At 45.9% G+C, this 71,058-nt stretch overlaps 5 protein-coding genes across 5 annotated transcripts; 1 reads left to right on the top strand and 4 right to left on the bottom strand.

Moving 5' to 3' along the window:
• Positions 1 to 16,634: 16,634 nt before the first annotated feature.
• nsdhl (NAD(P) dependent 3-beta-hydroxysteroid dehydrogenase NSDHL) lies at positions 16,635 to 24,705 on the bottom strand. Its single transcript, XM_080525675.1, has 8 exons — positions 24,663 to 24,705; positions 24,414 to 24,478; positions 23,908 to 24,069; positions 22,891 to 23,037; positions 22,086 to 22,214; positions 19,989 to 20,131; positions 18,193 to 18,295; positions 16,635 to 17,805 (listed from the first exon to the last, which is right to left on the bottom strand). The coding sequence occupies exons 2-8, from the start codon at positions 24,432 to 24,434 to the stop codon at positions 17,473 to 17,475; spliced, it is 1,038 nt and encodes a 345-aa protein (XP_080381801.1). The 5' UTR covers positions 24,435 to 24,478; positions 24,663 to 24,705; the 3' UTR covers positions 16,635 to 17,472.
• Positions 24,706 to 25,368: 663 nt separating this feature from the next.
• Positions 25,369 to 28,289, top strand: cetn2 (centrin, EF-hand protein, 2). The gene is made up of 5 exons (XM_080525278.1): positions 25,369 to 25,570; positions 26,251 to 26,412; positions 26,941 to 27,069; positions 27,180 to 27,317; positions 27,594 to 28,289. The coding sequence occupies exons 1-5, from the start codon at positions 25,568 to 25,570 to the stop codon at positions 27,681 to 27,683; spliced, it is 522 nt and encodes a 173-aa protein (XP_080381404.1). The 5' UTR covers positions 25,369 to 25,567; the 3' UTR covers positions 27,684 to 28,289.
• Positions 28,290 to 30,941: 2,652 nt separating this feature from the next.
• Positions 30,942 to 32,634, bottom strand: LOC308153871 (uncharacterized protein; the record flags this gene model as incomplete). Its single annotated transcript, XM_080527055.1, has 3 exons — positions 30,942 to 31,538; positions 32,029 to 32,085; positions 32,395 to 32,634. The coding sequence occupies 3 exons, from the start codon at positions 32,632 to 32,634 to the stop codon at positions 30,942 to 30,944; spliced, it is 894 nt and encodes a 297-aa protein (XP_080383181.1).
• A 1,241-nt stretch (positions 32,635 to 33,875) lies between these two features.
• gcna (germ cell nuclear acidic peptidase) lies at positions 33,876 to 40,044 on the bottom strand (the record flags this gene model as incomplete). The annotated part of the gene is made up of 11 exons (XM_080527053.1): positions 33,876 to 34,107; positions 34,369 to 34,573; positions 34,782 to 34,917; positions 37,836 to 37,968; positions 38,097 to 38,235; positions 38,413 to 38,532; positions 38,656 to 38,841; positions 39,033 to 39,112; positions 39,488 to 39,541; positions 39,661 to 39,736; positions 39,828 to 40,044. 11 exons carry the CDS (start codon positions 40,042 to 40,044, stop codon positions 33,876 to 33,878), a joined length of 1,578 nt encoding a protein of 525 aa, XP_080383179.1.
• Positions 40,045 to 42,369: 2,325 nt separating this feature from the next.
• Positions 42,370 to 57,032, bottom strand: LOC308152389 (UDP-N-acetylglucosamine--peptide N-acetylglucosaminyltransferase 110 kDa subunit). The gene is made up of 22 exons (XM_080525358.1): positions 56,693 to 57,032; positions 55,473 to 55,623; positions 54,604 to 54,847; positions 54,344 to 54,412; positions 50,713 to 50,829; positions 50,502 to 50,581; positions 49,831 to 50,026; positions 48,844 to 48,984; positions 48,612 to 48,712; positions 48,361 to 48,514; positions 48,131 to 48,232; positions 47,814 to 47,993; positions 47,186 to 47,344; positions 46,914 to 47,003; positions 46,245 to 46,370; positions 45,848 to 46,018; positions 45,595 to 45,711; positions 45,207 to 45,374; positions 44,439 to 44,591; positions 44,046 to 44,298; positions 43,685 to 43,841; positions 42,370 to 43,587 (listed from the first exon to the last, which is right to left on the bottom strand). Exons 1-22 carry the CDS (start codon positions 56,727 to 56,729, stop codon positions 43,407 to 43,409), a joined length of 3,147 nt encoding a protein of 1,048 aa, XP_080381484.1. The 5' UTR covers positions 56,730 to 57,032; the 3' UTR covers positions 42,370 to 43,406.
• Between the last annotated feature and the right edge of the window lie 14,026 nt (positions 57,033 to 71,058).

Below are 71,058 nucleotides of genomic sequence, written 5' to 3'. Positions count from 1 at the left end.
TCTCCTTCCCTTAGTTCCTTCCCTTAGTTCCCTTAGTTCCTTCCCTTAGTTCCTTCCCTTAGCTCCTTCCCTTAGCTCCTTCCCTTAGCTCCTTCCCTTAGCTCCTTCCCATAGCTCCTTCCCTTAGTCCCTTAGCTCCTTCCCTTAGCTCCTTCCCATAGCTCCTTCCCTTAGTCCCTTAGCTCCTTCCCTTAGTTCCTTCCCTTAGCTCCTTCCCATAGCGCCTTCCCTTAGTTCGTAGCTTGTTGGTGTTTGCAGCTCTGAGGGAACAGGATAGGTGATGAGCATGGTGATGGCTAATTGGAGCATCCGCCTTATTGCTCTCATCTATTCACTTCTCTCAGACGGGGCGATGGACAAGACAGGAATACATTCACAGTCTCTCACTCGTTCACAATCTCTCACTCCCCACAAACCAGAAGGGGCATCATGGCCATATCCCCATAGTGATCATCTGTGAGTACCCAGCTGGAGACCAGACTGGAGAGTCTACCACAATGCCAATGAACTGTTGACGTCCAAAAATCAATCATCAAACAGACTAAGAGAGAGGGCATGGAGAGTGTTTTCTTTACCAAATAGTATTCATGTGAATGTTATATTAAGTTGCCATTTAAGGCCTTTGTTTATAAAATGCATTGTTTGAGAGGGAGAGAGAGAGAGTGAGAGATGAGACTAAGAGAAACAGCTAAGTACAAAGACTCCAATCTCTAATTTTCCATGGATGCTCTTAGGAACAGGTCATCTTCTGTGGCACACATACCCCAACCCTCAGTGAAAAACCTGTGCAATATATCTGTTCTCCTACGGATTGGTCTTAAACCTGTCGTGATAACAGGTCTCGACAATCTTGTAAACTCACTTATGTACAAGATGTTTTATACAATATATATATTTATACCATACTATGTTTTTATAAGCCATTTTATTGTTTTGTAAGACAAAGCAACAAAGAAAGTCAACATAATACTTTGAAATAAAATTGTGTAATTTGTAATCTTTTTTTCCTTTCGTTTTTAACTTGCATACTGTAGATATACACTTCAGAAAAGAATAGGAGAGTGCACAAAACTGTCAATATATTCAGTTCATTATAGCAAAAATGTTTAAGAGACATTTCCTTCATATTTTAGATTCTCTGAGTAACAGCATCAGGGGAAAAGTGTCAAACAACTATCAAAAAACACAGACGTTTAAACTGAATCAACATAATCACCATACTGTAAGTATCTTTTAAACCCTACACCAATGTTCTATGCCCAGTGAGGCCAAGTGTCTGGTGCAAAGGCAGTCAAGGAGGCAAGGAAAGAAAGCCACTTAAGCATCCTAGAGGACGTCGGCGTAGCAGGTCTCACAGTGGACTGTCCCTCCATGCAGGAACATGTTGAAGAGAAGGTCTCCCATTGGCTTACTGCAGACACCGCACTGCAACAACATTGACACAACGTCAGGTGTATTCCAGACACTAGAAAGTGCAGTATGAGATTACAGTTGAACACTGGCTACAGTACCTTTACCACACCACCACAATGCGGGTATGCTATTGTTATGATAACAACCTATGACTACTAATTACCACATATGTCATAAAGAGGTGAGCTACCTTGAAGCAGGCCGGGTGGCAGGAGATGTTTAGGTGTTCGATCGTGATCTTGGCATCGTTGCCCACCAACTCCCCGCAGTAGGTGCAGGGGGATGACGTAGCACTTCTGGAAAGCCAGAACAGAGGGGTACAGTTTCCGTATCACAGGTTCAATCGTTTGAGGTGCTTGTTTTCAATCACAGCCGGGATGAAGACAACCTTTTGCCCTCGTCCCTCCAGCGTTGACTGGCGTGAAGGAAGCAGATACGTGTAAACAATCCAGACAAGTCTCCACTTAGCCTTCTAATTAATAGACTTTAGGGAGACTTTGCGGTGGAGCCTTATTCCTTACACGTGTCGGGTTCCTTCAGAGCCGCAAACACTGACAGAGTGGGTTCAGGGTGAGGGGGTTGTTTAAGGGACAGGCGTAGAGGTAGGTGTAGTAGGACTGTTACCTGGGGTAGGAGGGTTGGCTGGAGGAGACGGAGGGTAGATGGGCAGGTCCGTTGGGGGAACATAAGGCCAGTGTGTTATTTAAATGTTGTGTGGTCTCGGTATTCTACAAGTTGTGTGGCAAGAGGTGTTATTGCAATAGGACGTATAAACACAATCAATCTTACCTTCCATCTCTAGTGTTGACGTACTCCTTTACGTACACACACCCCCTAACACGAGGACAGACAGACGAGAGAGAGATCGATGGAGTGAGTGTGAAAGACAGGGATATTGATTCATAACCAGATATGGACAATAAGGTAACCAGGCGGATGGTTGTTCCCTCATACTGCCCTCCATCTCATTCACTCACTTCTTAGACTCTGTATCTGGTGACTGGGTTCCCTTGTCATCAGCCCTGTCGAGGTCAGAGACAGAGAGGACTGTGTGTTAGTGTATGGGTGACAACGGGAAAATGCAGGAATGCAGACACAAGGAAAGAATCTTGAAAAATCTAAAGAGACGCTTCATAATGGGTCACAGTTTTTACATCCATGGGGCTGTATTTGTATCAGATGACAACATAATGAATTTGACGAAAAGTAGAATCCTGCAAGGATGCTGACGCAATGCTGATGCCATCATCTGAAACAGTGAAACCTGATTCAGAAGTCTACACACAACACTCCTTTGTAACCTAATATCCAGTTCAGGATACTAATGGTATGCAGCTGCGATCCCACAGCGGCTTTGGCCTAAATCTGTTCATTGCTGTCGTATAACATCCAGGTAAACAGGAAAGACCAGTCAGAATGCCCTGTATGTTGTTGACAAGCTAGGAAGTGGCATACATAAAGTTCAGAGTTATTAATACTTCCCATAAATTGATATACCTTAGTTTTAGGTCATCTCTGTATCGACCCTGACTATATCTAACCGTAAAATCTGAAAGTTTCACATACAGTATACTGGGTTGTCTTACCCACAAGAAGAGTGTTTCAACACAATGTTTCTGAAAGTCATAATCTAACCATGTAAATGTTGACTATTACTAAACGTTGAAGTACTTGCACGACGCTCTGGACGTTAGACAACATGACAAACTCACCGTTCCATTGCGAGCTCTGGTGGGTCGTTGTATGTCTCTCTGTGAAGAAAAGTTACAGTATAACAGTCAGAATATTCTCCTCAGTAGCTTCGGGTTGTGCAGCGTCTGTGATCTAAGCAGAAAAATGTGTTCTCTTCTTCTAGTCCCTTAAAAACAGCGACAGTGCGGTCGCTCTACTTCCTCATCCTGTACATTTCTTTGGTTTTATTGGCCAAGTTGTGGCTTGTCACTACTCTACTTCATCAGTGCCCTGCCTCATCTGACCCCTCCTCTCATTCATACAACAGTTAACCATTATACCCCAACACCCCCAACCCCTACCGCACCCACCGACTCTTTTGTGTTAATTATCAAACTAGGATATGGGATCTGAGATTTTCTTGTGAAAGTGTGAAGTTCAAACATCAGACATGAGATTGTGAAAGTGTGAGGTTAATGATGTGGAGTCTTGTGGGTTCACCTGTCGGTCTGTGTCTCTGTTTCACTCTCAGCACTGTAACAAAATAAAACACTCCTGTTAGCTTAGCTTGTCATCCAACTGACAATAGATCTGCGACAGACAGCTGAGATATGAAGGTACAATATAATTTGATTATCAATGACATTATAATTCCTTGTATCCAGTGCCTTGTGTAAGTCAAGTAAAACATGTTGGAAATTACAACACTTTTTTATACACAGTCCTCCTAGTTTAGGGCACCAAAGGTAATGGGACAGATTCAGATAATGTCCAAATGAAGCACTCATGTTTAGTAATTGGTCGACAATCCTTTGCATGCAATAACTGTCTGAAGTCTGCAACCCATTGATCCACCAGACGCTGGGTATCTTCTCTGGTGATGCTCTGCCAGGCCTGTACTGCAGCCATCTTCAGTTGTTTTGTTTTTGTTTGTTTTGAAGAATCTCTACTTCGACCAGATTAGTAATTGTTTGATTTCAAATCCAGCATTTTTGGAGTGTTGAGCCAAAAGAAGAAAAAAGACTTCACTGTCCCGTTACTCACGCAGGGAGGGCACAGTACATAGAAGAGAAGGACCCAAAAATACATTCTAGAGAAGGACCCAAACAGCTGATATACAATACCTGTCTTTCTCATCTGTATTGTCAACGGCATAGGCAGTGGGTGAGGTCCATTTCTTCCAGGGAGAATCATTCTCAGAGGACCTACAATATACACGAGCCAACGAGACGTCAAACACACCACTCCTTTAAGATGACACAGTAACCATCGTTAAAGGGAAGAATGGATGTTTACTACATATTGTATGTAAGGGAAAGTGGTAACGGATATACACTTTATATGTGACCTCCTTTCAGCAGCTCCAATGCACGATGTTCTGGTTCACTGCGTTCAATGTTTGTTTTACTAAAGCTGTTCAGAGAGGGTTGGAGGATTGGTAAATTACATTCGAAGAAGTGACTTACTTTGTCTCAAACGTGACCAGGGTCTGCTGGTCTTCAACGAGCCCCACAGGTACATCCTCCTGGCTGAGATAAAATAATATAATAGGCCTTTTAGCACAGGATGGGGATGAATGTGTGTGTGTGTGTGTGTGTGTGCGTGTGTGAGTGCATACGTGTGTGTGTGTGTGTGTGTGTGTGTGTGTGTGTGTGTGCGTGTGCGTGTGCGTGTGTGTCTGTGTGTGTGTGTGTGTGTGTGTGTGTGTGTGTGTGTGTGTGTGTGTGTGTGCGTAAACTGTACTGGCGTGATCATTTGTGAGGTCATTCACCTCTTTTCTGTGTTGGTATCCTCAGGGGAGTTGGTGTCCCAAGACTTCTCCCAGGATCTGTTGCTGAGTCTGAGGACAGAGAGGAGTCAGTATGAAGACAGGAAGTCATTCTAGATCTGTGTTTCTAAAATAAGTGATCAAACCTCCTTGGGGGGTGTTGGTAGCCTAACTTCTATAGCGTTTAACAAGACTGTGAATGTCTCTCCTCTCTGCGATGGAGAGGTCTGTGTTTTGACTGAAACAATCACTTACCTTTCAGTGTCTGTGTTGATGGGTATGACGTCATCTGCGAGGTCATCCAAGACGTCACCACTCACATTGTAAAAACTGCAGAAAGCATCATAGATAATTCACAAATCCTCATCTCGTCAAATCATCAAACAGTGATTGTTTCCAGCTTAGGACCATTTCATTCATCAGTTATCCTACAAAATGAACTGTACGTGTAGTGAATTGTACAAGCACAAAACAGAGTAATATATGACCATGCCATTCAATTGGAGGGTTGACTGAGTCGAGTGAAGTAGAGTAAAGTAGAGAGTAGCTCTCCCCTTATTGTACCTGATGTCAGGGCTGGAGGACTCACTGGTACTGTCAGGGGTCAAGAGGTCTGTAGGACTGAGGGAATAGTAGCATTAGCATTAGCATTCGCTGCCATGGTCATTACAGTCATGGTAGCCATACATACCACTTGCAGTAATGGCAGTTGTACAATGGAAAAAAGAGCCAAAATAGAACCATAATTATGTAGGCTATAAATTCGAAGGTGTGTGTGTGTGTGTGTGTGTGTGTGTGTGTGTGTGTGTGTGTGTGTGTGTGTGTGAGTGTGTGTGTGTGTGACGTGGGGGTGGAGGCGACGGCAATGTCATTAGCCATGTAGGCTAGTGTCAGAGGGATACAATACAAAAATATTCAGAGTTACAATTTTACATTTAAACTGAAGTACCTGTTGATGGAATGGACTGAGAAGGGCTCGAGCAGGTCAGGGGTACTGAGATTGAGAGAAAAGTGATTCATTATCAGACGTTTGAATTATGCATGCTGGCTAAGATTCTATCTCAGGCTGGGGGGAAACAGTCACAGCTCCAGACCAATATGATTACCTGTTAGTGGATGTGGTCCCTATCGGATACGGATCAAATGGATCAGCCGAGCTGAAAAACAATTTCACACTGATTTCACTCTCAATTGTGAAACATGCCCCACTGTGTGTCGGCGGAATTCTGATCATATTGACTTGTGATGGAAGCTATAACGCATGTAGAATGATAAACAGGCGAAAGAGGGACTTGTTCAATCAAATCTGGTATCTGAAGGTCTTCGGGATAAGGCAAACCAACCCTCTCTGTGATGCCAGAACACTCTTTCTTGTAATACTTTATATGTTTGCCCGCACTCTCGAAAATCGCATATAACAGTTTAGATGTAATAAGCTGGCGGAGAGTCCAGGTACCTCCATCACTACCGTACGCTACCACTTAGTGTATAGTGGTGAGGAGCTACCTGGACTAAGTGCCAAGTGGTGGTTCTTGTATTATTATCTCCAGGGATCTGGATTCTGCTCTGTGCTACTTGGAAAAGGTTAGGAAAAGACAGGGGGATGTAGAGTGGAGTGGAGTGATGGCAGGAAGAGAAGGAGAGGCAGAAAAGAGGTCAGGATGGTGATGGTGTCTCTCATACAGTATTTACAATAGTGTTCCATTAAAGAAAAAGACAGTGAATATGCGTAAGGAGGAGGTTTCTGCTTGACAGGTTGCTCATCCTAGCGGATGATGATCTGACGTAGAGTGTGAGGGAGTGAATGAGCCGTGTACCACAGCCCTAGGACCCTCTCCTGTATGTCTACCTGGGTGTGTCCTCCGGTGTCTGATCTCCTAAGACACCGGATTTTGCCTCCTAAGACTTCTACTGCCCCCCCCCCGTACTGTCTCTCCTGTGTCTATTCATTTATGTAAAAAAATAAAAAATAAAAAATCTTTCTTTCTTCTTCTATGACGACGACTGCCAATGGCTCCTGGCCTGAGCTAGATTACTCTTCCTGCTAGAACTGGTGAATTGATGATTCACTTGCTTAGTCAAATGTGTCGATTGTAAGTCGCTTTGGAACAAGGCATCTGCTAAACGCCAAAACTGTAAATGTAAAATGTAATCTCCCTGCCGCTCCTTCTCCTCTCTGAATGACCGGTCCATGCTCAGGCTGAGAGAGGGACAACCGGGAATAGAAACACCCGAAGACGTTGGAGAATGTAGTACCACGGTACAGTAAAGACTAGACATGGTTATCACTCCGTCGGTTGTGTAAAGTAGAGATTTGTATCAGCTCGATGATGTCCTCAAAGGTGGACCTGTTTTTGTTTTTTTCTTCTCTCACTCACCTGCGTGCGTCTGTGTTTATGGGGATGATATCATCAGCCAGCAGGTCCAAGGTGTCATGGGTCTGTGCGGGGTTGGACGGAGCGCTGGAAGCAGAGTTTAAACACAGTCAAATACATCCAGGACACACCCTGTTTTGATCCTAGGTTTATTGAGCCTCTCATTCACACCAGGGAAATCATGTGAGTGAAGTCTTTAGCCAATCGATGATACCAAATGTCTATTGATCAGGGGGGGGGGCTACCTGTCTGGTCCACTGAGGAGGTCCTGACTCCAAGAGGTAGGGCTGGGGGGGTTGGGCTCCTGCAACTCCTCTGGACTATACAGGGGGTGGGCAGAGAGGAGGGAAGGAGTCGTGAAGGACAGTGAAGGAAATGATAAGGAGATGTTGAAATAGCATTACAAGGCTTACAGTGCCATCCAGTGGCCAGTTTGTGAACAATTACTCCACATCGTATGTGCTGTGGAAAAGCTTTACTTGAAAATGAGTATGGATGTTCAACCAACCCGTTCGTGAGAGCAAGGAGATCATCAGTCATTACAATGCAGTTACTGAGCTCAGGAGCCGGCTCGTCATCGAACCTATTTACAGGGCATAGAGAAAAACACCTGTCAATAAAGCGTTTTTTCTGGAGGGAATGAATACAGTTGCGTTGAATTGAATTGAATTGAACACCTCGTATCATAGCAGCAGTAGCAACGCTAACAGCAGTAACGACACATACATATCAGGTGTATTCATGAAAACCTCAAATACAATTTGAAATAATTTGTTCGGTAACATCTAATTACATGTGTTGACTGACCAAACTTTTTTGGTAGGTATTGGGGGTTTATAAGTGATGTATTGTATACAGTGACAGGTGTGGACTGTAATGTGATCTATTTCTGCCTCAACTATGACATGAATGAGGAAGTGTGCGGGTTCCCACCTGGCCTCTGCTTGGCTGTCCTCTGGGCCTAGTTCCTCTGTCAGTACTGACTCTGCGTCTCTGGAGATGGAGGAGAAGAGAAGAGGAAGAGAAGGCAAGGCAAGTTTATTTGGATAGAACATTTCATACAACAGAGGCAATTCAAAGTGCTTTATTGTAGAGCATAAACAATTAGAGGAGAATAGTAGGAAAATAAAAGTAATAAAAATAGATATAGGCCTACACAATAAATAAGATAACGCTTTTAATAAGATAACAGATAATTTTTTTAAAAGACATAAGTGCTAGTGTTCAATCATAACTACTGCAGAACATTAAGGTTTTTACCCTAGTTTTAAATATATTTAGAGTTTGGGCCTGTTTGATTTCTTCAGGGAGTTTGTTCCAGGAGCACTCGACAGAGTGACTGAAAGCTGCTGCACCGTGTTTTGTTTTCACTCTTGGAATGATTAGCTGATTGGTCTCAGCTGACCTTGGGGGCCTTGCTGGAATATAGGGTGGGAGGAGATCTGATATGTATTTTGGTCCAAGACCATTTTGTAATTTGTATGCGATTAGAAGTGAATTCAATTATTTGAGAGACTGGTAGCCAATGTAGAGATCTCAGGATTGGTGTAATCAATGTTTGTGTTCAAACTTCAGAAGAGAAGAGAAGAGAAGATTAAAAAAAATCAGACTGAATCCTTTTTGTTTCTATTCCTGTGTTGATGAAATTGGTTACAATCAATTGAATGTTTTACCTGGAGGAACTTGTGCCAAAAGGAATGAGAGTATCGGACAGGGCGGTGAGTGTGTCAACAGCAGAGCTGTGGAGAGGGATGGGCAAACACAAAACAAAATCAACATTCCATAATGCCCAAGCACTCTCGAGTTCCAACTAAACATTCTTCAAACATATTTCACAGACCAAGAATGTGGAACCTGTGACCTTTGCATCCTAAAAAAAAACATTTATATGCAAATGTATATACAATTTCTGATTGTATCTTGTATGTCTGATTGTATCTTGTATGTTCTGGTATATTGTATGCACTTTGTATGTTTCTTGGTGCATTGTTTTTTGTATGTTATTGTCTTGGTTGTTTTGTCTACCAACGAGGACCATGTTGGAAACAAGTGCTTTTACGTGCTATCCTCTGGGATGTACTGTACTTTTTACCCAAATAAATCAATCAATCAATCAAAATCAATCAAATATATACTGCAAGACTCTTCTGTATGACTCATGTCTGTTAAATATTGTGTAAGTTGTCTTTAAGGGCATCTAGTAGTGGGGTCTCGGAAAGTCTGACGCACCTGTGATCTGTGGACAGCTCTGGTTCGTCCTCTGGCTCTGGTTCTAGCTCTGGCTCGGGGACAGGAGACACTGAGACTGGTGACCCAGGGACCGGTGACCTTGGAGGGACTTCCTGATCTGGGAGGGTATGGATCTCTCCCACATAGACAGGAAGAGGAGTATCCACCTTCGTGCATCCTGGTTTCATGAGCTCAAAAGATTCAGGAGGGCCCTCCTTCACAGAGACACCTGGGGCATCGTCTAACAGGGAGACTGGAAGAGGGGCATCTTTCACAGGCGCTACGTAGAAAGGAAGAGGAGTGGCCACTTTCGTACATCCTGGTTTCATGAGCTCAAAAGATTCAGGAGGAGGGCTCTCCTTCACAGAGACACCTGGGACATCATGGTCTAACAGGGAGACTGGAGGAGGGGCATCTTTCACAGGCGCTGGAGACACGTCCTTCACGGAGACAGCAGCTGGGGTGTCATCTAACAGGGAGACCGGAGGGACTTCTTCTGGAGGGCAAGGCACCAGGAGGACGTCCTCCACTGCTGCTGCAGCTGGCTCGTTAACACTCTCAATACTTGTCTTCACACTTGTCTGCACTCTGAAAATACACAAACACACGGGCGCACATAAACACACAACGATACAGTACATTAGGAAAATAGAGGACAACAAACACATCCAAATGATTTGCTGGCGGGTCTATTTAATGAGGTGCATCTTACTTCAGGCCCAATGGCCCATAGCCGCAGGACTTACACTGTCTGTGGTTCAGGCTCGGCCACGGGGGCAGCAGTGGGGGGGACAGGGGCAGTAGGGGTGACAGGGACAGCGGGGGTGAGAGGGGCAGTGGGGGTGTCGGTTGGTGGAGTCTCATCAGGGGAAGTGTCACTATCATCCGAAATCACTACCCTTTAGATACACACAGACGAAACATATCAGAAACATATCGATCTCTGATCGAGCCTTTCATTTCAGAAATACACCTTTCTCTCTTTTTGCCTGAGGGGAAGTGCTTTGAGTGGCATCTTTCACCTTTTAGCCACAAAAGAGGCACTGTCTGTGGTGTCAGGGGATGTGTCTGTGGCCCTGGAGGGAGAAGACATAGAGAAGTAGATTAGACTGGGAGAGAGAGCCGACTACTTAAAGAGACTAGCCCCGCTACACACTCAGATTTAGATTCACAAAGCGTTACAAGAAACTAAACTCACTCAACTCAGAGTCGGGCGTCTGAGAATAAAGGCCAGACTGAAAGAGACGTATAAAGGCCAGACTCAAAGAGAGCAGACGTATAAAAGAACAGACATACTCGTATTTCTTGGCAGCTGAGAGAACAAAGGAACGTTGTCTGACAGAAGACGTCTTCAGGACATTACTGGCTGCCTCCATCCTGATGAGAGCAGAGGAGATTAAATGAGACTAGACTCTGGTTCTTCGTGGCCATATACTTCATTTTCGTACGGTCAAATAAAAAGTGTTGTGGAGTGTTGCGGAGTCTCACCGTTTCTCATGTTCCTCTGGGGAGAGGTCACCCTCAGCCTGGGCTGGGCTATCTGAGGTGGGCCGCACTGTGTGAGGGGCTCTGACACACACACACACACACACACAGACACACACACACACACACATACACACACAGACACACATAGACACACACAAATACAACAAATTATAACATAACCCAGTGTGTTCAGCATTCCTGAAATTCGGTAAACATATCATACAGGCAGACATACAGCGGCACACACACACTAACACACACACACACACATACACTAGCACAAATGAACTCACATTCTCTTATAGCTCTCTGACGGTTTCTTAGTGTAGTTGGTAGTTGACCCGCTGCGAATAGGGAATATAAAATATTCAATTTAATCTGAAGGACATACAACGCACGTAATGTATGCAAGTGCACGTCTTAGCTGAACCTCTATACCCAGTACTCAAGTTGTAAAAGAAAATCAGGGGGGATGGTGGATTTTATCATATTGGGACAATTTTAGCATCCCCACAGTGTCAGTGACTTCAGTGTCAGTGACTTGGTAAAAAATGTCATGTGCGTGCCCCCTCACCCACAGTACTCAATATGCACAAAACGAAATGTTGAAATAGCAGTAATACCACGTTCATTGATCAAATTACATGGAAAGGGGGGATGGCAGTTTTAGAAGGGGGATGATTTTGACCGTTTTTATTTCAGGGCTCAACTCGAGTGCTGTCTATACCTGAGACCATTGGATGCCGGTGGCGATGGAGCCGTCTTGTTATCTGTTTTGGTGAAAACCCCTCTGGGAAAAAACAGATCAGGCCACAGGTTATTCAACATTCTTCAATATAATGACTCAAGCCGAAGTAATTAATTGATGGAGGAACTGCCTAACCTGATCAGGTATCCTGAGGCTGGTGCTCTAGTTTAGAGACAGCAGAGAAGACAAAGGTCAGGCTGATAATACAGTTGAATACAGATAATACAGTGTAAAACATGTGTTCCAGTCAAATTGGCTTTGTCTATATTAAGTGGTGTTGTTGAGTCTTGAGTTACGGGGGCAGGCATGATGTTGTTTTGAGGTTATTATTGACGGTGGGGACCAGTGTTTACCTGTCTGCGATGAGTTTAATGGGTGACGCAGGGTCTTTAGTGGGAGAGGACACTGGGCTGGACTCAATAGGGGCTCCGTTAAGACGACTAGCTCTCACTTCTGCCAACCTGCACAGAGAGACAGAGAAATGAGAGAGAGAGAGAGAGAGAGAGAGAGAGAGAGAGAGAGAGAAAGAGACAGAGAATGAGAGAGAGAGAGAATGAGAGAATGAGAGACAGAGAGAGGCCAAAATGTACACATACAGACTAGCTTCCAACTAATATCATTAAGCCGTATGAAGATAAAGCTCACCATGGTTTCTCCTCCTCCTGGGGTTTGGACCGGTTCTCATTGACAAGCTGTAACCAGCTGGCGTCGCCCTTTATTTTGGTCCGAACCTTAGTGGTGCTTAACACAGACGCTCTGTCCCCCTCTGAGACACACACACACATGCACACGTACACACACACACACACACACACACACACACACACACACACACACACACACACACCCATGTTATACACACCAGGAGTGTCAGATACACATACACACACACACACACACCTCTGGAATACACACTACACAACATGTCAAGCACACATTTTGCAAACACTTTGAATGCCCACAGAAGGGATGTCATAAACATGACTTAGAGTAGTTTTTATAGAACAGATCAACATAATGATACACATATTTCAAAGGAAGCATGGAAAAGGAAACAATGCCTCAACGCCAACCATGCAGTCATCTGCCCGGCATGCGGTAGAACTCTCACCACCTTTTTACGACGCAGGAAACAGATCTCATAACGTTATCTCATTCAAATCTGAACCTGTTCCTTTCTGCTCACCTTTTGACATGGTCACCGGCGTTGGTGTCTTTCCTTGTTTTCTTTCTTCACTTCTTTCCTCCTCGGTTCCTCCCTCGGGTTCCCTGAGGAACAGACACAGAACCAAGGTATACATGGTAAATGGACTGACTGATATAGAGCCTTATTCCAAAGTGCTTTACAACGGCCTCTTATTCACCCATTCACACACACATTCCCACACCAATGGCGACAAGCTACCAGGCAAGGCGCCGGCCCGCTCATTGGGAGCAATTTGGGGTTCAGTGTCTTGCCCAAGGACACATATGGCCAGCTGGGGCTCGAACTGATCTGCCAACCTTGTGATCATTAGACGCCGGCTCTACCTCCTGAGCCACAGCCGCCTCGATGGTGTTAAATGGATGGTTAGTGGTGAAGGGTGCTTGTGAATACACATGACAGCAACGGAACCATTGCAGCAAGTTATTTCCCAAGTGCCACCATTCACACTGCTGTGAATCAGCAATACAAGTTATGCAATAGCACTGACACAGGAAGAAAGACGTCTCGTCTCCACCAGCCTCCCACCCTCTCTCACCCTCTCCCACCCTCTCTCTCTCTCTCTCTCTCTCTCTCTCTCTCTGTCCTGCTAAGGAACGTGTGTTTTGAATGGAATTCCTGAGTCTCATCCTTCAGCGATGCAGAAGAGCCAGTCCTACCACTTTCTACCGAAACACACTCTGTCATCCCAGAGACCGATGGACATACACACAAGTCATACTCACATGCGTACACACACACACACACACACACACACACATACACACACGCACACACACACACACACACAGGTTTCGTCCACCATAGGTTGATGAAGACCATAGCACATTAAGATGTCTCAGGAGTTCAGGGACCGCGCAGATGAGCTGATGAGGTCAATCTGTTTGTGGAACAATCTGTGGCACTGGACAGGATGTGTTGGTAGGAGCGGTCCCAGAGAAAGTGTTTTACGCCTTGCCTATCGCCTGTCTTCAACACAGCATTGTTGACCTTCTTGGCTTCTGAGACGGTTGCAATTTAGAACATTTTAATTGGGTATATAAGGTTCAAGGGGTCAGTCGTAGCATCTGTTTTCTACGCTGTTTAACAATCTTAGAACCTGGCAAGTAGGAAGTGTAGGCCTCAACAAAATGAATAAATTACATTTAACTCTGAATAAATTCATGATATTATATAAGTATGTCCATGTGTTAAGAATGTAAATTGTCCAAGGTTTTGTCATTTCACCATCCATCATCAATAGACACAGACAGCTCACACAACTACTGATATCCTCAGGGGGACAGGAGAGAAAGGGGAAATGGTCATAAAAAATTGGCAAGATTCCCCTTATCAAAAATAGAGGCAAAATTGAGCGTATGCAAAAACTGTGGAAGGCTGCCAAATTCACTATGCAAATACTCCCCAAGTGGTAAAAATCCTCAGGCTGTGCAAACGCCCTTTCCAAAGACGTTAATATATGAATATGCTGAATATGTCAGGTGTATTGCCCAGAGTGATAACAAAACATATATGCTGAAGGCTTAAACTACTGTACTGGATGATACACACCAGTACACACACACACATGACAAATGATAACGGCTATGGAAGGGCAGGGGGGGACAGGTCTAGTCTTCTGGCAAGGCAATCAAAACAAGCAAACAGACAGAGAGAAATGCTTCTAAGATGGCAAACACAGTGACATCCACACGTGTGCAGTCAAAAGGAGCGTCAACAAACAGTTAAACCCGTAGATACAGTATGATTGACTAGGTCAAAAAACAAACATGGTGATAACAGTCAGAAGCAACTCAAAGAATCATCCGAGCTCTTAGAAGCACCTACCTTTGCTTGAAGTCTAGAAGCTCTAAATCAAGAGGAATGTCCACACAGGTGAGTTGAAGGTGAGAGATATAGTGAGCAGCAGGGATTGGGCACTGTGGGCTGTAGGTAAATAGCTTGGTGTGTGTGTGTGTATGTGTGTGTGAGTGTGTGAGAGTGTGAGCAAAGAGAAAGTCCTTTCTGTCTGACAGGTGTTTCCCTCTCTGAGCGAACAGGTACGGGCGTGAGCACTAACAAGATCAGCAAGTCAAGGCGGCAGGTGTGTGCGTGTGTGTGTGTGTGTGTGTGTGTGTGTGTGTGTGTGTGTGCGTGTGTGAGAGAGAGAGAGAGAGAGAGAGAGAGAGAGAGAGAGAGAGAGAGAGAGAGAGAGAGAGAGAGAGAGAGAGAGAGAAAGGGCGAGGTTGCTATGATGCTATTATTCTACTACTTTTCTCTCCGCTTTTTTTCTTCGAGGTGAGTAAGCACATATTTGTCCCGAGGAGGGGGAGCTGGACGAGGGTAACATACACAAACCCATAGCAACATAGCTACAAACCCATAGCAACAGAGTTACTCCTATGAAACTCCTCTAATGCTCACTGGGCAGGGACACACACACTGCCCGCATCATCAAAATGAGACAGACACATCAATAACAAACAGCACTAACAAACAAGTTCATATGAGAGTGACAAACTCTAACTAGCTCACCCTCAGGTCTACTGTAAAGTATTTCACAACACCAAAGCAAATAAGAGCACTGCTATTTGCTTTGTATCGCAGCTGGCTCTTTCCAACTTGAAGATGATCAATTATATTCCCTAAAGCTCCGTAGAACATGTCTAGTCTTGAAGCCCATCTGTTTCGACAACAGTCAAAATAGGGAGACAGTCAACATGCAATCTGCCAGCTGACCTCAAGTAGCTCTTGGAGCATGAAAAGCAGAGGTAAGCAGTGTTAGTTTGTCTGTGTGTTAGTCTGTGTGTGTGTGAGTGAATGAGACTCAACTTTTGTTGTACACCACCATCTGCTCCAAAGGGGGTTGTCAATAGCAACAAACTGCACTTTCAAAATCATTGGCCACACATTTGACAGTATTCAGGTTGACAGTACTGAACCCACCCCACCCATATATGTTGCTATGAAAACAGTCACACTCATACCACACATACATGAATCAATCCCTTTCAAAATGTAAAAAGGGTTGGGTGGGGTGGGATGTCGCAACTTTCTAGAACATTCATTAACACGTGAGTTTCTTCATCCCACAGGCTCTACTCACTGCAGAGAGACAAGAGAGGATGATGAAACCATGCCAAAGTGCCAAAGTTCCACTCTGGCATGTTTAAACTGTGAAGTCTATTGTACCATCATGCTTTTCTCTGTCTTCCCACCCCCCGAGCTGAGGTAAACCAGTCCGACAGCCTTGCCTGGTGATTCAGCGATTCACCCCAGTACCCACGCCACGGCCCATTATTATTGAGAGAAATGTCAGGCATCTGGACTCACCCCCACCCTCTCCTCTCACCACACCACCAGGTGGAATGACAAACAGGCACCAGCAACTACTAATGTACTTGTGGTTTCTGTGTCACTGATACAAGGTGCTCCACGTACAGACCAGCCAAACAATTAGGTTCAGTTATTAATTGTAACGGATGTGTGCATAGTGTAATGAGAGGAAATGACTGTCACAGAGAGTAGACCAGGAATGTGTAAAGGGGAGGATGAAAGAGGATGTGTGTGTATTTGCCCATCCCATTATTGTGCTCAATGACATGCATACTGTAGGAGAGGAAGTATGAGAAGACGATGAAAAGAAGATCAATGAAAACAACTTCAGAGGCCTCGTTCAACAAAGTCAACTGTTTCCCGTGGCGACGACAAATAAACTCTCTTGCATATGTCACAAATCTTCAACATTACAAACAAATATAGCATTAGTCTTTTAATAAAAGCAGAAAATGTAAGGCATATCACATGATTTTATTTGAGATGCACAGCTACTGAGAATACAGAACAATGTATTACGGGAACAAATAGAATGGCTGTGTCTGCCGAAACAGTAGTCACAACACACGTACGAGTCAGAAGATGAACAATCTTCATTCAAATTCTTCCAAGTGCTGAGAACTTTGTATCTCGATGTAAGAAATACGACTAATAAACAAAGAGAAGGCATATATGCTGCCATCTGCTGGTAGAATGTTATAACCAAGGCAAAGGACAGGCTCAATAGACCTATCGCTAAGCCACGCCCCCTTTGAACTCTACTGAACTGACATTCAATGACTTACAATGGCGGGAGTAAACATTTCTGATTTACCACAGATATTAGTGAGTTGTTTGTCCAAGTTTTCTGCCTGTAGTGACTTTTGCTGTGATATGATTGGACAATTTCTATTTTGGGGTGTGGCTGAGCGATAGGTCTTTTCAAAGGCTTGTATCTGCAGACTCACCCCCATGTGTCCCTTTGTAAACACTTGGAGTTAGTTTAAGCCTAACGAACAGACCTCGAGACCTGGGTGAGAGTACCGACAGACCGTCCATCCTTCGGGTCTCAAGTAGTCTTCACTTGAGAAATACGAACATACGAAAACTCTAAACGACTAACTGTTTCCCTGTTGACACCAGTGCATAATTTATGAGAACTTCTGGAATGTCGCGGAAGGAGGAGGATCTCAACTGAAGCTCTAGCCCCCTGAGGCTCCAACCCACTGATGTGTAGAGAGAGAGAGAAAGAGAGAGAGAGAGAGAGAGAGAGAGAGAGAGATCAGGCTCCGTGTCTCAGGTGAGGGTAGCTCTCCACGGTCCGGGCGATCCCGTCCTTCAGGCTGACCAGCGGGCTGTAGCCCATGTCCTGCTTGGCACGGGAGCAGCTGTAGTAGTGATGGGTGCCCGCCAGGGCCACCCTCATGGGGGTGAAGGTGGGTTTGAAGGCCACCAGGGGGCGCAGCAGCAGAGCGAGCAGCCAGAGCAGCAGGGCCAGGCCGTACACCAGGCGGTAGGGGAGGTGGTACCGAGGCGCGGCATAGCCCAAACCCACCAGGACCTCCGACATGAAGTCCCAGAACCTTACCGGCTCGTCGTTAGTGATGTGGTACGCCTGAGAGAGAGAGAGAGAGAGAGAGAGATGGGGAAGAGAGAGAGAGAGAGAGAGAGAGAGAGAGAGAGAGAGAAAGAGAGAGAGAGAGAGAGAGAGAGAGAAAGAGAGAGAGAGAGATGGGGAAGAGAGAGAGAGAGATGGGAGAGAGAGAGAGAGAGAGAGAGAAAGAGAGAGAGAGAGATGGGGAAGAGAGAGAGAGAGATGGGGGAGAGAGAGAGAGAGAGATAGATGGGGAAGAGAGAGAGAGAGAGAGAGAGAGAGAGAGAGAGAGAGAGAGAGAGATGGAGGAAGAGATAAAGGCTCCTGCTCAGCAACAATTTATGCATGTCAGAGCACTTCTTTATCTGACATTGCCAGGAGGAGCGACAGAAGAAGAATTTCCCCCACCTTGCCGCAGAGAGGAGACTCTGGTTTCAGGCGCTCAGCAGCCAGGATGTGTCCATGAACCACATTCTCCACAAAGGTGAAATCCACCAGGTTAGATCCGTCACTGCTCAGGGGGACAGAGAGACAAAGAGATAAACATTACATTTACATTTTTGGCATTTAGCAGACGCCTTATTCCAAAGTGACTTACAATCAATACATAATTGACTAAGTAAGTGAATCATCTATCCACCAGTCATAGCAGGAACAAATAATCTATGCTCAGGCCTGGGGCCATTGGCAGTCGTGCTAGAAAAAGGAAGATCAAAAAGACTTTAAAGATAACAGAGAAATAGATAGATAGAAAGATAGACAGATAGATAGGTAGGTAGTTAGTGTAGTGCAGGGGTGCCCAATACGTCGACCGGTCGATCGCAAAGGTAGTATGGGTAGATCGCATGGCATTGAACAAAGCCCAAAAGGAGAGAGAGAAAAAAAAGTAAAATAAATTAAAAAAAGTTTGCCTATCATCCATCCTCACTATGGCTTTTGCCACTTGATTGACGTACAGGTAAGCCAGTCTGAGATCTGATCTTTTCACCTAACACCTAACACAGGTTCACCACGCATGCCCAGTCAACAGCGCCAACTACAAAATACCGGCGAGACATCGTGTCCGGGAAGATTTAGATTTACCGGACAAACGTGATATATTCCGGTCATCATATTAAAATATAATATAGCTGTTTGTCGCGGTGATTACTGTTGTGTAGCGGCCTATATATGCCATTTAATGTCTATTTCTCATCCGATACGATTAGATGCGAGCTATATACAATATATAATAATATAACATGATTCGCATGCGCGCTATGCCATTATGTCCAGCGCTGAACGGGCGCCTCACTGGGAACTGAACAGACAGCATCGATCAATGAACGGACTCCACATTAACTGAAGTTTGTTAAATTGTTTGGGATTAATGTGAGTTTTCTATTTTCTCTTTCCAGTTTTACCCTTTTTATATCAATAAAACAACGTCATTTCTATAACCAGGTCTCGCTGGTTGGGAAGGCATTTAGTTTAACTGCCTGTCAAATCATACTTACTCGGACTCGGGAGTACAACTCCTCCTCCGCCTTCACTGTGAGTAAACTGACTCTGAGAATGTCGTCACGTCACATTTTACCGTAATACCCTATATGTTGGTTGAAGTGCAACATCTCAGCTTTCAGGGACAGTTGGAATTTTTTCGATAGCACAAACCGTTTAGAAATTACGGTAATTACAATGTTGTGTGCGGTGCCGGCGGAGGTACATTTCGGCGCAGAAGGGTTTTAGGGAATTATTTTCACCGGACATTGTGACCGAAGAGTTTTACATTTGTCGGACTTCAACAAATTTTACCGGACAAAGACCGGTAATTACCGGTTAACGGAAACCCTGGTGTGTGTGTGTGTGTGTGTGTGTGAGTGTGAATAGCAAAGAGGGAGGGTTTGTGATGGTCTTCTCCTGTGTGGCTGTGTGACAGAGAGAGAGAAAGTGTATTGTGAGTTTACTATGCAGGCTGGGAACTGTGTGTGTGTGTGTTTGTAGTACGTGCGTGTACGATTGCGATGTTGAAACTAGACTGGTAGATCTTGGCAGACTGGCTACTTGAAAAGTAGATCTTGGTTCAAAAAAGTGTGGGCACCCCTGGTGTAGTGGGTATAACTCTGTCATCTCAAATGAATGATGCTCAGAAAATCAGTTAAGTGTGAATCAGTCCCTGTCATGCTCTCCTCCACCAGTGAACCCCGTGTTCTCTGATGACTCACCCGATGATGAACTTCATCTTGCCCCTGCGAGCCGTGTCCACCAGGATAGGCACCAGCTGGGGGTCGCGAGGGCCGAAGATGCCGTGAGGCCGGATGGCGACGGTGAGGAGGCCCTTCTCTGTGTCACACGCCTCCAGGACTATCTGAATGGTAGACAGACTGCACTTATATAGCGCCTTTATCCAAAGCGCTTTACAACAGCCTCTCATTCACCCATTCACACACACATTCACACACCAATGGCGGCAAGCTACCATGCAAGGCGCCGGCCCGCTCACTGGGAGCAATTTGGGGTTCCCACGTGGCCAGCCGGGGGGCCTCGAACCACCGATCTGCCAACCTTGCGATCATTAGACGGCGGCTCTACCTCCTGCGCCACAGCCGCCCCACTATCTGAGACACAGGATCCACAGAGAGGAAGAGGTCACGAGTATGAACAACACAGTGAACGGTCATGAGTAGCGTTAGCTTCGGCAAGGTACAAGACAGTGAAGTAAGGCTGCCACGATTAGTCGACTAGTCACGACGACGTCGACTACCAAAATCGTCGCCGACATATTTGGTAATCGCCGTAGTCGCATGTTTTTTTTTAGCTGAAATAAGCGTTTTTTTTTTTTTTTTTTGCCTAGCACCAGGGGAGCCCCCCCTCCCAAATTTCGTTGTTTGGTACCTGTACTATATCAATGACAATAAAGACCATTCATTTCATTCGATAAGCATTCGTTTTTCTTCCCTGAAGCTGCCACTGGCTAGCGTCTCCCAGTGTCTTTGATGTACATGCGCAGTGTCGGTCATCCGGGGCACACGTGACTTCCCCGGAAAAACAAACAGAGAAATTTCTTCCTGTCCTCGTACCTCTAAAGTGTGGGAGCATTTCAACCACAACGTTGAAAAAAAGAATGTAAAATGTAAAATTTGCAAAGCTGAACTCGCTTATCATGGCAGCACGTCTATGATGCGCGAGCATCTAAAAAGGAAGCACGTTGTGGCAGATGACGAGGAAGACGATGGCTCGTCTCGGTAAGCTAGTTAGCTTGTTATTGGCTAACGATATCGTTACGTTAAAAGCCTTCTTACATTATTTTACGTTGTCATCAAAGCGATACTTATCAAATAGCTAAAAATGTTGTCTTAACGTTACAGTGCTAAGAAGGCGCGTTCTACTATGAGATGAGTGAAGCAAAGCAAAACTTTTGTAATCTGTACAAGTATTTACTTTTGTTTTTGTATTCTTTTGGTTGCCTAGTGCCTAGCCTACCTCATTTTACTCAGCAGTTTGCACCCTCTACTACTCTTTACATTACATTACATGCAAGTGATGCCAGAAATAAATCTGCAGTTCATTAAAATATCTATTTTTGAGTGAACAATCATTTTAATTGTCTTTATTTTTAGTTAGCACATGCCTACAACAACAACTAACAACTTCAAGCTAAATTTAGAAGCTGATTTAGAAGATGATAGCTAAATAAGAGCGATTGAGTAATTGTGCGATAAGCTGTAATTTATGATCCGATTAGTCGACTAATCGTTAAAATAATCGGTGACTAGTCGACTATGAAAATAATCGTTTGTGGCAGCCCTACAGTGAAGCAGAGTCTCTTGATGGGTAGCTCTGGGAAGTCAGATGTGTGTGGTGGTAGTTCTCTACCCTAGCCTTGTTCAGAAGCTCTTCCACCTCTTGCAAGGTAGCGCTTCAGTTCAGTGTCTTTCTCCCAAGGCCCAGTTGTTCCAAAACGTTAAATCTGGATCAGAATTGTTTTGGGGGATCAGATCGAGCTGCCTATACGACAAAAATCAGCCAGATAAGATCTGATCCTGGATAGCAAAAAAGAATCAGGAGCATTCGGATCCAGATTAAAGGTTTTGAACAACCGGGCCCAAGACACATTTGCACTCTTCTCACACATGCCACCTTATGTTAGTTATTTGTTAGTTATTTGTTCTATTATTGCATTGCTAATTGCATTGCTAATTGTTGCATTGTTGAGGACTTGATTGCCCGAAAGCATTTGATTGTGCTGTGTCTAGTATATTGTGTACTTGACAAGTACCGGTACATTTGATTTGGCTGTTCCATAGCCTCTTCTTCCTTACCTTCTCCTGCTGTATCTTGGTCTCTGTGTAGTAGTCGATGGGCTTCTTGGCATAGGGCAGGTCCTCTCTCCCATCCTTAATGTCTGTCCCTTCAAACACCACACTGGCACTGCTGGTCAACACCAGCTTCTACAGCACAGAGACAACAAACACACTGCTGGTCAACACCAGCCTCTACAGAGAGACAATAAACACACTGCTGGTCAACACCAGCCTCTACAGCACAGAGACAACAAACACCACACTGGCACTGCTGGTCACTGCAGAGTCACTACCCATCTTCCGTCGGAGACTGAAGACCTCCATCTCTTTAGGCTACACCTTAACTGCTCCTCCTGAGACATTACTATCCCCAGCACTGTGTCTCCTAAGACACCTGCTTTTCCCATATACTATGCCTCCTAAGACTTCTACTGCCCCCCTTGCTCCAGTGTCAATTAATAAAAAATAAAAAATAAATAATCTTTCTTTCTTCTTCTATCACGACAACTGCCCCTGGCCTGAGCTAGGCCAGAGTCTTCTTCTATCACTCTTCCTGCTAGAACTGGTGAATTGTTGATTCACTTGCTTAGTCAAATGTATCTATTGTAAGTTGCCAAAAATGCAAAAAATGTAAATGTGAAATGGTCAACACCAGCTGAAAAAATTACCCAATCAAATTAAGCGGAGTAATTACATCTAAAAAAAGAAGGATAAGTATTTGTATATTCAAACCTACTCTCACTAATCATATGCGTCTCTAATCTCTTATGTATGAGAGGCCCTGTGTTTAGTCTGGTGGTGATGACTCCGTACTGCCCCCTACCTGGACCGCAGCGTCGGTGCAGGCCTGCAGCACGGTGCGTGTGCCCTGGATGTTGACCCTCTGGAACAGGGCCCGGTCATCACTGGCAGGGGCAGGGGAGGCACAGTGGAACACCAGAGACACACCCTGGAGAGCTCTAAGTAGAGCCTGACACACACACACACACACACACACACACACACACACACACACACACACAGAGTGAGGGATGAGAACCGCAAAGTTCTAGGTGTCCACCAGACCTCCCTCACTGTCACCTTTGACCGGCATGTTCTCGTTAAGGCCAGAACTGTTGGCCAGTGAAGACCACCCATTTCCCTCTGAATTTCTGAGTTCACTTCATAGATTCTGAGTACCCCTGCATAATTGTTCTGCGTAATTCTACATTGTATTGTATGTTTTTAATTGTGACTCCTGACTGCAAGCCAAGTTTCCCATCTGGGACAATTAAGTAAACTGAACTGAGAGAGACATACAAATGTGACGACAGCTGGTTAAGGGGGAACAAGTCGGCATCCGACAAACTGTTGGCAAAACCGACTTTTATTCTGAAAGATTTAGATAAATTGGACTTTAAACATCCTCAAACCACGGATTAGCAAACTGGCAAGTTGTGCTAGTACAGCTTGTTTTGTGAGCCTGCTAAAAATGTAAAGTAGTGTTATCTAGGTAGTAGTGGGGAACTCACCGAATCCATTGCAATATTTTGGTTTCACTAGCGAGTGTCATTTATTGTCAACAATGTTGAAATGTATTTACATTTTTCTGAATAAAAGTCAGAACATTTGGATTGGTTGCTGACTTGTTCCCCCTTTCACCAGCTGCCGTCACAAATACAAAGTGTCATATTGGTGATTACTGTACTGTGCAGTGGAAGCAGCCATTCTGACACCAAGGGAGCACTGAGGAGAGATGTTCTAAAGCCCTCATGTCTGCGCTAGGCCTACAATACATAGGGCATAGTTCATAGGGCAAAGAGCACAGGCGCAATCACAGGGACCAGGTACTCAGACTCACCTGTTTGTCACAGAGGTCTCCCTGGTGGAAGGTGACCCCAGGAAGCTCATAGCTCTGACGGATGTCAAACACTGACACAGCATAGCCCCGCTGCAACAGCTTCTCTACGAGGTGTCTGCCCAGGAACCCCGAACCACCTATGACTGCACACCGCTTGCTGCTCTGTGGGGTGAGGACAACATCAAGAGTTAACCAACTCTGAGAACGAGTTAGGTACTTGATGTTCTTGAATTTCAATAATTAGGTTAGGTAATAGGTTAGGTAGTTTATGCAGTAGAGCTTTACACACATACCCGCACGCGCGCACACACACACACACACACACACACACACACACACACACACACACACACACACACACACACACACACACACACACACACACACACACACACACACTCCAAAACTTAACAACACTGCTTTGAACTGGTAAGAGGGACATGATACCAATACTTCAACTCAGTGGATTGTCAACTCAATACGGACATCTAATTCCAAGGACTCACCGGTCGAATGCGCGTGGCCATGGCTCGATGTGACAAACCGAGTGTCGTCGGTCTCGCGAGGCAAACTGAAAGCGGAGACGTCAAACAGGCTGTTTGGTTACAGTTGCATGTGTCATTTACTAGAGTTTTACAAAACTATTCAGAACATCACCAGTACGTTTTCTGTAAATGGACACACGATAAGAATGAATGACACTTATTACGTTTCAAAATCATAAAGGACATCTTTGCAAAACAGTGTAAACTGACCTGTACAATCTGCAACACTATTAACGACCCCGCTATCAGCCGAGCTGGAGACGCTCTGTCGTTGGGTGAACTGAACACAGGCTGCAAAGGTGATACAAGCGCGCAGCCAATGATGTGGTAATGGCGTCAGAGAACGCCACCACTCCGACCAATCGGAGTCTTACGTCTATACAGTAACCACGCCCCTCCCTTACAATGTGCAGCGACGCCCCCCCCCCTTAGCCTGTCCCAGAATCAGATGTTGTTTAATTCAAACTGCTTTTGGGTTAGTGGTCATATGTGCCGAACAGATCCAAGATCACCAGCGGCGTTTCCTTTGCATGCGTACAGAGTACACAGCCTACTGGATTCAGAAATGACTATTATAGGGCTCTGTACATGTCGATTAATACTATGACACCATATAAGACAAATGCAAATAATATATAGTCTGAGTTGGAATCCCCTTTCCATAGTGAATGATTAACAACTGGAAGAAATGTTTCAGTCAATTGTCTATAGTTCTAATTCTATACCTATTACCTATGTCCTCAATAACCAACTGTAGGCTATGCTTGCCTGAACGAGTGCTGGATGTGTTTTCCTGACGTGTTACGCGCGGACTTCGCACCACTGCTAAATGTGCTCCACCCACCCAGAGACCTGCGTGAGTTAAATCGAGCGCACTTACAGGCTCTCATAGTAACGATGACAGCACTGGAATAAACTAGCGCGCCCCGTAACCTGGAAACGTACATTTTTCTATTTAGAAATTATTTTTGCGAGCCAGTGACTCATAGTATAAATGCATCTCTTTTTCCGTGAATGATCTGGATGATAAGGGAGGGGAGCGATAGGTAAACAGAAATACGACTGAAGACAGATCAGGAAATCTACGGCCCTCTATTCACACGGGAACATCTGAGATGGTGAGTGATACATCGTAGAGCAAATAACGTCCAAAAAACGTGAAAATAGTTTTCCCGAGGTATATCAAACATGCAAATGAAACGGTGTGTGATGTTGTCTATGGTAAGCTGCAGGGCTAGATAGGCCGTATAGGCTGTAATTATATTTTGGCATAGACAAATTCCTATTTTCTGAATGTTTCCCAAAAATAATTTCTATTCAGCGATCAGTGTTCTCTATGCTCTATTCAAACAAAGTGAATCCGATAGATTTTGTCTCTCCCTGGGTGAATCTTAATAAGTATCCTCTCCATCAGCTTCCCTGATCTGAGAGCACAGCGGAGGAGGGGAAAGCAACAGTCAATGGAGGATGCTATCAGGAATTTGTTATGTTCTTTAGATTCAGTATAGATAGAGGAAAGGAGATGGTCTTCTGTGGCTCAGGTGATAGAGCATGGCGCAATACTTAGGTTGAGGGTTCGATTCCTGCTGGCACCAAATATACTTAAATGTATGCACTCATTGCATTGTAAGTTGTTTTGGATAAAAGCGTCAGCTAAATGCCAGGATATATATATATATATATATATATATATATTGAGATCGATGGTGAGGATGCCATTGAAGACTTTAAGAGTGTCAGTGTCTCCATCTCCCTGACCTACGTGAACTCTTGTCCCCTCCTCTGATGTCATCACTAGGCGACCAGTGTGAAGAGGCCATCCCTGGGGCCGGTGGCCCCACCTCGTAAGAAGACCAGCCCCAAGCCTGAGCTGACGGAGGAGCTGAAGCAGGAGATCAGAGAGGCCTTCGAGCTGTTCGACACTGATGGCTCCGGACACATTGACGTCAAAGAGCTCAAGGTCAGATCCTGTCCTCTGTTACTTCACCTAGGGACCATTATCTAGTTACTGACATCCATTTGCAGTGGAGATTTTAGCATGGCATTTCTGGAGGGGCAGTTTTGTATTACGTCACGTGAAAATGAAGGTAGTCTAGGCATTATGCTATGGGCTGTGCTGTGAGTGCCAGGGAGCAGAAATATTTCACTTACGCTTCGCTTCAACGACACAGAACATTACATTGAGATTGCCTATACTGCAATGAAGTAAAAAATTAGACAGACACGTGTCTTCAATAACTTCCATGCTTTATCAAAATACAAACATGCGGCACATTGTTAACTTATAGGAACGTTTTATCAAGTGTTATCAATTGTATTGCTATATCAATATACAGTCCGAGCCCTGTCCAGGGTTCTGAAAGCGACAAGTAACAAGTGTGCCCATCAACGTTCTCGGCATTAGCCCTACACGTAACATTACGTGTGTATGTGTGTGTGTGTGTGTGTGTGTGTGTGTGTTGTGTGTGTCCCTCACTTATGGCGACAGGTTGCGATGAGAGCTCTGGGGTTTGAGCCAAAGAAAGAGGAGATCAAGAAGATGATCACGGAGGTGGACAAGGAGGCCACAGGAAAGATCTCCTTCATTGATTTCCTCGCGGTCATGACACAGAAGATGGTAAAAGCAGAGCGCAAATGTATTTTCATCAAATGTCCAAATACCATAAAAAACAGGTGAAAAGGAAGCTGTTCCTTCTCACTGACCTGGTTCCTCGTGTCGTCATCTAGGCTGAGAAGGACTCCAAGGAGGAGATACTGAAAGCGTTCCGTCTTTTTGACGACGATGAGACGGGAAAGATCTCCTTCTGTAACTTGAAGAGAGTGGCCAAGGAGCTGGGCGAGAACCTGACGGACGAGGAACTGCAGGTGCAACACACACACTGGGACAACAGGTCACACACTCTACACACTAGGACAACAGGTCACACACTCTCACACACTCTACGATATGTAGAAACACAGACTATGTAACATTATACCAATCACACTATTCATTAGAGCCATACACAGATGAAGCAGATATCCATGTCTGATCTTTTTTTTTAATGTTTGCCTTTTTATAATCGTATATACAGTACATATACACCCCTTCTCCTGGCCACCCCTCACCCCATTCCCTCTCTCCCTGTCACCCTTCTCCAGGAGATGATCGAGGAGGCAGACAGGGATGGGGACGGCGAGGTGAACCAGCAGGAGTTCCTGCGCATCATGAAGAAGACTAGTCTGTACTAAGGGAGGCTGGGTGGGGTTCGTGTTGGGGGCACACAGTGGCAGAGGGGACTGGGGATGGTTTTTATATGTTTTACGACTCACCCTCTGGTATCTAGACTTGTCCCAGTACTCTCAAACAGCCTCATTTCCTTCTGTCCATCTCCAGGCTTGACTGGCTGGATTTGAACAATCCTTTTACCTATCAAAACTAGTCAGATCAGTTGTCAGGAAGGGAATAGGACATGGAAAGAGAGCTGTTTAAGATGACTGGGACTTGGAGCGAGTACCCAAAAAGATGCCAAACAATCCCATCCATTCCAAAGCCTCTACTTCTTTCATGTAACAGAACGGATTTGCCAAAAAAGGTGAGCTCTCAGTCTGCAATGGCATTATGCTGCCTACAGTAGGCTACCTTTATACCGGAACACCTAGTTTATGGAATCTATCATTCCATAATGTCTCCAAACCTTTGGGTGTGTGGTGTCAAAGTCTACAGTGCCTAGATACATTCGTATACGATCCCATGTTCTGCTTTGTAATTGGGTGAAATTGAGCTGCTCAATTGTCCTAGTAAAGCATCATTATGTAGCTCTTTGTATTTGTCCAGAGAGGAGGAGGCATCTCAAAGGTGTGAACTGCTAGTGTGTGTGTGTGTGTGTGTGTGTGTTGGCGGAGGGGAGGACAGGCTCTGGAATGGAATGAGGGACGGTACAGAACACGTGTTTGATCCCGTTCCTCATTCCATTCCATGCATTACAATGAGCCCGTCCTGCGATGTCTGCCTCCACCGGCCTCCCCAATAATGTGCTGTGGGAAGTGCTGCTGTCTGTTGCTCCAGTGCTGCCCTTGTCTTTGTGCCTAAGTCTCTGCATAAGGGAATCATCCGTTTCAGGGAAGCCCCCCACCCTCTCTGCCCCTCTGGCCCCAAGCCCCGTTCTCCAAAGTCCACCGTTGATTCTTAAATCTAACCCTAATCAAAAGTGAACATGTGGCTGTATTTTTCTCATTTGTATTAGATATTATGTGTCACCTCTTTGTATATCTTTGCTCTCTTGTATTGAATGTTTTGTACATATCAACTGCATGTGCAGATAAAGTAGATATCGACAGTGGTGTGCCGTCAGGGCCAGCAAGGCCTTCTCTGCTGGCCTAAACATCATCAGAATATACATTTTATTTTAATATATATTTTCCACAAATATGTATTAATGATTCCCCATAGTCTATTCTCTTCATTTCATAGCTTTCCTCTTGGTTGCGCTGCTTCCAGTCTCCGATTGAGATTTGGAGGGCTGGCCTTTATGTTAGAGCTTTTATCCAATCAAAATGTGTTGCTAGGGGGCTCAAAAATCTGCCCGCCTTCACATTAAACGGTGCTGCGGATTCGACCTGTAACTTAACATTGGAACGAGAAAACCTGTGGCGTACCTAGTAAACCTACGTAGATGCGAGCAAAAGCAACAACGGCGCCTGCTGTAAGGCTCAATGATGTCAGCACCCAGCACGTCTTTTGATTGGATACGCACTATTGCTACGCACTATTGATACGCACTATTGATATTCACTATTGAGATGCGGAACTATGCCGGTAGATGTGAAACTTTTGAAAGTGCGCAGGGAAACGGAGCCTCACAACGAAAGCTTTCGTTGACTGATCGATAATACTGATCGATTGTGTCCTGTTTTTGGGTAAACAATAACTTTCATTTAGGGGACACAATGAAAGCGCCAAGTCCACAAACAGAGGAAACTACGTTGAGCTTCTTTCTTTTCTGGCTGAAAACAACCCAGATTTACATTACCACCTGTCCACAAACAAAGTGTTTACTGGGACGTCAGGCAAAATACAAAACGACCTGATTTTTGCTATTGCTGAAGTGATGGAAGAAGAGATCAAAATGGAGATTAAAAAGGCACCCTTTGTCGCTATTATGGTGGACGAGACGACAGACGTGGGTAATGTAGCGATCTTAAAGATGTTAGTTTAACACTCTTCATTGTAAATGCGGATTTATTGATTAAAAATGCTTCGGAAATATTAATATAACTCTGTTGTACTTGTCTGACTATGTTAAGGTGATGCAACGCCCGGTTATACTGTGTTTCTATCTAGTTTCTAGAGCCATGGCGTCATAACGATGGTATTAAGAGGTAGAATAATTCAGGTAGGAATGTGTCGGACATCACTGAAGGCCTAGGTGTGAAATGCACCGCCCGCCACTGGATATCGATATGTAAGATATTAATTAAAGACCTTTAAGCAGTTTCTCATATTAATGTTTTCTTAACACCAGAGATCTGACATTTTAATGTTTTGAGTGGGCCAGTCGTCCCCCACCCACCCCCACTATTTTTCCTTTTATTGAATACAGATAGTAAAGAAAGACAGGAAAGTAAGAAGGAGAGGGTATGTCAGCAGGACAAGGGCCAGATTTGAAACAGTGGCACTGGCAACATGTGCATATGTGTGAACTGTAGGCTGTGGTACTAGACCCAGCCCTAGGCCAACCCCAGGCCACGAGACCTGACCTTTTTAAAGATGCCACTTGAAATGCATGAAACCCAAGTTTATTTGTGTCCTACACACACGTTCGCCTAATATTTGACTGCCTGTAGCCCAGTCACGAATGGTCCCAGTATTGTAGCTTCAAACGGAACAATTTGGTTGTTATTGTGCTTGCTGTAGCATTGTGCTTGCATGCGATTCGGGTAGTCGCGTCCTGGTCTGGTCAATGGAGAAGCGCCATTACTGTACTTTTCACACAGCAACAGGTCGTATCCATGCCAACTCTACTAACGACGATGAGTCATAGGTTGACTGAGATCACTGAGACACATTACTGTTGATAAACCACATTGTGTTTGCTTATGAAACATGGATTACTGTGATGCAAACCACCCCCTCTGGTATATTGACTCAGCTATACAAACCTTCCTTTCTGTGGAATGGTACATATCATTCATATGGTATATATCATTCTCATTCATATCGTATCGGAAATACCCTGTGTACATCTGATAATGTGTTCTCAGTAATAAGAGAATAACCGCGGAGTAAATTCAATGGTGTATTATGAGCGCATATTGACAAAGTCGCAGTCTAACCGTCACAATATTTAGGTAAAAGGTACCTCTTCGTATCAAATCATACACACATCAGTGGCTGCCTAGAGTAACGGAGGAAAACAGGATGCATTCTCAAAATATTGGAGCACAGCCACAGAAACAAACGAGTGTCCTCAAGCTTTCCCATCTGTGTTTTCCAGTCATTGCCAGTCATCAACTGAGGGAGATAACGCGGCTCCTCTGCGAGGCCTGGATCAGCCTCTTCTGTAGCTCTCTGGAGCGGTACCCGTACACCAGTGGTATGAGTGATATCCCCAGGTTATACGCAGTGGTCGCTGCTAGATCCACCGCGTCATGGTGCAGATCGATAGGGAGCAGAGAACTGTAAAGCATCACAGGCAGCGAGTAGAACAGCGTCTGGGCAGCCTGGAGGGCCAGGGTCACCACTGCTCGCTGCGAACATAGCACACCCCGTGTATCCCAGCACAGGAGCAGGAAGCACCCCAGCGTGGTGATGTAGCAGGTGAGGAGCACCAGCGCAGCCACCACGGTATGGAGCACCTGGAAGGCCGGGTGAGCCGAGAGACAGGGGGCGAAGATGAGCGGGCGACAGCGTGGGAGACGGGCGTTGACCTGCATGCTGGTCAGAGCCATACACAGAGTCACCACGCTGATCAGGACTGAGGAAGTCCAGATCAGTCCAACTGCTAGTCTCTGTCTGCGGGGGTAGATCATGAGGGCGTAGCGCAGAGGCCACTTTATGGCCACAAGGCGATCCAAGGCTAAAGACGCGTTGAGGAGGAGATCCACCTGTAACAAGAACATCACAGTGAGCCTGAGAGGTTCTACATGGAGGAACCTAGAAATGGTTCAGTCAGGCTAATAGTAGCACAAAAGACCCTTGCATCTACTCAGTTGGTGTTCAGATGTGAAGGAACAACACATACAGTAGGTGTGAGTATACAGCGTATACAGTGCCCTCCATTGTACAGTTTGGATTTGAAATCAAACAATTGGGGTCATAGTAGAGATTCTCAGCCTTATGGGTTTTGTTTTCAGATTGGGTTCACCATTTAGAAAGTACATCCTTTTTTAAACATACGTACTCCCCCTATTTCAGGGCTCCAAATTGTTGGAGTATAGAGCTACATGAAGACAAAATGCTTCCTCTTTCCAATACCTATGGAGGAAGTGCACTGTAGCTTACACCTGTTTAGTTCCAAATGTGTTAACGTTGAAGGAATAAGACCCAGGGGCTAGGGGTCGTGTCTGGACCGAGCCCTGGTTTGGTGTAACCCACCATGGAGCAGCCTTGGAGGGCAGCACTGAACACCAGACACTGAGCCACGGGCAAACCCTGCGAGGAGAGGAGAAGGGCATCCTTGGAGACCATGAGCAGCAGCTAAAAATCATCATAGTGAACGTGATTCAGAATACACTTTAATATAATGGGTTTTTATATTAAGTATTTACGCACATATAGTATAATGTGATTGTGATACATGTGAGCTATTGGAATACCTGTGATACATGTGAGCATGTGATACATCATGAGACCCATTGGAACCACGTTATGATAAACAATAAACAGCAACCTTTAGTAGGTTTCAAATGTCTTCAAATTGGACAGAATTGCCTCCGTCCACCTCCACTGTGTGACACCTACCTGGAGAGAGTCGCAGCAGAGGAGGTGTGTGAGGATGAAGAAGCGTGTGTGGACGAGGAGGGACGGGGTGCAGCCGATCGCCAGGAGCAGAGGGATGCTCAACACGATGTTGAGGGCGCAGCTCACAGAAAGAGTGCTCAACTTGACAAGGTGGAAGAGATGCGAGTCCATCTGAGTCAGGCCTTCCAGAGCCGTCAAGTTACAGGTGGTTTTCAGGACTGCTTCTGGAACATAGTCCATATTCCACACCATGTGCTGTAAGAGGAAACATATGCTCCATTTGAACATATGCTCCTTTTGAAATCATGCAGAATGCCTTGCAACTCAAAAGAGTGGAGATAGTTTCTTATTACCCAAACAGTGGAGAATAACCCTGTCTTATATAATAGAACAATCCAGAGTACAGTAGACACAAATAACTACTCCGATATTTTACCACCAGTGGCATATGTTTTGACATAACCCAATGAGTTATATGCTGTTGAGTCTGACTACATCTTACAAATAACGATGAGTCAGTATCTAAATGAAACCTTTCAGTAAATCATGCATGATCCACTACAATATCATGTTCAACTCAAGCCAATTATGTCCACTCACCTCCAGATCGGCCTTGGCCCTTTCCTCTGATTTGAAAATGGAAAGTACTATCAGTTATTACTTCAAAGGCATATACATACAGTAGTGTTTAAGCTCGGCCCAATCATGTCCATCTGAAGATGTCAGTGATATGTCCTCTCCGAGTAGGCTGGGAACAGCTCGCCCATATACCTTCCTCACCCTGTCACCCCCACAACCCTCTGACTGTCCCAGAAGCACAGCAGCAGACTGAGTCAAGTACTGAGTCAATAGTCATCAGGGATTTCATTTGCCTATTCAGATCACTGTCAATATTTGTCTGATAGCACATAGGGCTGGTGTAAGGGAATAGTTGCGGCAAATAAAATAAAATATTACCAGCATTTTCCTGTCTTGTTACCCATTGGGTTAAACCAACCATAGTCAGAATATGTAAAAATGCATTTGAGATAAAATACTGACATATTGAAATGTCACATCTTTATTCAAAAAGAACTTAACACACAAATGATACATTCACATTAAGAAAAACATCCAAAAGTCAAGCAACATTTCCCTTGTATGTCTGTATAATGTCATGTTGCTTAATCTGCCAGCTTGGTACCAAATGAACATTCAAGAAAAATATAATATATATATATACATACAAATAGATTTTTCAAAAGACAGACTACTCTCTTTCAAGTAAGACAAATGTTGGTCACAAAACATGTTCACATCTTCAAGAGTACTAATACAACGAACATTCAACAAGAATGAAAGAAACAACTTAGCAAAACACACAAATGATACATTAACAACATTAACATCATCAATCCATAAAAGCTGCCTATGTCCCTGAAAATCTGATTTATTCAATGAGGTATTTAAGAGGGAAGCAGTTGTCATGGGGTGAATGTTTCTCAGCTCTGGCTGAGGCGAGTCTTCGTTGCAAAGTCGGCGCTGAGTTTACGCATCACGTCTCCGTGGCTCTGACCTACCAGCTCCTGACGCACAGCCCCAAAGTTCTCTTTGATGAACATGGCGAAGGGGGTGGGAGCCCGGGGCGTGGAGGGGGTGAGCAGGACCAGCCGACCGGAGCAGAGGGAACAGACAAACCTCTCTGTGTCCAGAGACTTGGAGTGGCGCCCGATCCTGTGGAGACGAAGAAATTACGCAGGTTAGAGTTAAGCCATGACACAGTTTACTTGACACATAAAAAATACTTTAGTAAGTTTCTACCTAGACAGCTGTCGTTCTATTGCTACACCAACATAGCAAACAAAACACTTCAAGACAACAACTATCCAGTCAGGTTGCTAAAATCAGAAAGAAGGACGCTCATCTGGAATAGATTCCTTAAATCCCAGAGTTTGTGAAACCTGACGTAAAAGTCAACAGACAGAGTTGACGTACGTGTTCTCGCAGCGGTTGCACTGGTACTTGAATTTGTAGTTTATGTCGTAGCTGTGGCAGCGGGTGACCATGGGCAGCTCGGGGTGGGCCATCGTGGCCTTGCGTGCGTAGATCTTCCAGAAGGGTCCGTGGCCATCCCTTACTCCGTTTATCAGCCAGGTGGCAGCGTGGCACATCTCATGCACCAGTGTGTCCCGCAGCCGGTCTGACGTGGCAGGGAGAGATGGAGGATGGGGTGAGAAAGAGAGAGAGAGATGGAACAGAGATCGGAAAGGAGTAGAGATGGGGAATAGGAGAGTTTAACACAGGGTTCATACATATATACATACATAATATTGATACACTCAAGGATTTGATTTTAATCAAATTAATTTCATGACATTTTCCTTTTACCAGCCAAGTCAAGCATGTACCTGCAGAGTCGCAGACCTTCACTGACAGGTCTATCCGGGCGTATCGGTTACCGCCCCCTCGCTCCTGGCCTGTGACGCAGTACCCAGCTGTCTTCCTCAACTTCTTATTCCAAGTGAGTGACATGTTTGTAGGGAGCTGAAACGATCCAACAAGCCATTGTGATGGTTGACAAACTTGCAGTGATATGTGTTATGTAATTTACCTGCGTGTGTGTCAGGGTTTCCGTTAACCGGTAATTACCGGTCTTTGTCCGATAAAATCTGTTGAAGTCCGACATATTTAAACCTCTTCGGTCATAAATGTCCGGTGAAAATAACCGCTAAACCCAGTAGCCCATTCGGCGGTAACCCGCCCCATCTGGCAACCCTGTCTCTCAACGGCGCGAGTAGTTTAGTCAGTTAATTTAGTTTGATCTAGTCTAAATAAAACCACTGCAGTGACCGGAGTCAAGGTTATTGTTCTGCGTGTTTTGGATGTGCTAGAGCACAGTGAATGACCACCGAGGGCCGTGAGATGCGGCTAGTAAAGGACGCTAGCGGCCATCTCAACCCCGTTCATTGATTGAGCCTGCCGTGCCCGTTCCAGCCCTGAGTCGGGAGAAGTACTACGGGAGTAGTGCGCTACTATCGACAACCTGGGCTCCTGGTACCATTAGATTAGGATTGATTAGATTAGGTTGACAATACCACACTACATTTGAGTTTAGGGATATCAATGTTATATATTTGTGTATGTTTTATCTTTATGTATTAAATGTTATAATTGTTCCACATTTGAGACCTGTCTTCCCCCCACTCAGTTATTCAGTCGGTGTCCATCATTTAAGTTCAATTTAGTCTATCTATAGAGTTTAATTTGTGCCACTAAGGTGAAATAGTCCACGGGTGTGTATCCCCCCGATACATCCTCCCCATTCTCATACTCCCGAGTCCGAGTAAGTATGATTTGACAGGCAGCTAGACTTAATGCCTTCCCAATCAGCGAGACGTGGTTATAGAAATGACGTTGTTTTATTGATAAAAAGGGTAAAACTGGAAAGAGAATATAAAAAACGTACATTACTGTCGTGAAACTATTTAACACACTTCAGTTAACGTAATGTGGAGTCCGTTCATTGATCAGTGTTTCCTCTACATGCATTTATTGGTGGCGGGCCGCCACGAATGAATTTCCTCCGCCACGAATTGATTCAGTCCACAACAAAAAAAAAAAAAAAGTTCTAAAAAAAAAAAAATTCTGAACATTTTAGCTGATTAAAATATATCTGATCCTAGATCAGCGCTATAATGGATGTTGACTAAAAGTGCACCTAAATCCACGCCCATCTCTCTCTAACCGCTGATCCAAAATCAGATTAATGACATTCAGTTGACGACGTGACACAAGGGCTCCTGATTGGTCTAAATGTGAACTGTGGTATTATTGTTATTGTGTACAGGCCACCGTAGTGACATCAGGGGGTTATTCCATCAACATCGCTAAAGGGAAAATCCAGGTTTAGTCTGATAAATCTCGCGAGAGTTCTTAAAAATATCCATGCATATTCTGATAGGTCTCGCGAGAGTTATCAAAAATAAGCCAGGATTTTCCTTTAGCAACGTTGATGGAATACCCCCCAGGTCAGGTGGGCAGGTTACGACGAGACAACAAGAGACCGGTATTGTAGAGCTTACAGAGCGAGTTAAAATAAAGACACTTACATTGAAATACAGAAGGACTCACGTGTATGTTTAATAGAATAACACGACATGGTGTCAGAAGTCCTGTAAGTGAGTGTTAAGAGTTAGATCGGCCGACAAGTGTCATTTGAGCTCGTGACGGTGAGAAGGGAGAAGAAAAGATGGATGCTAATGCTAACGCGGGAGCAGCTGCAGTCCAGAGAACGGCGCCAGTTTCAAGTGCTACGTTAGCAGACATTAGCAAGTCAAAAAACGATTCTTATGTGCCGTCACTGAATTACATGCTGGAAAAACATGCAGCTAAAATTCAGGGAACATTTGGACAATAAGAGACACACGGGAGAAGTACGGGAAAACAGGGCTCATGTGGGTCTCATCAAAGGTAAGAGTTTGTTTTCTTTAACTCAGCTGATACTCAGCTGTTTACCGAATGCTCCATCTGACTGTGATTTTACTTCTGTAATGTGGTGGGTTGACATAATTCACGCACGGAACTATAGGTTGAGACTATTGTTCCGTCCGTAGTACCCAAGTTGTTTAGACTGTTCTATTTACTGCTTGAGTGTGTTGTTGACAATCGTTCATGTCCTTCATTAAACGTTTAGCTTTGTCATTTGATACGCCGCCTACGACTACCATCTCTCTGCACTACAGTAAACAGTTAATCAGTAACGTTAGCCGCTTTTGTGCTCATGTAGGCCTACTTCGTATTATATTATAGCTGATGATCTTTGTGTGTGTGTATGTGACTGTCAGTCACAAGTTTATATTCTGTATATTCATATTATTATTTTTTTGGCCATCCTCTAGTTTTGGCTGTGATTAGAAAAAGAAAAAAAAGATCGTTGTTTTGAGCGCGCGTGCGCGTTTCATGCGCGTGCACGCGAAAAAAATCGCGCGCGGTCGGGGCCATCCGCCACCATTGTAAAAATTCCTGGAGGAAACACTGTTGATCGATCGATGCAGTCCATTCAAATAGCCATCAAAAGCTAAACTAGGCATACTTAAAATGACCAATTACATACTCAAATCCCATTAATGCAATTGAAATAAACATCTTAAAGTAGCCTACATTCGTAATTCAAAGTAGCAAAGGTGACTAGGCTGCCCAGTGTGGCGCGCGTGCAGCCCTGGACATATTATGCCATAGTAGCGCATGCGAATCATGAAAGCCTATAATATAGTTCGCGATCTAATCGTATCGGATGAGAATTTAAATAGACATTAAATGGCATAGGCCTATATAGGCTACACAACAGCTAATCACCGCGACAAACACCTATATTATATTCTAATGATGACCGGAATTTCTCCCGTTTGTCCGACACCAAATTTTTCTAACGGAAACCCTGGTGTGTGTGTGTGTGTGTTCACCTTGCTGTCAAAGATACTTGTATTGTATAGCTGGTAGAGTTTGCTGGTCAGGTCCTCTTTCGTCTGCTTGAAGTTGCGACTGTAGCTGGACAGAGACTGGAGGAAGCAGCCCGGGGTCTTACACACTACAACTCTGAGGGAAATAGAAAATAGCACTTGAAATTAATATCATGCAGATATGATGTCATCATTTGAATTAGATTTTGTTTGGTGGACTCAACATGTGTGGATAAGTTAGTAGTAAAGATGGCTACCCAGTACCTGGAAATGGGGATGGGTCTGGGCTCTGTCTGGGAGATTTTGGGTCTGGTGACGGGGGTCTTCGCTGGGGTCTTCATATCTAATGGCGTTCTCCCAACCGACAGAGGGCCCGTCTGTTTCGGTGCCCCGGGCCGTGGAACTGATAGAGGGGGTTTCTGAATGGACACTGGATTCACATAGCAGCACATGGGTACATTAAACAAAAAATCTGATTAAATAACGCCATCAATGAAACTCTAACGGCAAGAAATTACAAATAAATGGCCAGGTAAGGGGCCAAGATGTATCCAATGGTGAGGGAAATATCTTGTGTTACCTGTGACATGTTTAGGTGTGAGTGTTTTGCTGCTGATTTTGTTCTTCTTCAGTCTGTCCAGTAAAGACAGGAACTCCTCCTCTGAAGAGGAAGAGGCAGAGTCCGCCGGCTTAGTCGGTGCTGAATAGGTGCGCTGTGAGGGGGCATGGAAAGGGGGGCGGGCCGAGGAGGAGGGAAGAGGGGAAGCGACGACAGTGGGGAGAGGAGAGGGGGTGGGGGAGGGAGAGATGTCCTCTTGGTCACTTTCCCGGACTTTGACCTTGCGCGTCTGTGATGGCTTCTGACGCACCGGGTGACGAGTCCTCCACGTGCCCTTCATCACAATCCCATCTTCCTCATCACTCTCGCTGAGGAAGACAGGAGAATCACACCGAGACAGAGGTCTTCTCGCTAGGGGCTGGGCGGCCGGAGGCTTGGGGGTCTTAAAAACTGGAAGACAGTAAAGACAGAGTTGTTTATTTGTTTATTTATACAAATAATTTTAATAAATAAAATTGTATTTATTTATTTGTTATACTCTATCGCAAACAACTAGCCATCTGTGGCAGTTCAACACAGCAAGAGCTTTACTACAAAGTATAAAAAGCTTATATGTGAAGTATGTGGACAATCAGGGTTACCTTTGGAGGTTGGGGGTGTCTTCTTCTCAAAGGCAAAGTCATCATCAGAGGAAAGGCTGTCCACAATAAACTTTTTGAGGCTGAGGGCAAAACACAAGCTAAATGTGAATACTGAACAACAAGCAGTAAAGATCATCAACATGTCGTTGCGAATGGAACTGGAACCACAGAATGAACAACCCAGACCTCACCTGTCTTCACTGCCACTGCCCGCTGCAGTCTTCAGCTTAGGCTTGGGCGTTTTCACACGGTTCAAGACTATGGTATGAAAAGGGTTAGGGTTATAATAATAATTAAAAAAGGAGTAAGGACAATGTGAAGGGAAAATAGACGTATGTTCATGGACTGACCAAATCACATGCCGCTTTGACAACATGCAGCCTGTACTGCCCAGAATAGCCACATCATTGACAAAAACATGACTACTCCAAAGTCCAGAGGGCTAAGCCCAGTACTCACACTTCTCAAAGCTGTCATCACTGTCAGAGCTCACCACAAGAACTGGCTCACTAGAGAGGACACAACAGAAGTAAACAAATAAACAACACTTGGATGAGTTCAGGCAAGACATTGATTACAAGCCCTTGTATAATACAAGTTAAATTCAAAACAACTTCCTCACTCCTACCTGACTTGTTTAGCAGCATTGTGTGGTTTCCGTGGTTTCCGCGCGGATGCTTTGGGTGTAGCCTTCTCCAAAAGAACTACAGAGAAGAGAGCATTGTTCAATAAAGAATAAACTAATGTTGAAAATCATTTAAATACATCTCAATGCAGCGATACACTCTTACTTACACTGGTCAAAATCATCATCACTGGATTCAATAAAGACCGTGGTCCTGTCATTGGTCCTGGAGGGCTGGTTCTCTTTCCCGGAGCCACCGTCGCTGTCTGAGAGGTGGAGGTGGTCAGGGGAAGGGAAGCTCAGAGCCAGGCTGGAGCTGTTACCACCTGTGGCTGGGTGACGGGTCTTACTGATGCTTTTTATAAGCTGGAAGGAATGGAAAAGCATCGCTATATCAACCCTATGAGCTGTGATGATCTGTGCTTACTAATCTCTTTACTGTTACTCCCGTTACAAACTCAATCACTGCTTTGTATCATGAAGTGCAAGAAGAAACCAATTCTGGAATCATTACGAAATGAGATACAACAAACCTCATCCTCGGCTATCTCCAGTCCTCCCTTCTCCGACCATCCCAGTTTGTTAGCAACTCTCTGAAACAATCTATGCGTGTCTCCATCCATGCTGCTCTCTTTCTCTGCAGAAGACAAGCTGATGTCAGACAAGGCTATTTAAAGTAGAACGAACGCTGAAGACAAGCCCGGGCAGCTCATATCCCGTTGACCAGCTAGCGACGTCTGACAACGGAAAGACAAAGTGAGCGCAGTTGCATTGGTCGGTTGGCTAATGGCTTAGCAATTGTAAATACATGAGCGTGATTCTAGTCATGTCCATGACTAATCTATGAGGAGAGTCGTATGACCCATACGTTAGCTAGCTGCTTACATTGAGAAATAACTGGCCAGATAACGTTAGCTATCTATCTAGTTGACAGGTTAGGCAAGCTGCTGCTTGCATACATGGCTGGTGAATAGCAAAACGCACTGTTTCACATAAGAGGCTTAGTCTAATCGTAGACTTACATACAACCATTTATATTCGGGACAGAACATGTCTGTTACAGAACATTACCTGAGCTGATGCTGTTCGCACTACTTCGGCGTGGCCACAAGTCAGCGACTAAGGCACAAATTCAAAACTGGCGTACCGGAAGTTGTCATTTAGAGCTAGCGAACAAGCGAGACGCTTTCTGATGACGCAGTAGTCTCAGACATGTTGTCTATGGAAGGCCATCAACGTAAATAACGTCTAGAATAGATTCTAGAAATCCCAAATTTGACTGGCGGTCAATGCAAATGTGTCGTCTTTGTTACTTAAATACAATAAAATAAGAAGCTATTAGTAGCCCAAATCCAATGGCCAGTCTGGCAAACATTTATATAATGTCATTGCCGATCAATGATCGATGTCGTTATACACAAAACATTCATGAAATAGGGGTTGATGATAAAACAAAAAAGGCTTGAAATACTTTAGTTTGTGTAATACATCTAGAATATATGACTTTCAATTTTTTTTATTAAATTACGGAAAATAATTAACATTTTTTTTTTTAATGCACATGTGTAGAGTTCTCTCCTTCTCTCCTAATGACAGAACAGCTTAGGATCCACTGAGCCACATACAATATTCTGTATAAATGGCTGTTAGGATCTGTCTATGGTAATTATCAATCGTCTGTGCACATGGAAAAGCAATTGGCATTGAAATTATTCAAAAGTTGTATGGTGTTGTTAATTACATTCATCACATCCAACATCCAAGGACAGAAATCAGTTAAATAAATAAGTGAAGAATGTTTTATGTGCCATGCAATCAACTTGTCAATTGTTGGAATTTGGTATTTTTTGCTCTAGGCACAGGATCAGTCAGTCGGCACCCCTGGAGCAATTAGGTGTCAAGTGCCTTGCTCTTTCTCAAGGGCACATGTAGCTACCTCCTGAGATCGGGATCAAACAAGTAACCTTCTGATTGCTAGCCAGCCTCTCAAAGCTCTCGGCTACCGCTGCCCCCAGTGATAAAACAATGGGCTGCATCAGGGGTCCCCAAACTTTTTTCTGTGAGGGCCACATAATTTTTCCTTTCTGTGATGGGGGGCCTGGGTTGGTCTCTAACATAAAATAATATGGAACGGAGTGGAATGGAGGCGGTTGCGCAAAGCAATTGCGCGCAGGAGAGCACTGGTGGATGCAAACAAAGTCTAAACAGTTGAATTTGGATGGAATTTATACCTATAGTGATATGTCAATGAAATATAATTAGTTTTACAGTCTGATACTTGAGGGAGGACCCTCATCATACACGGGGGGACCCATGAATTAGGGCTGTCTGGGGGTCCTTAAACGAGCATCAAACACTTAATTTCTTGCATTCTGGTGAATTTAGATGCAATTTGTGCCCTTTCTGCATCAATTTATGGTGGAAATGTATTTCCAATTATCTGCGAAACAGCGCCCCCACCACCACGTCGGTGCAATGCCGCAATTGCAGCTAGAAATTACACGTTGTTCAAAGGGCCGGTCCAAGTGTGGGGCCGGGCCGTGTTCGGCCCGCGGGCCGTAGTTTGGGGACCCCTGGGCTGCATGATTCGCTCCACTAAGCCACCACACATGGATTATAGTCAAACTGACCATGTCATTGTCATGTCATGTCATCCTTATAGATACTGAAAAGCATAGCAAGACGAAACAAACATTCCACAAGATTTGCCATATTTCTTTCTTTATTTCAACAGATTTAGTTAGAGCCTTGCAGTATACCATTGATAGAGCATAAATAAAACAGTTCATAGAAAGACAACAGTACAAAACAAAAAACTGCTTAGAAAATACTTACCTAGGCCGTTCCTGGTTTGAGAGATTAAATCAAATCATTAAGTGGGTCAAAAGTTATGGTAAAATTACAGGCCCTTTCCAATGAGTACTGACAAGAAACTCCTCTGTCCAGTTTGTCCATACGGTTTGGTCTTTACAGGTATATAGCGTGACATCTAGGAGGACAAAAGCCATTGAGCTTCTTTTTTTTTTCTTTTCTTACATTGACACATGACAAAATCCTTAAAAGTTGGCATTTGATGGTGTGGGGGGGAGGGGGATATGATCTCTTAATCCCAATCAATTTTACGCATCTAACTCTATTTTTTGCAAGAGTTACCAATAGCTTAAAGACGAAAACAACAGTAGTAGTTGCAAACTAAAAAGACAGAATGTATTACATATGCAAGTTAAAGCTGATTAAACTTTAGTCAGATAGCTGCATCATTCATGGAGCAACACTGTCCCTTTTATACTCTTCCAATTCATTTACAAGTAGATCAGAAACCTGATGGGAGGCTGGGGGCACAGACACATCCCACTCACACAAAGAGAAAAGAAAAGAAAAGAAAAGCCACTGGTAGTGTCTAGGCGTCAGAGGGAAGGGGACATTCCTCCTTTTCTCACAGAGGGAGGGGGGGGAGAGTCTCAGGTGAAGAGCCACGGTCATCAGGCTCTCCGTCTGGCTCAGGGACACAGACGTGACGACGAGCATGATTTTCTTTTTTTGGGGGGTGGGGTTAGGCCTGCAGGCCTAACAGTGGAGGGAGGGATTGAGGGTAGGCCAGAGGCCTAGGGCTAGAACTGGGGGGGGGGGGGGGGGGGGTAAAGGACCTCAAGCTTAGGTGCTTTCACGACCCTGGCGGTGTTGGGGTTTGACAGGGTTGTCAGAGGGAGGGGAGGGGCAGCGTGCACTGAGTGTCTGGGTTGTCAGGTTCAGGCACTTTCACTGCTCTCCAGGGGTTGCAGGTTGATCAGGTGCTCTGGCTTGCCCCCGCTGGCGTGGTGCTCCCACATCTGCACGTACAGCTTCTCCAGATCTATGGTGTACTGCTTGGTGTTGAAGAGAGGGCTGCAGATACGCTGCTTCCACACGCGGGATCGGACCATCTTCAGGCTGGAGGGAGGACAAGTCAGGAGAGGTTAGAGCCACAAGAAGTAACAAAGAGACGGGACATTCAAAAGAACATTTGTCAGTCAGGCGGGATTCTTACTATTCCATGTCGGAGCCCAGTTTGACGGCGACGTCCTCATAGTCCTGGCGGCTGTTGGCGATGAGCTCTGGACAGCCCAGACACTTAAGCTGGGAGGCGGCCACCCGCGAGGCTAGGGTCTCACCTGTACGGGCAGAGTTGTCATTTAAAGACCGACCTGTCGTTCAAAGGCAAGATGTTATTAAAGCAGGCAAGACATACAGTACACATTCGCACAGGTGCCATTCATTTCCTACATTTGACAAATCTGATGGATAACAAAAGATCAGGCGCCCCCAAAAGCATCACCCAATGCTCTGATAATGTGCTCTAAATGTGACTCTACACAGCCCTACAGGCGAGTCTGCGTTTGGCTCCCCACCTGGCATAGTGACCATGGGCGTGCCGGCCCAGAGGACGTCCATGCCTGTGGTGTGGCCGTTGCACAGCGGGGTGTCCAGGCACACGTCGGCCAGCTGGCCCCGCCTCACGTGCTCCTCCTTGGGCGCCACGGGGGAGAAGATGATGCGGGAGGGGGGGAGGCCCATGTTCAGAGCGTACTGCTGGATGTTGGGCTCGCCCACGGCGGGGAAGCGCAGCAGCCACAGCACGCTGTTGGGGACTCGTTTCAGGATCTGGAGACAGAAGAAGGAGGAAGAGGATCAGCATAGAAATAGGAAATAAAGATAATAAAGAAATCTGAAGTGTTCTTTGCCTGAAGTGCTACAAGGATCTAACTTGGGGATAAAAAAAGTGTCAGGTTGGTGGAGCTTACGTTGGCCCACATCTGCAGGGTGGGAGGGTCGATCTTGTACAGCTGGTTGAAGTTACAGTAGACGATGGAGTCCTCGGGGAGGCCGTACTGGGAGCGGGTGGTCACCACGATGGTGCGAGGCACCTCCTCTCCGGTGGCCGCTTTGTTGTTGATCTGACAGAGGAGAAGACAGGAGTTAAATGATGGACACACACACACACACACACACACACACACACGAGAAGAAAAGGCAAGTGTGTGTTTCTCCCCCCCAACACCACCACATATTCCAACCACCTGCGGCACTTCAGAACAGTGAAATGTTATTGTTTTTTTATAATGACTTTGTTGCACTGTTGAGGAGCTAGCTTGCTCAAAAGCATTTAATTGGACTGTCTACGGCTGTATTCTGTGTATATGAAAATATCAAATCTACTTTGATTTGAAAGCCTACTATGGTGACCGAGGTTTGTTGCCCAGGTGACGAGTGAAAAACCAAAACCACACTTCTGAAGTGGAGACCACAGTTAATCCCGTTGTGCCTTTAGATTTCTAAATCAGATATGGCCATACCTGCAGGGCTACATCCCCAGACACTACAACCTCCTCCACTGTGAATATCTGAAACAGACCAGCATGATCATGCAATCACCCTGCTTATTATAGCCATGGATGACTTGGCTGGGCCATTGGTTTTAGAGGGTGGGAATACAGTCTAGAAGGGGGCTAGGAAGGCTGTTAGTGTCAATATATATGTGTGCACGCACGTGTGTGTGTGTGTGTTCGTACCTGTGTGGTGGCCAGGCCGTTGCTGACGGTGAAGCCGTTGATGGTGACCTGTATCTGTCCCTGGTTGATCATGTTGATGATGGCCTCGGCTGCTGTGTTCATGGGGATGACGGGCATGGACAGGGCCCCGTTGGTGTCACCTGATCCCTCCTGGATGTCACACTTCATCTAGAGAGGGGGGTAGGGGGAGAGAGAGAGGGGCAGGGGGGGAGAGAGAGAGCACACATATCAGCCACAGAGAAACTCTCTCATCACCTTTACGGTTCATCATTTTGATTTTACTCGACCCTGAAATGACCAAATACAAACCTTGCAATTCTCGATTAAACAAATACATCCATCTGCCTCCTAGTGGTCAAGGTCAGGTGTTAAGAAACATTTGACTCACCTTCACTATCTTGACGTCAGGCAGGCTGTCCAGGAAGGCCTTCAGATCGATGCCGTTCAGCACGATGCGGTTGTCAAAGATGTGTCCGTTCGACTTGAAGTCAATGACCGCCTTTTTCTGTTGAACGTGGAAGAATAGATTCCATAAAAAAAGGCTCAGAACATTTACTCCTTGATATGAGATACTTAAAATCTCTCGAGTTCGACATGACAATGAAAAATGCATTAAAACAAAACAAGACAAAGTGTCTTACCTTGAGGTGAGGGAACATGTTGGCATGGTCTCCAATGAAGAAGGTGTTGGGCATGTAGGCCAGTTTCTCAGAGTACTGCTCAGCCACCTCAATGGGGGACGTCTCCTTGTCAGACACAATGTAGTCCATGAAGGGGGCGCCGCTGGTCCCTGGGTACCCCAGCCACATGGTCTGACAGGAGGGGGGGGGCACACACACAGACGACACAGAAGTTAGTGCTCGGGGCCCTGGTCTTAAGACGTTACAATAAACTAAAAGGTTAACATGTTGCACTGCTGTTTCCAGTTCCAACGGATTGGTTTTTTTCTGTCAAATTTTTACATGGCGGCCGGTTCCTGCGTCGCAAGCTGTTACGAGGCATCCGTGCCTGCGTCAGAGTGTGTGTGTGTGTGTCTACCTGGATGGGGGCCGGGCGCAGGGCGAACAGCTCATTGCGGGCTCCTTTGGTGTAGCCGTTCATGTTGACCAGGATGTGAAGTCCGTCCTGGTGGATGCGGTCGGCGGCCTTCCCGTTGCAGGGGATCTGAGAGAGGAAGAGCAAGGGAGGAAGGAAGGGAGAGAGACGATTAGGGAGAGAAATCAAATTGAGCAATCGGTGAATGGGATCAATAGCGCCATCTCCTGTTAAAGCCGTCAGAGTGTTCAGTCGAGGAGACGCCAGTCTTCCATTGTTGTGGAATTCTTTTTGTCAAAGACTAAAACCGAAATACTTTAGACATTAAACCACAAACCTTGTTGAATGTGCTTCTCAATAACACTTTATTACAAATAACAAAGCCTGAGGCAGTCCATGGACATAACATGGCATAACATTTTAACTGTTTGAATTCTTTTCAGTTTATATTGCTCATATGCTAATTATTCATACCTTATTGGATGTTTGCCACCAATATTTCCCAGCTGAGGGACGTCCCAGTACCACTCTTCACCATCTGACCTACAGGCTACAGAATGTTCTGATATCCCCATCTCCCATGTACAAGCACACAGCTCCTGGGCCTATATCTGGGTCTGTAGCTTTTTTAACCTCAATCTGTGTTTTTTGCTCTACCATCTGTACACTCACCTGGGAGAGGTCTGTGAAGTGATGAGCCTCCGCCACCACTTTGACACGGAAGTTGGTGCTGTCGTCAGGGCTGAGGGCGTAGCAGAACACCTGGGGAGAGGCACCATGACAACCATGACACTCAAACAGCAGCAGCAGCAGCACAACCTTACACATCAACTTCTATTGTAAAAGCAGTATTGTGACAGCTGAGCTTCAGTCGCACGGTCACTACAACAACAGTAAGAGCCACAGACACAGACAGAGACAGAGACAGAGACAGAGACACACACCTCAAACTTCTCAGAGTTGTGCATGCCCGGGATGGACTGCATCAGGTGGGAGGTGGGGTGGTTCCCAAAGTCGGAGCTGACGTAGCCCACGCGGAGCCGCCCCCCGCTGGCCTTCAGGTCCTTGGGGTGTTCGTAGGCCGGCTTGTGCAGGGCGTTGATCTGGGAGACACACACACAGGCAAGTTAGACAACACGCAGCAAGCAGGAGAAAGATAACGCTCACGTATTAACGTAAATCATCTGGGCCCAGTTGTTCAAAACCTTTAATATGGATCAGAATGATCCTGATTATTTTCTGACTGATTTCCCCAATACGACTCAAAACCAGCCAGATAGATCTGATCCTGGATAGCAAAAAATAATCGGGATCATTCTGATTCTGAACAACTGGGCCCTGGACCTGCGCATCACCTCATTCCCCAGCTTCAAACAGGAACTAGGCTCTCCAAGCAGACCCTGAAGAGTAACCGTCAACCACAATCCCAACTGACCCAACCGTAACCCGTCTTCAACCAAACTAACCCATCATCAGGCCTTTCAGGGACACCCAACCAAACCGCCACCGACCATCACCGTCCGAGCCGTTAATATAAAGGAGGACTGTACTTGCTTTCATCATGGCCTGTACCTTGTCCAGACAGAGGTTGCCGTGGCGCTCGGCGATGGCCTTGCGGTAGACGTGGGAGAGCGGGTACAGCATGCTGTGGTGGGGGTGCACCGAGGGCAGGCGGTTCTTGTCCAGCTGGTCCGCCACGATGCTCACCAGCTTCTTCATACGCTCGTCATAGTCCGTCCAGTCACACACAATCTGACAGGGAGAGGCGGGTTCATGGACAGGTGAACGAGTGAGACAAATGCATTGTTTTTGGTCCCATCTGTGTGTGTTTGTGTGTGTGAGAAGGAGTGAAGTGTGTGTGTGAAGGAGTGAAGTGTGTGTGTGCCTACCTGCAGGCAGTGGGCCAGGTTACAGTATGCGTCAGGGAAGTCAGGCTTCAGCTTCAGGGCTGTGCGGTAAGATGCAATGGCCTCTGGGATATTACCAGAATCCTGGGGAGGGAACACACACACACACACACACAATTAATTACATGAAGAGATATCGACATTAGCCGATCGTATGGTAGAAGCCGTAAGTCTGACTGTGTCGGTGGGTGGGTGGAGGGAGGGTAGGGTACCTTGTGTATGGAGGCCAGGTTGCTGTGAGCGTCGGCGAAGGCAGGGTTGATCTGGATGGCACGGGTGTAACACTGCAGGGCTCCCTGCACGTCCTGCATCTCCTTCAGGGTGTTGCCCATGTTGGAGTACGCGTCCGCAAACGTGGGGCTGATTCTGGGGGGGAGGGAGGGAGGGCGAGACGGCAAGACTCAGTGTCAACGCAAAGGCCTGACCTAGACACGCACCTCAGATGTACGGGACGCGTTCTGACCTGATGGCCTCCTTGTAGTGCATGAGGGCCTCTGCCAGCTTCCCTTGCTGCTGAAGGACACTGGCCAAGTTAGAGTGGGCCGCGGCAAACTCCGGGAACACCTAACACACACACACACACACACTCAGTATATACACACCCCCCCACACACAATACAACGGCAACACCAAATACTGTAAAAATGCAGTATTCAGCTATATGCCCCTAGGGCTAGCGGCTCCACTCCTCTCACCTCCAGGGCTTTCCGGTAGAGCTGGACGGCGTCCTCGATGTTGCCCTGCTCTCGTTTGATGTTGGCCAGGTTGTTGAGGGAGTCGGCGTGGGTGGGGCACAGCCGCAGAGCCGTGTTATAGCACTCCTCCGCCTCGGACACCTGAGGGGTTGGATGGGCATGGTACGAAGGGTTAATTAACGCACCCACTCACTCACTCAAGAGCCCAGGCAATCTTACTCCTATACCTCTATGAGAGCTTTAGAGCCTTTTAAAAATGGTATGTTAAAGCTAAACTGAGGTGATTTAAGATCAGAAATGTGTTTCTAGATGGTGGAACACCAATGCCCAAATAAGACATCTCCATGACTTAAGGCCTATATGTGAACAATTCATCATGCAAAAACACCTCCATCGTCTCTGTTCTAGGATGCATGGAAAAGAATCTCAGACACCTCCTACACAAGAGAGCCAAGGGAGGCGAGGCATGCAACGGAATCGCAGACAACAACAACAGGGCTCGACATTAACGCCGTTATACTTGTCCGGAGCGAGTAAAACTTTCGCCGGGTTTGTTTGCGCGAGCACGGCGACGCTGCTAGATCCTGGATATTTTTACCTGTGTGCAGGAAGAACAACAGACAGCGCAGGCGCGAGACTAGACTAGATGATTGTGAGTGACGGTATTATCTGTCGATCACCCGTACGCTTTGATAATATCTTCACTCACGATCAACTAGTCTAGTCTCACGCCTGCGCCGTCTGTTGTTCTTCCTGCACACAGTTAAAAACATCCTGGATCTAGCAGCGTCGCCGTGCTCGCACAAACAAACCCAGCGAAAGTTTTACCTGCTCCGGACAAGTAAAACGGCGTTAATGTCGAGCCCTGAACAACAACAAAAAAGAACTGCGGCCGCGGAGACCGGCGTGCGTCTCGCAGTGGCAGTGGGGATGCAGGTATACGGAGCCGTCTTTGCGGGGACACACACACACCGTGTACTTCCTTACATTGCCCTTCTCCTTCAGGGCGTTGGCTAGGTTGCAGTAGGCGTCGGGGAAGTGGGGCTGCAGCTCGATGGCGCGGCGGTACGTATCGATGGCTAGGTCGATGAGGCCCTGCTCGTAGTAGACGCAGGCCAGGTTGCCGTGGACGACGGCGTGGTTGGGGCTCAGGCTGAGGGCGCGAAGGTACCCTGCCACAGCTCTGTCACACACACAAACACACGTCACACCATTAGATTAGATTCAAAGTCATTGTCATTGCAGAGTACAAAATGCAGTTTAGCATCTAACCAGAAGTGCAAATAGTGATATTAAACATGACAGTGATGTATGGCAGGTACAGTATGGCAAGTACGGATGTTAGAGGTGTATCCAGTTATGAACTATGTACAGTTAAGGTAGCTATATACAGATGTATAAATAGAGGCCATCAACTACAAACCAACACCATGTCGACAAAGGCTCTGGTTCAAGTATGACAAGAAAAACTATTGGATATTTTTTACACACGGACACAGGACTTCATCTTTCTACAATGGCAATTACAAGGTTGGTTCAGGGCGTCTCCACTGGTAACTAGCTCTGACTCAGGTGGGAACAGACACACGATTGTTGAACGTGTGAATCAGGGTGCGTCCGTGTTGACACAGGCCATTCCAGACAGGATCTCCACTCACCTGTCAAAGATGCGAGCTTCCTTCAGAACGTTGCCCAAATTGATGTAGGCATCAAGAAAGTTTGGATCCAAAGTTACAGCCTGAGAACAGAACACCCAACAAGCCATCAAAAAGGGACCGAAACACTCTGACTGAGAAGAGGAATATAACGAGTTGAAGAGTTAGGACTTAAAAAAACAGTAGAAACCTACGCCTAGACGTACTACCTTACCTTTTCAAAGTGATGAATGGCCAACCATATCTCTCCCTGGGCGTTGAACACACAACCCAGGTTGCTCCAAGCCACCGCAAAGTTGGGCTGAGTCTCGATAGCTTTCAGGTAGCAAGCCTTAAAAAGGGTTAACAATGAAAACCAGAGTAGAGAAAGAGGTGGGGGTAGAGCAGGTGTGTGGAGGGGGGGGGGGGTTGTAAAATCAAAATAACAAATAGAAGATTGAGAATAAAAAAAAAAGGAAGAAAACAAAACAAAAAGGAAGAGGAAGCAGAATTAGTGACCACTCTCCACAAAAGCAAAAAGTGAGTCTGCAGCATGGGCTTGCTTGCGCGTTCTGCCGCGCCAAGCTGCTTTGCTTATCCCTACGCTGCGCAGATCCGACCAGCACCCACACGCAGACCGACATGCTACAGTTATGGCCTCGTTGACCCACAACACGAGGGGGTCCCCAAAAACTGCTGCTAGAATACATAATAACCCCGCTAAAGGTCTATTGATATGTGGAGAGGAAAACAAGTATACAACTCTCCAAATTTCCTTACATAATAAAAGCCTGCGACTTCTCTGTCAGCTGCCTAGGACAGGAGACTGTGCTGTGGTCTATCACAACCTAGAATGCCGATTGCTGCGTGCAGATGGGAGTCCCTGTAATGCGTGCGCGGGCGCAGGCGCCCAGGTGCACTGAGCACCATGCTGCCGCCGCTTGCGCCGACCCTTGCTGCTTAGCAGGGGTCGTTTTGGTTCGCCGCTGACTCTGGCTGAGTGAGCTGGCTGCAGACACAGAACCCCGGGGGAACCCCTGCTGCTCCAGACTGGGGGGGGGTGGAAGGCATTTTGGAGATGTGAGGAAAATCAGGACAGCAGCCAATCGTGTCCAATGCCCTCTAAGGAGAATAGTAGAGCTACCAAGGCCCGTGGACTTTTTTTTCCACAGGACAAAGGAGAGAAGCTATTGGAGGATGTGTGCGTCTGTGAGAGCCAATCGGGTCCTGTTTGAGGCGAGAGGAGGGTGCCGGGTGCCAGGCTGGCAGAGGGCCGGGGGAGGTCTGCAGCCGCAGGCCAGAGGGGGAGGGGGGGCAGGGGGAGCTTGCTTGCGCGTGACGCCATTTTTGGCCGCTTGGAGGGTTTCGCTGCGCAGCCCCTGCGCTACTGCAGACTCACAGCGCATCATCTGCATCATTGGCAGAACACCGCAACTCCAAATCAAGAAGGAAAAGAAACAACAAACACATTCAACAGGACAGAAATAACCAACAAGTAAGAGTTAGATGGCTCTTACTTTTTTTTTTCTCGCTTTAATATTGCTTCCAATCCATGTTTCTTTTTAAATGTATTACAAACTTGGCCGTTGTTATGTTAAAGGTACTTAAAGGAGTGCTTACTGTACTTTTCTCTTTTTTTTTGTTAACGTTTTTTTCTTGTTTTGCTCTTCCAAGGAAGCCACAAGACAGAGGCGCTCAGGCATGGAGGGAGTTGAAGGTGTTTTTTTCTTTTGTTGCCAGTTACAAACCCGTTACCATATTTTTGGACTTTTGGACTCAGAGGGGCGGCCGCAGCTGGCTGGAAGAAGAGGAGAGGACTGATGCTGCCCTAGTGTTCCTGTTCCCGCCAGGCACCCTGAAACCTTCTAAATAACAATATCAGTCGTGGAAAAAACCAAAAGAGACAAAATAAGAAAACACGAGCGTTAGTAAAGGTTTCGCAAACAATACATTTTTTTCATATGGAAATAAAAAGTATTTTCAAATAAAATAAAAAAAATAAAAAATAAAATAAAAACACACTAAAATACTTAGTTTTACACTCATGCACTGTGCAGAATGTTTCTTTTCCAAGAACAAATGGATGTTCCAAAGGGGACAGGGAGGGAAGAAAGGCTTTGATGTAGTCTATCAATTACTATGATAGTATGCCTATTGCTATAGTAACTATGTCTCAAAACTAAGAGAAAGGAGGGAGGCTAACTGGCTTGATCTTCCCCAAATGAACATCACATTTCTCTGGGAATAATATATCGAAGCATACTTGGAGAGTATGTCATCGCTTTTCTTTTGCCTTTTTTTTCTTTTTTTCTTCCTTTTTCCAAAAAAGCTTTTAGATACTTTTCTTTATCATGTCCTTCTCTCCCGAGTCCTGGCCAATGGGTGGGAAGAAAAGCCTGGGGTTTAATGATTTATATCAAGAAGCCTCCACAGCTCTGAAATAAAGAGGTCATCGCTTTTTCTTGCGCGTGCGTGTTTCTCTCTCTCTAACCCAGCGACTGACGCGGCTGGCGGAGTGTCGATTGTGAGCTGTCTGCCTGGCGCAGCTTGGGCCGTTCAACATGCTTTTGGACAGGGGAGGTGGAACCCTTACCCGCTCTACTAGACTGCAGGGGTGTGTGAGATTAGATAAACAGTCGGGTGCAGTTGGCTTTATTTACTGTTTTGGGGGGTGAATATAGGAAGACAGCACTGTTGGAGCCTCTTTTGGGCGTAGCTGGAAGGTCAGGAAGACAGCTCTGAGCGCGCACACTCCACCGGGCCTTAGCGAGCGCGCGGGGGGGTGGAGCGACAGAGCAGGGGGGGCTGGCAGCTCCCTGGCGCTCCTCCCCACTCCTCCCCCCTCTGGCACGAGATAAGATGGCCTGGACCCAGCATGGGGGCGACACCACAGCTCCAAGTTTCACCCAACCCCCGGGTAGACACAGGCCCTACATAGCCAACGTGCGGATGGCTTGAAGTTGATAAACAAAGGGGGCAGAAGGCATTCAATAAGATACCAGAGTAGCAAATCTGCAGGGTAGTAAGCATTACATGTGGGAGAACTAGATGGGTTCTTCAATAAAAACATTGGAGTAATGTGGTTTGGTTAGAGGCCATCTTATCTTTTGCACTGCATAGATAAACTAACTTCATCAGTTCATTTATTCTTCAAAGACCGAGCCAGCAATATCCCTCCAAAACCAGCTCTATCAGTGTCTGAGTCACATTTCAAAATTAACATTAACACGTTATGTATCACTAGCAATTTGAGATGCCCAGCCTTTCTTCCTGTGGGGGGAGGGGCTGACCTGAGGTCAAAGGTCAGGATGAAACAAAGAGTTGGTGGCAAAGAAAGAAAGCAAGGGTTGGGGGTGTGAAGGTGGAGAGAATGGAGATCCCTCTATTCTAGCTATGGTCAAAGGAAAAGTATAGCGTTTTCTGCCAAGTCATTGAGACAAAAAGAAGAGGGGGGGGGGGTTACATCTTTTTAAAAAGCATTAGCCCTTTATTAGCCTCACATGGAACAAATTGGGGGGGGATCAAGACAGCCCATTGGTTCTGATAAGAACATAGGATAGGGGTTATTCTACTCTTTCCTGTACAAAGGAAGGAAAGGGAGAGGCTGATGCCAGCCTCCCTTCTATACCGGATTGAGGGGCTGATAGGCCTGCCCAAAGCCAGGGTGAGTGAAGATATGGGGCCAGGGTAGCAGAGGGGGGAAGGCATGGGTAGAGAATAACACTCATGTGAATGAGTTTACCCTAAAGGAGGAGGAGGAGGAGGAGGGCCTCAGGAATACTGAGAAAAACAAAACATCTACGAATAAACCAAATAAAAAATAAATAAAAAGATAGCTGTGCAAATGTCGACACACTGGGACATACCTTAGCCTCTTCCAAACGCCCGAGGGCTTTGAGTAAGTTGCCCAAGTCACTGCGCACACAATACAGATCCTGCAATGAAAGACACACAAATAAAAGACACACCCATACCTCATTCTTTCAGACTTGTGAGGGGCCATCAAGAAATGTCTAGCTAGGGGTTTCTACAACTATTTTCTGAATACTAGGGCGAATGATTCACTCAGCATGAACTCTGAACTCTGTTAGGGGGGTCAGACCATGGTACCCGGGGGGGCACTCACCGGGTTGTACTGTAGAGCTGACACGTACGCCTGCACGGCGCCCTCCATGTCCCCCGCCGCCACCAGAGCGGCCGCCAGGTTTATGTACCCGTCGATGAAGTCGGGCTTCAGTCTGAGGGCGTGGCGGTAATGCTCTATGGCCTCCTGGAGCTGCCCGCGCTCCTTGTAGACATTCCCCAGGTTGGAGTAGGCCTCTGCCAGCATAGGGTTCTGCTTGATGGCCAGGGTGCTGAAGTGAGCCGACCTGTGGAGGGGCCAGAGTGAAGGGAGGGGGGACTGTCACCAGTCTGATACGGTAGCTCGCTGTGCTGGAGATGGCCGGCTTAGAGAAACAAAACCGTGTTGGTGAGATTCGGCATGACAGCTGGTGTAAGTTTTCAGCTTTGCAAGCCGGTGAGATAAATGCTACTGTGGTTTTAATGTGTAGGCCTCATTCATTTGAGTAGGCCTAAGTATAATATTGCCCTGCCTAAACAATATCACTAAAGCTACAATAGACTGTAAGACTAAAGCGAAACTACCTGCAAAGTTGTTTCCTAATCATTGTCTAAAATGGTATCAACAACCAAGTCCCAACCAAGAGCACCACAAACGCCTTCACCTCAGCACCTGTGAAAAGAGAAAATTGCCGCCACCACCACTGCAAAAGAAGGAGTTTCAAGAGCACGCAAGGGAGAAAAGAGACATCACATGTAAGAAAAAGGGGGAAAGACTGACAAGACAAAATCCCTGCAGCGCTCAACCACTGCATCCATTCTCCACCATCCCCACCACCAGCACTGTGTGCAGTGCAGCCACAGCGGGCCCGGTATTGTCTATGCTCCGGGCGGCCCATGGTGAGCTCTGGGGCCTCCCTCCCCCCACCTCACCTGTCGAGCCTTCGGCACTGGAAGTGGATGGAGGACAGCAGCAGCAGCACTCCAGTGTTGTCGGGCTCCTGCCTCCACAGCTGCATGCAGTGGCGCTCTGCCGCCTCAAAGTCACCGGACTGATACTCGCGGTGCGCCAGCTCGGCCAACCCTTGGAAGGAAAGCATACGTTTTGTCGGTTCTGGAGCACCAACACAACCCAAGGAGGGGGGAAACAACACGTTAGATGTGATGGAATGTGACAGACATTTTTTTTAAAAACTTAATGAGAGAAACCTTGTGACTAAGGAAATCATAATTGTATCTTTACTAGATAATGTTGTTGGATGTGAGATGTGTGTCAGTGTAGCCATGAACATGACTGACCGTCATCATAGGCTTGTCATTGAGTCACGTGGAGAGCAGCTAATCGTGCATCCCCATATAAATAATTTTATAATTTTGCCATTTAGCAGACGCTTTTAATCCAAAGCGATTTACAATTACGAATTACAGGGACATTCCCCCTGGAGTAACTGAGGGGTAAGTGCCTTACTCAAGGGCACACTAGTAGTGGTGTGGTTTCAGGCGGGATTTGAACTCACAACCTTCCGATCACAAGTCCAACTCACTATCCACTAGACCACCACTACCTCCCTATATAGATCAACATGAATAATACAGTTTACTTTCTTTAAGTTATCAGGTGAACAAATGGGCTGTCTATTACAGGAATTGAGGGGAAACGGTTTCTTATAAACAATTGGTTTGGTTGGCTTCTTCGTGACGTGATCATGAAGTTGAAGGGGGTGTGTGGCCGTGTAAAAACAACTGATAACTGATGATGGGATAGAATGACGAGCGAAGAAAACGTTAGTTAATGACAGAGGCCACGTCGCTTGGATGAGCCACAACGTCATGTAGAGAGAAAGGATGCAGAGAGTAGTGGTCTAAAAATGAGCTGGAGGCATGCACATGTCTCGTTGTCTAAGCTAACCAGCTACATTCATGAACTCGTTGTTCTTACGATTCTGTGTCAACTAGATAACGTGTACAACTCTCCATCTGCAGCTACACATATGATATATCGTTTATTATCACACACCATTGATGGCTAACCACTGATGATTGCATAACATGTTTAGATGGGCACGCATGGCACTGCCGTATCTTTGTTGACTAGCTTAGCGAGCTACTGAGTGGAATGAGCATGGTGGTGCCGGGTGAGCGCGGGGCTTTACCTGTGCTGTCAGCCACGTTCCCCACGGAGCTCGCCATCCCCTCGGTGGTCTTCGAGTCCTGCACGGTGGTCGTCAGGGTGTTAGTTTGAGAAGGTCCCACTTTCAGAAAACGGTAGATTATAGCGTCGGTTTGTCGACGTGATGGTGGCTGCTAAGCTAGGTCAAGCGGTGACGCTAACCACAGCGCCAAGCTAGCCGAGATGAATGTCACGATGTCACTTTACGGTGGCACACGACGGCTTGTCGTCCAGGCGATTTAGCCTCTTTCCCAATATACACTGTCTTCTAACAGTTAGCAGCCAAAACGGTACTAAAAAACGGAGATTAACAGTTCATCTCTCCTAATTCAAATTCATGAAACGTTGGTTTCCTTCTTAACAAAGCTACTGTCCACAGTCATAAAATGGCGAATAAGGTTGGGACTTGTTTATCGACAGAAAATAGTTCCCCAAAAAGTAATGGATCTTAGAAAGTCTTCCCGAAATCAGACGATTGTATGTGTTATGATCCCTGTTATATGAAAGACCGATTCACAATGCTAATTCAATGCTAAACCTATCGTCTCACGATCACTTTGTAAACATGTTATGTGATCCGCGGATGAAGACACTGTCGCAGTGATGTGTGTCGTGAGAGATGGAAGAAATACGGTCTCTGACGTCACTCCCCCGTGCACTGCGGCAAATCGGAAGGAGGGAAATGAATAGAAGGAGACTCTCTGAAACACTCGTTGTGCACAACCGACAGGGGGCAGTCTTCACAAACGTTTTAGTCTACCATTGTACAGACATTTCTGGAGACAAAAAATGGGCTGTGCAGAATATTGGTTGAGAGTGTTATTATTTGTAAGACACGTAGTTAGTTATCCAATATAATTGTGTACTGTTCCTGTTTATCTGCGTTGTCATTTGTAAAATGTGATAATGCTCGTCTGACACGTTGGCCCACTTCAAATACAATAGACTATATTGTTTTTTTCAGGGACAAGATAACCAAAGCTTACAAATAGCTCTTAAATTGATTTTGCATGATAGAACTTTTATGTTTTCAACTAGAAGTGCAAGCACTCTGACACCACCATTAGGCCTATAGGCTACCCTTTTCTGTATCCGTACTTGCTCTTTACCATGTAAATTAAAAGCCAGGGAAGCAAACAGACCCTGATCATTACACTCCCCACCTTTCCCCCCAGCCTCTCCAGCTGATTGACATGTCTAAAGAGTCTCTAAAGGATGTGGCCTATGATGCGAGAGTCATTAACTTCCCATTCTCCCCTGAAGACGGTGAAAAGGGGGCCGTAGTGCTGTGCGCACCCTCTTTTTTCCCAGCGCCCCTCAATGGGAAAAGGGTTGACATCATTGCCCATGTTGGGTTTGCTCTGTGTGCTCAGAGCATGCACAGGGCTCCAGGGTTTCTGTGCATTTCCCCCCTTCCCTTCCTGCTTTCATCCTCGGTGCCGCTTGGCGGTCGCCTAGTGCAGGGAATGATGTCATAGGCAGTGTCTGTGGCGATTGCATCTGACATGCTTTATCTTTGTGCAAGCTTTGTGCAGTCAGAGTGGACACTCTCCTACCAAAGGGTCAGTTTGTGTTGTCCTCAACAGACTCTGTGCTTTCACACAGACCCCAGATTATTTTAGGAAACACAGGAGATAATCTAATCTATAATCTGGGCTGTGTGTCCCTCATAAAGTCCTGAGCCCCTAAAGGTGATGTCTGAGTTTGGAGGATTGTTGGTTTGCTCTTTAATTACCGATTGCCGTCTCATGGGGAACCAGAATGATTTCAGCCCGTTTATTTTAGGATAAAGTCCAGTTTGAGCTATTGGACTGCATATCGACAATGACAAGGATGCAGAGTTCATGATGCCAACGTTGAAATTGAAAGAAACTCCTCCTGCACTTATTATCACTTGGACATAGCCCACAACTGCTCAAACCTATTTGCAGAGATTGTATTTTCATCGTCAACTGACAAGCACACACCCTTCTCAATTTCTGGTGAACTGATTAGGATTCCATGGTACTTGTTGGTACTTCCCAGGGTTTCCTTGTACCTAACAATACTTTATAGACCATATTAGACCATATTAAACACATCCTCCACATATTCCAATCTTGAATTGGCTCTCCCATGAGGATGTTCAAAGCACCTAATCATTTTTTATGATTTAAGTGCTCTCTGGTCTATCTATTGGTCAGATTGCAAAATGACACGAATATCCTTTATGGTACATGTAATGTTACAAGGTTGAATTTCTATCGAAGACATTTGAATCTCAGTTTTCTCTCCCTTGCTTCAATGCCCCTGACTTGTAATAAAAAAAATGTCCACTAGGTGGACCACTAAGTTATTGTGAAAGTCAAATTGTCTTCTTGTGCCTACTCTTACTAAAAACACTAGCAAAAACAAAAACAAAAACCAGTCAGCTCACTAGTCTACCCTGCTGACTCTACTGTAGAATGTTGCGGTATTCACATTGGAAATTACAAGCGAGATGTCATCTTACAGAATGTCTGTAGGGTTGTATTATAGACCACCCCAATGAAAGACTGTGATTTGTCCAATAGAAACACCTCTCAGAGGAAACACAAGCATTTGATCTAACAGCTCTGTTTCCTGTTTCTGTTGACACACACTAGCATAGGCCCTAATGTTGGTGATGACATACTAACACACTGCTTCGGTTAGAGTGAATAAATGAGTCACTTCCAGATGTGTGGTGAGCCCTGCAGTCAACAGCTATGTAATTCAGGTGATTAGGATTCCCATCGCCTGAGTTGACACCTCAGAGACTTTATAGAGCTAGAATCTGTGTTCAGAATGTGGAAAAACAGTTAGCAAGAGAGGTACTTCTCTAGGCAGAGTTAATGTAGGGGCTGCCAGCTGCCAGCTTTTAACTATCAGCTGCTTGATGTTTGATTCATGGCCCTAGCCTTTATTTAAGACATTTATCAGGTGCGTATTTATAGCCTCACATTTTGTGGTTGGGATGTTTGCCTGAACAAAACCACGATGTGGAAAAATGCACCTCTTTAAACCCTGGATTTATTTTGAAGCTGTTTAATACTTATCTCCTCAAGCTATAGGAAATATTGATCTGTATTGCTCATACGCACATAATCGGATTTCTGCGTATGTACGAGCACATTTTAAACAAACAATTTAGTTTGGTATAAGCACCAGACAAACAATGACTTGTTAATAGTATACACAAAGGGATGGCCCCCATCGTGGTCAGGGTTACTCCGTACCAGCAACAGTTCCCTCTGTATAGGGTCCTCGTGAGCAAAAGCGAGGGTTATTGAGTGAGAGAGAGAGAACAGAGCAGGTCACTGTTGGGGCTTGCAGAGAGCAGTGTGTCAGAAGGTGTCAGGACCTGTCTGTAGCCCTCTTTAAACCTACCCATTCATCACCTGTCGGACCCCTGACTCGCTGACCCTCCTCCCCCTCTCCGCTCCTCCCTCCTCTCTCTCTCCCTGTGAAGAGGAGAGTGGTGATCTTGAGGCCTCGGTGACACCAGTCATGACAGCAGCTGTCAGTTTCTACTATCAGTTGCGCCGGGTGACTGACACACTCTCCTCCCAGCTCCCTGCGTTTATCCCCCTGGGAATTAGCAGCTACCAGCTACCCCTCCAGCCCCCCTCCAGCCCCCCTCCAGCCACCTCAGCCCCTCCATCTCATCCAGACCCTCCATCTCATCTAGTCCCTCCATCTCATCCAGCTCCTCCATCCCCTCCAGCCTCCTCAGCCCCTCCATCCCCTCCAGCCTCCTCAGCCCCTCCATCTCATCCAGCCCCTCCATCCCCTCCAGCCTCCTCAGCCCCTCCATCTCATCCAGCCCCTCCATCCCCTCCACCCACCTCAGCCCCTCCATCCCCTCCACCCACCTCAGCCCCTCCATCTCATCTAGTCCCTCCATCCTACCGATCCCTGGCCACCAAAACATCCCGCTTCAAAAACAGTTTTTTCCCCTCTGCCATAAGGACTCTCAACACCTGACTCACTGCACTGTATACATTGTAAATTGTAAATATGTTCTGTCTTGTCTTGTGGTTATGTGTGTTCATGTCATGTACAATGTGTGTATGTTTTTTGACACTGTTTATGAGCTGTACCGACAACAAATTCCACCGACCTAGGTCGTGTGGTCATTAAACTATTCTATTCTATTCTATCCCCTCCACCCACCTCAGCCCCTCCAGTCCCTCCAGTCCCTCCAGCCCCTCCATCTCCTCTACATCCTGGACCATACTGTACATAAGTACCTTAACTGCACATAGCTCATAACTGTATATACCTCGAAACTACCGTACTTACCATACTACCTGTACCTATCACTTCATTGTCATGTTTTTAAGTCATGTTTTATACCACTATATGCACTTCTGGTTAGATGCTAAACTGCATTTCGTTGTCTGGTTCCCTCTACTCTGCAATGACAATAAAGTTGAATCTAATTTAAACTAATCTAATCTAATTTGTTGGCTGTGATGTAACCAGTTCAGCATAGGATTGTTAAAATAAGCCCTGACAGATGATAGCTACACAAACATAGCATATCACGTATTGTTCACTCCAGTGGCTTTGTAATGATGAACGTGTGACTCCTCCTTTTTGGCTTTGCAGCAAATCTCCCTCATATGAGGTCCCTTTGGATGGAAAAACTCCAATGATCCAGGCTTTGCCAGATCTCATTTAGATCCACCCGAGGGGAGCAGTGAGTGGCGCGCGATCCCAGAGACAGGCTGTCTGGGGTAGGGAAGGATTAGAGGAGACCTCTCCTGGGGAGTGGGCTCCCAAACCCTTCCACAGGGCGTGTGTGTATGTCTGGGTGGGTATGTGTGTGTGTGTGTGTGTGTGTGTGTATGTGTGTATGTGCACGTCTGGGTGTGTGTGTGTGTGTGTGTGTGTGTGTGTGTGTGTGTGTGTGTGTGTTACTGTACTAGTGAAGGGCCTCTGTACTAGTGAAGGGAACACACCCTCTCCCCTGTCCTCTCTGACCTCCCAGCCCTTTTCTGCTATACCTGCTGGTATACCTACTGTACACAGAACAAATGCTAACCCATCCCATTGTACTGTTCTATGATGTTATGGAGATGGCAACTTTGGATGAACGTGTCCCAGTCACCCTAAACCCTTAAGACCTATCAGACTCACCTCATAATTACCTGCACATATGATAATGGCGTTGCCCTCGGTCGCGGTAACTGGGAGGGGTGTTTTTGTTCTTCTCCAGGAGTGGTCCGTCCTTTAAGTAACTCCCACTCCCTGAACTTGATGATTCATTAAAAAACAATCATGCTCACCGGCGGTTCGTTCTCTTTTAGAGAGTTTACAATGCTCATAAGTCACTTGGCACCTCGCAGACACCTCCACAATAGAGCCCTGATTTCACCACTCTCTCCCTCTCACTCACTCACTAATCCCCCCGCCCCCTCTCTCTCTCTCTCCATCTCTCACTCACTTGCTCCTTCGTCCATGGATCAGTCAGGTGACCCTACCCAGTTACTGCATAGTTGACCTCAGGTGAACCTTTGGCAAACGGGGCTTCGAGTTGTCTCTAATTCTCACGCAGAAGAAGTCATCCACATCCTCTCCTCTCTTCCAGAAATCATGGATCATCCGCCACACTCCCCGCCGCTCTCGGGCCCCTCCCCTCCCCTCGCGCTCATTGCATAACGGGGCCTTACCTTGTGAGTCATGATCGGCGGGAACATTGTGTCCAGAAAGCAGGTCAACCGGTACCGCCTGAGAGAGCAGAAACCACCCTCTCTCCACTGGCCCGCCGGGTACAATACGCCTCTGTTTCGCCCTCAAAGCTAATGGTCGCCCCTCGGGTGCTCTCCCTCTCCTAAGCAGCTTTAGAAGGAAGCCATGTTGTTGAACTCTTTACTTTTTCCCACCTGTTCCCATTATCGATCGGTGGTCTAATCACCATGAGGGTCCGTGATGGTGTGTGTGAGAACCTTTCCCATTATATCAAAATGATGAGGTTCCAAGTTACGTAACTGTACACATGCCACAATAAAGGATTAGACTAACTAGGAGATGTTAAGCTTTATGATGATAGGAAGTAACAGCTCAAATCCGCGAGGCGCTCTTTGCCACGTCTAGAATACCTCACCATCGATGTATAAGGGATGAGGAGGCCTCAAACATTTTTGTTAAGAGCAGCAGAACAATAGTTACTGTATGCAATTTACTTTGAAGGAAGAAAAAAAAAAAGCTGATTTGGTATAATAATAATCATTCTCATTACACAATAATCTGCTCATTCAATGGCTTGAACAGTTTACCTCCCATCATAACCTCCTTCAGTCCTTTCCCACCCAGATCTCTTCCTCTCCAGGTATCCTGTTTACGTGTCACACACCACAGTGGACTTATTAGGAAACTGGGAACTGTTTCCAACAGTTTAGACTCAACCTGCCTTCTGCAAATGTGCAGAGTGACATATCAACTGATCACAACCACTGCCACTGGAAGTTCAATCTCACCAATCTCACATTACACTATACAGTGTGTGTGTGTGTGTGTGTGTGTGTGTGTGTGTGCATGTTTAAGAGGTGAGGGGTTGGACAGCTGACAGTGATAAAGGCACTGATTCATTGAAACATTTGAAACACATTGAAACATTTACCATTTGATATGTGTGTGTGTGTGTGTGTGTGTGTGTGTGTGTGTGTGTGTGTGTAGCCTATGTGTCTGAATCTGTCCATGTGCATAGCCTCTGTATGAATAACCTGCATATGTATGGGAACAACTCAGGACGGAAACGGGTTGGACCCGCTGCGACCGTGGAAGGAATTGGAAAGGAAGCTGGAGGAAAGGGCGTGTCTGCAGCCTGTCGACCGCCACATCCACTGCTCCAGCCACAGGGTCCAATTAAACACACACTCCTGACAGGTTCACACTCTTACGGCTCAGAAACAGGATTTACAGCGGGAAGTCTGACATACTGAAGAAACCACGGACCATGACCGTTACAGTAGAGTAGAGGTACCAAACATGGAAATACCATGTCACAGCAATTACTATAAAAAGACAAGGCATAGGAAGGAGAATTGTAAGAATGCCTCCCAAGGAGTAATAGTTGTGGTTTTATTTAGGATTAAATATTTTAAAAATGTCACAAGAAAGTACAGGAGTTCAGTGATGGTGAGGGTGGTCTGGATACCAAAGTATAAATGGGGAGGCCTCAGGATGGCCAGCTGTTCTCTAGACTAAGTGAAACTGGGTCTCCCTCTAATGAGTGCGGTCTAGCAGCAGCTGTGGCGGCGGTGGTGGTGCAGGAGAAACCACGGACACACGTCTCTCACTCTCACTTCTCTGGGAATAGATCAGCCCTAACTTAGACTATCCACCGTGTCCTCTCGGCCCTGCATTCAGCTGTTCAGTGTGGAAGTTATGATATTTAATATACTTCATTTATGTCACACACAAAAAAAGACATCAAGCTTGTACAGTAGTTGCCACACATTTATTAAAACGTCTCGTCAAGACTTGTAAGAAAAAGATAATTTTATACACCATATGGGGTGCCTCACATTGTATGAGGTGGTAAACAATGTGTACATTGTGTAGCTTCGGTTTTTTTCCTTGACGTGACTATGAACAGTACATAATGTGGGGGAGTAATATTCCCGCGCCAGGACACGGACTACAAGAGTCTTTTTACCGTGAGGAGACAGCATGGGGTGCCGTTCAGACACAGCTGTGGTGACAAGGAGAGGGGTCGGAGTTCAACTGGGCCCCAGAGTATGAGAGGAGTGTCTGTAAACTGTGTGTGATAGCTAAGTACAGTACTGTAAATGTCAGGCATGGTTACAGTTTATGGGCAAGATGTACCCAGTGTTTGCACTAGCACAACCTGTAAATCTGCTCAGAAACAGCCTGTATGAATAATGTTGTACTACATACATACATCTTAGTCATTAGCAGACTCATCCAGAGCGACTTACAATAAGTGCATTCACCTAAATGAAGTGAGACAACTATACATCACAATCATCCCAACTGCAATACTTTCTATAAGAATAATTGCCACAAGCAGCTATAGAGAAAGGAAACGGAGAACGATGTTTCAGCATTTATCTCTAAGATGTCAAATTGAGGGGATTTCACTTCTTGTTTTTCCGGTGTTATCTCTCATAAAACAATCACAGGAATAACAGGGGGTTTTGCCCTTCTTTCACTAAGAAAGTGAAAACAATGGTCCTACACACTACTATCCACATAGCAGTCACTGTGATAAAGCTGTCACACCTACACCCTCGCTTCAACTGATGACTAAGCACTAGGTCATACTACAGCATGGAAAACAAGACTTCTCGTGGAAACAATGTGACATCATAGCCCTATGGCTGGACTCTGTTTGGTCTGAGATAGTAGAGCTGCTCTTGAAACGTGCTGAAATAGTCCAAAAAGGACACTTTTTAACTTCAACTTCATACACTTCATTGAACCGCTATACCAAGTGTCACAGGCGGTGGGATTGAGCATTCTCCTCTGATCCAGCACTGTTTGAGTCCTTGATCTCATCATCCCCCTCCACAGTTCTGTGTCCCACCCTGGGGGGTGATGGACTCTGAGAGCAGGCAGGCTACAGACAGGATCAACCAGGGGGATCCTCGGGGGGGGTAGAGGTCAGGGGTCACTGAGGCATCAACAGGGATCGCTAGGGGACTGGAGGAGAGGTCATGACCATTGACACCACAGTCAGGGAGATGCAGACAGAGGGTCTGAGTTAGTGACAGACACAAAACACTTAGTTGGAAATCACTCTCTTTGTTCGCTTTCTTCTATGTTCAACTCCTATAGGTTCTTTATGAGCTAAGCTCTGTTTATTTGGTAGCAGCCTGCAGGGACTTGTCTGCTCTCCTGACAGGTCTCCCCAAAAAAATGATAAATAGACTACAAATGGTTCAAAATGCTGCTGCTCGTGTCCTTACTAGGACCAAACGGAGAGCGCACATCACACCTGTCTTGAGATCACTACACTGGCTCCCTGTCAGTCATAGAATAGACTTCAAGATCCTTTTACTAGTTTATAAATCACTTCACTGTGATGCACCCAATTACATGGTGGACATGCTCATAAGGTACACACCAGCTAGACCCTTACGGTCTAGTGGCACGGAACTTTTAATAGTGCCAGAGGCTAGGACAAAGAGATTTGGAGGATCAGCTTTTAGCATATATGCTCCTAGATTGTGGAACACCCTACCTGAGGGCCTGAGGTTGTCTAAAACTCAGGACATTTTTAAGCGTGACCTCAAAACCTACTTATTCAATGTCGCCTTTTGATACTAAGGGAGACATTGGACATTATAGAACTAGGATCACTAGGCCACTACACCATACTCGTGTTTTTGAGATTTGTATTGACAGGAAAATGGACCCGGGTGCTGATGAGGCACTGTCAGCTCCAAATAGCACCTTGAGCAGTACTGGAACCGGTACAAGAGTGTACCAGGACCACCATCAGGTTGTATTGCTGTCATCTTTACTGTCTCTATTGTGTTGTTGCATTATAACTGTGCTTAAGTTTCTCTTTTGGCAGGACCTGTGACCATACTGGATGCAGAACGATGCAAATACAACACAAAATTTATGGACAGTGTGTACGCCGATAATATGCAAGGAATTTTTCCTGGATACATGGTGTACAGGTTTTTGCCCTTGCTTGCTTGCTTTGTGCCGGTGGTCCTGGCCTCCCCTGGGGGACCGCTGGGTACTGGTAAGCAAACTGGCTAGTAGTCGCTCTATTGGTAGAGGGCTGCAAGGGAATTTTTTCCTGGCTACATAGTATACAGGTTTTTTACTTTTGCCTGCTCGCGGCTCTGTCAGTATTGATTGATTGATTGACTGATTGACTGAACATTTTCATTGTGTGAAGCGCATTGAGTTGCATCTTGTAAGAAATGCGCTATACAAATAAAATTTGATTTGATTTGATTTGATTTAGTTTGCATAGCGTGTCGGCTACAGAACCAGGAAGGCTATGTCATAAGTGAGGAGTTGGGTTGGGTCTTGGGCTCTCGCCTTTAAGCATGTGTATGAGTCTAAAGTAGCCAAGCCCTGGTCGATCCATAAACCTGCCCTCTTAGTTGTTGATCTTGGCCTGGCAGGATGCTGGAGGGGGGGGGGGGGGTCTTTGAAGTGCCAGGGCTGAGAGAGAGGGCTTAGAAATCCCCAACAGGGGAAGTGTGGGGAAGTGTGTGCGTTAAAAATGGTTGTTGGACCGAGATTGAGAGAGCTTAGTCGTCCCAGGGAATGTTTGGTCCAGATAAGAGCAATTACATTTTACGATGAAAATAAAAAAACAACGCTTATCGAATCGGAGAGGGATGTTGGCTGGCTACAGAGGATGCAAGCAACAACAACCGAGTGGAAAAGACGGGAGGACTGACAACAAATGTTGACCTACATTTGGGATCCCTTTATAGTGTATCCCTAAAGTGGCCTAATTTTCATAACAAAGACGCAGGCAAAGACACACAAAGCCGTGATCCGAAGTGCGATGCGAAGCCCAGTAGTCACGTTCGCTACAGTCCACTGACTGTCTTGGCTCTGCAGATGAGTGCCGTACACCAGGGCTTGTCTGGCATTGGCCACAGTAACAATTCACACTCTTGCTGCGTTGAAGAGAGAGAGAGAGAGGGGGGAAGAGAGAGAAAGAGAAAGAGAGAGGGAGACCATAAGAGGAGAGGGAGAAAGACAGTGAGAGAGAGAGAGAGTTTGAGAGAGAGAGAGAGAGAGAGAGAGAGAGAGAAAGAGAGAGAGAGAGAGGGAGAACAGATGGGGGGTAGAAAAGGAGGAACAGAGAGCAGGTCGTTGGTCCTGCTTAGGGGGATTTAGCCGAGCGGAATGGGAGCCCTGTGGGAGTAACGCAGTCAGGCAGTGGGGCCTGTGTCCAGGATCTGGGATGAAGCAACCCGTTCTGTGTGCCACACAATACTGAAACAAGCTGTCCTGTAATTAGCATTGCCTGGCAATAAGAGCTGTCCTCTCCACCTGTGGGAAAGAGAGAGGAAAGGGAGCAGTGTTTTCTGGCTGGTTGGTAAGTCTCGGTAAGATCAGCTGTTCAGGGTCAGCTGGATGCGTGTAATGCTATTGTTGCTGTCTTTCTTACCAGAATGACGAAGTAACCTCACACAGAATACTCGAGGAGGGGGGGGAGAGCAGAGCATACCACACTAAGGCTTATCACTGCTGGCAGCTTTAATAAGTACCCTGCGTTTATCTGCTGTTTTGATGGGTGCACTGTGTTATTATGGCCTATGGAGATGTAGGGCTGTGTGGCTCGGGGGCCCTCCCCTGTTTTTATACCCCTATCAGGCACCTGGTGGGAAATACACAGAGAATTAAAGCTCTGGCCCCAACGTGTCATTACACGGCCCTATGGACGCCTTCCTTCCTCCCCCTTCGTACTGTACTATACCTCTCCTCCTCCACACACCCCTCTCCTTTCTCACCTTGTTTTATTACCAGCATCCCAGCATACACCTCTCTCACCTGCCCCACCCCACCCCACCACCCAACAGATATACCTATCTCTGTTTATCACACACACACACACACACACACACACACACACACACACACACACACACACACACACACACACACGCACGCACACACTGAGAGAGAGATATAAATCCTACTCTATTTGAGGTATCTCTCTTTATTTTGGTGAAAGGAGATTTTTCAAAGATTCTCAATCATGACTGATGACTCAATCATTTGGTTGCTACATCATGAGCAGAATCAAGAACACACCTAATACCATGTACTGAATTCACAAGGTATTGACATGACTGTTGAAGCTGTGCCATGTTGTACAACAGAGCATTTAGTATATCAGCCTTTTAATACAAGATTTGAACATGTTAGAATGCATTTGAGTAAACAATGTGATATAAAATAACAGCATCCGCACACTCAAACACTGTGCAAAAACATTGTTTTATTGCGAGCTTTCGGTCATTGACCTTCTTCAGGCATAAAGCAGACAAGTGAATGGAGTGGTATAAAGGGTTCAAACAACATCACTTGATTTAGCCAATGCACAATACCTGTGTCAAAAATCCACCTAGTGGCAAGGCATCAAGGGTAAACAATGTGATGTCAGAATGTATCAGAATTCAGAATGTTGGCTCTCTGTATGTTTTCAGAATGTGTATGGTTTCCAAGGGAATGCATCTTTTGGAAACAATAGGTGGCTAAAGTAGAACATTCCAAATCATTTCCAATGTTTACTTTGCATGGTGAAGTCGGCAAGGAGGTTATTTTAGAAAACAATGGCGCAAGATCAACCACTTGGAGAGAGATACCTCTTGAAACTGAAATTCCAGACTGATTCAGATACAGCAGGTATTTATGAAACTCAACTACAAAACCAGACAGTTGTTTCTGGTGTATGGTTCAGATGGTTATTCCTCAGGTTGAAACTGTACAGGTGTGTCTTTTGGTGATGGGGGATATGGTTCTAAATGCTTCAATCGTGAATTCAAAAGATTTTTGTTTTAATGTCAATTGAGCCTCTACTGTATAGATTTCAGTTGAATATAGAGTTGAACCTGTTTCCTGTCTCGTCCAGGACTAAACTCAGTCATTGAGCCTGGAGACAGGAGGCCCATCAGGGTTTACATCAGTAACCTTCGGCCCAGTCCGATGACAGTGGGGAACATCAAGGAGCTGGCACGAAGCATCCCCGCCCTCCACCAGCGCTTCACTAGGAACCAGACTATCCTCCCCTTCATCTATGACTATGATGGATCCCTCCAGGCTAGCCTGACCCCTGCTCCATACAGGCCGGTCCTTTGGGAGACCAACCCAGCCACAGTGACCTGGACAGCGGGCACAGCTTCACCCGCTTGGGAGGCTCCCCAGACCTCACAGGCCTCAACCTCCACTGCACTGGTAACAGAGTGGCTGGCGTCACTCAGCCTAACCGGTGAGACCAAGAGCCACGTGGCTTTACCTGAGACCAAGACCAGGACCACCAGCGCCCCCTGGCGCCCCCGGGCCTACCTGAAGACCCCTTCCCACCCGGAGGAGCTGGACCTGCTGGGCATCATGAGGGAGCCCAGGAACAACGTCTCCTCTGTGAGCTACGGGGACCAGAAGTGTCTGAGGGTCTTCTCCCCTGTCCTGTCCTCAGCAGGAGAGGAGATGATGGGGATGTGGAGGGTCTCAGACTACGACCTGCTGAGTGGACGGCTGGTGTTCTCCGTGTCCCTCAACTTCAGGACCTGCAGGCTGGCCCAGGGCTGTGGGAGGAGGAGGGGGGAGGCGCGGTCCACTGGGACGTACCACCACAGCTGTGCTCTGAGGGGGGAGAGGAAGAGGAAGACCTGTTCAGAGAGCAGCAGTAGTACCAGCTCTGAGCACTTCCACCCCTTTCAGAAACGGATGTGCCACTGAAGGACTCAGGCGACTGTACATCAGCTCAATAATAGTTTGATTGCTACAGATGGTTATGATTTGTTATAGTTATTATAGTTTGATCATTTGGATTATTATAGAAATTGCAATAAAAATTATTAATTGTTGTATATTGTGTTGTGGACTGGTCATTGAGATAGGTGTTAATGCACTGCAACAAAACACACACACACACACACACACACACACACACTCCATTTCTCCCTGAATAACAAAAAAACGTCCTCCCTCTATAATGATCTCACTTGATTTCATAGGTAACTGCACCATTACAAAAAGAATTGTAAGATTGTACGATCAATCCATCGAAGGCATGGGGGAGGAAAACAAAAGACCCATGTCAACCCTATTCAAATACAGCCTGTTACCTGGGGAGGCCAGGCCAGGCTGAGGAGATGTCATCCAGGGTTTAAAGTGCCCTCACATGAAAGCCCTGCATTGTGCCCCTAAAACAACTCACCCATCCTACTGTCCTACTGCCACCCTGCTCCACACTGGTGAAGCCACTATGTGGGTAATCGGGCATGGCCTGTTTACGTTCCATGGTAGGACCACCGACTGCTGGTCATGATGAACACATGTCGCATGCCACTCCTCTCTATCCTCTGTGTAGCCAAGCTGGAACCAACGCACAATGGAGGCCTTCAATGGAGGCAGGACTGAAACAAACGCAGATGCCCTCATGAACTGGGCGAGAGTGATGTTCAGAAGTGACCTGGTCAGAGATGATGCGAGTGGTGCAGGAAATGTATTGGCCCTATTCAAACAAAGCCTGCAGCCACGTGTCTGTGGTGAATAAACAATAACATTCCTCCCACGAGGTCAAGAGAATAGGCTTAAAACAAATTCCGTTGAGCAGTGTTTTTCCACACTGTATATATTGTTATGACGTGCACAAAATGTTCGTTTTTGACA

The sequence above is a fragment of the Nansenia antarctica genome (assembly GCF_963989245.1).
Source record: "Nansenia antarctica genome assembly, chromosome: 3".
NCBI classification, from domain to species: Eukaryota; Metazoa; Chordata; class Actinopteri; order Argentiniformes; family Microstomatidae; genus Nansenia; species Nansenia antarctica.
Note: the sequence above shows the minus strand (reverse complement) of the source record. Positions and strands in the feature narration are given on the sequence as shown.

Coding starts and splice junctions, on each gene's coding strand:
- nsdhl (XM_080525675.1), bottom strand. CDS start 24,434: ATGGCCACGCGCATTCGACCG. Junction 22,215..22,890: donor GCACCGACGCTGCGGTCCAG/GTAGGGGGCAGT, acceptor TCTGTGCTGTAG/AAGCTGGTGTTGACCAGCAG. Junction 18,296..19,988: donor AAGATGAAGTTCATCATCGG/GTGAGTCATCAG, acceptor CCCCCTGAGCAG/TGACGGATCTAACCTGGTGG.
- cetn2 (XM_080525278.1), top strand. Junction 26,413..26,940: donor TTGACGTCAAAGAGCTCAAG/GTCAGATCCTGT, acceptor TTATGGCGACAG/GTTGCGATGAGAGCTCTGGG. Junction 27,070..27,179: donor CGGTCATGACACAGAAGATG/GTAAAAGCAGAG, acceptor GTCGTCATCTAG/GCTGAGAAGGACTCCAAGGA.
- LOC308152389 (XM_080525358.1), bottom strand. CDS start 56,729: ATGGCGAGCTCCGTGGGGAACGTGGCTGACAGCACAG. Junction 50,027..50,501: donor GAAGCTCGCATCTTTGACAG/GTGAGTGGAGAT, acceptor TGTGTGTGACAG/AGCTGTGGCAGGGTACCTTC. Junction 47,345..47,813: donor GCAACCTCTGTCTGGACAAG/GTACAGGCCATG, acceptor TGTGTCTCCCAG/ATCAACGCCCTGCACAAGCC.